The sequence below is a fragment of the Myotis lucifugus genome, unplaced genomic scaffold (assembly GCF_000147115.1).
Source record: "Myotis lucifugus unplaced genomic scaffold, Myoluc2.0 scaffold_203, whole genome shotgun sequence".
Classification (NCBI taxonomy): Eukaryota; Metazoa; Chordata; class Mammalia; order Chiroptera; family Vespertilionidae; genus Myotis; species Myotis lucifugus.
Window position 1 is genome coordinate 1785649 of NW_005871251.1, and position 71495 is coordinate 1857143.

Below are 71495 nucleotides of genomic sequence, written 5' to 3' on the forward strand. Positions count from 1 at the left end.
GAGAGGTGTGGCCTGAGTCAATGAAGCGGTTTCGGATGCCAATGCTTTCCATGAGTTCAGGCTCAGGTCGGGCTGGGTTCTTTATTGGAACTGAAAACATTTCTTGCCAGAGCAAACATCTCACCCCAAACAATACCACTGGGAACTATATTAGAGGGAATTTCACAACTTCTTAGAGCATTCAGAGGAACTCATAGGAACTATATTGTTTTCCACTCTCTCTTTAAAGCACCAACCTTATCACAACAAAGTGAACCTGTTTCTCATATTAGAGTAGCCAAGGAAATAGTTCTCCAAAAGACTGCACTAAAAGAAATCAAGATAAGTCAAGAGCTCAGGTACAGGTTGGCGAAAAACCCCTCATAATACCTTTTCCTTATATGCTCCTTCATACATCTGTGGGTCTCCCAGTTCCCTCTGGCCTCGCACCATCTGAGTGTGAGTTTCATTGGTTTCTTAGAGTAAGCCCTATTTTCTCTTTGGCAAAGGTGGTGGTTGCAACCTGAAGTTCAGTTATTTGTCTGAAAACTTGATCTCGGGTTGGACTTCCCAGTATCCCCCAAGCTTGGCAGGTATGAGGGTGGGTGTGGGAACCTCTAGGAGAGATGTGGCTCTTTCTGAGAGCCAGATACCAACTGAGGCTCTTAGAGGCCTCTGTGAGGAGGCCAACTGGACCTGGACTGAGCCTACGGCTTGATCCCATAGAACTTGCCTCTGTATCCAGAGCTAGAGGACTGTCCAGTTTGTGCTGGAACAGTGGGTCTCCTAGAGCAGGCTTCTCAGACTTAAATATGCATACACATCACCTGCTAAATGAAGATTTGGATTCAGTAGGTCTAGGTTATGGGCCAAAAGAGAGTCTGCATTTCCTCAAAAAACTAAAAATGGAACTCCCATTTGACCCAGTGATCCCACTTCTAGGAATATATCCCAAGAAACCAGAAACACCAATCAGAAAGGATATATGCACCCCTATGTTCATAGCAGCACAATTCATCATAACTAAGATTTGGAAACAGCCTAAGTGCCCATCAGCAGATGAGTGGAGTAAAAAACTGTGGTACATCTACACAATGGAATACTACGCTGCGATAAAAAAGTTCTTACCATTTGCAACAGCATGGATGGAACTGGAGAGCATTATGCTAAGTGAAATAAGCCAGTCAGAGAACGATAAATATCACATGATCTCACTCATTTATGGAATATGAACAACACAAACTGATGAACAAAAACAGATCCAGAGACAGAGAAGCATTGATCAGACAGTCAAACCTCAGAGGGAAGGTAGGGGAGGGTGGGGGTAAGGAGGAGAGATCAACCAAAAGACTTATATGCATGCATATAGGCCTAACCAATGGACACAGACAACAGGGGGGTGAGGGCATGAGTGGGGGGATGGGGGGTAATGTGGGGATAAGGACACATAAGCAATAAAGAAATTTAAAAAAATAAAATAAAATTGAAAAGTAAAATAGAGAGAGAGAGAGAGAGAGAGAGAGAGAGAGAGAGAGAGGGACTGCATTTCTCCAGGGTCTGGTGATTTTGCTGCTGCTAGTCCATGGACTGCATTTTGAGTTGCAAGGTCCTACACTAGTGGCTTTCCACCAATACCAGTAGCTACAGCATCACCTGGGAACTTACTAGAAATGCAAATCGTAGGCCCCACCTAGACCTACTGAATCAGATATAGATATGTGGCCCAGCAGTCTACATTCTAATAAATCCTCTAGGTCAGTGGTCGGCAAACTCATTAGTCAACAGAGCCAAATATCAATAGTACAACGATTGAAATTTCTTTTGAGAGCCAAATTTTTTAAACTTAAACTAGGTAGGTACATTGTTATTAACTTAATTAGGGTGCTCCTAAGGCTTAGGAAGAGCCACACTCAAGGGGCCAAAGAGCCGCATGTGGCTCGCGAGCCGCAGTTTGCCGACCACAGCTCTAGGTGATTCTGGTATATGCTAGAGTGTGAGCACCTCTGTTGACATACATCATTGTATGGATTGAACTGTGTCCCTCCCAAAAAGATATATTGACGTCCTACCCTCCAATACCTGTGAATGTGACCTTATTTGGAAATAGTCTCTGTGGATTTAATCATGTTAAGATGAAGTCATTAGGGTGGGCCTTGGTCCAACATGACAAATATCCTTATAAGATGATGACCATGCCCTAGCTGGTTTAGCTCAGGGCTCAGTGGATACAACATCGGCCTGTTGACTGAAGGGTCCAAGGTTTGATTCCAGTCAAGGGCACATGCCTGGGTTTCAGGCTCAATCCTCAGTAGGGGGCGTGCAGAAGGCAGCCGGTCAATGACTCTCTCATCATTGATGTTTTTATCTCTCTCTCTCCCTCTTCCTTCCTCTCTGAAATCAATATATATATATGCAGGGCATTTTTGCACTGGGGGTAAGGGGGGAGGGGGCGGTTCCCTCAGCCCAGCCTGCACCCTCTCGCAGTCTTGGACCCCTAGGGGGATGTCTGCCTGCTGCGGAGGTGGGAGAAGCTCCCGCCACCACTGCTGCACTCGCCAGTCATGAGCCCGGCTTCTGGCTGAGCAGCGCTCCCCCTGTGGGAGCACACTGACCACCAGGAGACAGCTCCTGCATTGAGTGTCTGCCCCCGGTGGTCAGTGCGCATCATAGCGACCAGTCATTCTGCCATTTGGTCAATTTGCATATTAGCCTGTTGTTATATAGGATATATATATAAAAAAGATGACGACCATGTGAAGACAGAGATACACAGGGAGAAGATGGCACGTGATGGTGGTGGCGGAGATTGGAGTGATGCATCTATAAGCCAAGGAATGCCTAAAATGGCCAGAAAAAAACCCAGAAGCTACAAGGGGCAGAGCAGGATTATCTTCTGCATGGCTTACAAGGAGCAAGGCGCTGCCAACACCTTCATTTTGAACTCCTGGCCTCCAGAACTGTGAGTCAATACATTTTTGTTATTTTAAGCTGTTCAGTTTGTGGTACTTTGTTATGGCAACTAGGAGGGACATGGGACTAAACTCCCGCTATTGGAATGTGAGCAGAAGTGATGTGAGCAACATCGGTACCATATTGCTTACAGAGGAAAGGGCTTGTGCTCCATTTTCTGTTTCCTACTGTGTGGGAAACGGCAGCAAGGCAGCAGCCACCTGAGACCAAAGGGGGGAGCCACCATGAGGATGGAAGAGCTGCCCCAGTCCCTGTCTGTCAGGTGACCTCAGGGAGCAGCCTGCATGTCCGCTCTGGACCTCCAGCCTCCAGCCTACCCTTCCAAGAGGGACAATGAAACTTCTGTCTTGAGCCACTGTATCTTTTGGTCTCTTTGCAGAACAGTTAAGCCCATACCTAACTCGTATCCAGGGCCCACCTTTTGGCCTGTCTTTGGCTTAGCTCAAGACCACAAAGGCATTTACCCAATTTGTCATAATCTGCACGTAGTTACAGCATGAGAAATCTCTTAAGTGATTTTTCCAGCATAAATTCATCATGATCCCCATCTGGCTGTCATTTCTTTTAACTCTTCCTCCCTCTTTCTCTGCTCACTTGCTCCTTCTTTCATTGGGCAGGTGCTCTAAATATTTGGAGAATAGCCCGGCCGGCATGGCTCAGTGATTGAGCATCGACCTATGAACCAGGAGGTCACGGTTCAATTCCCAGTCAGGGCACATGCCTGGGTTGCAGGCTCAATCCCCAGTAGGGGGCGTGCAGTAGGCAGCCGATCCATGATTCTCTCTCATCATGGATGTTTCTCCCTCTCCCCCTCCTCCTCCCCCTCCTCCTCCCCCACCCCCTCCCTCTCTCCCTCTCCATCTCCCTCTCCCTTCCTCTCTGAAGTCAATTAAAAAATACTTAAAATTTTTTTTTAATATTTGGAGAACAGAAGTCATGGAGCCATGGGTGATTTTTGCCAGGTCACGATGGGGAGAATGAACTAGCAGAGAAAGGGAATGTGAATGAGATTCTGAGATGAAGATGAAAGCCTTAATCACCTGGAACTTGGTTAATCACAGCTCTTAATGAGAATGTTTCTACCACATCTTTAGAAGGAAGAAAACTGCAACCAAATAATCTTTTTCAACTCCAATGACTACTCTCCACAGCCTGGTATGAGGGGCTGGGGATTTGTCATAATGGCTGTGAGGTTCTTTTCAATCCTGTTTTACTCCTGCTTTGTTAAATTAAAGTGTTCATAATATGGAATGTCCAGTTAAACAAAAAATTCTAAAATGCTATGGACTGTTCATTTTAAAAAACAATGTCCATTTTAAGAATATTATGCCAAAAATATTCTACAAATGTACATAGCTAACTGCACAAGCATGTTCATTTTGGCATTGTTGGCATTATTTAAACATTTGAAACAACCTAATATGTATCAAAAGGAAGAATATTAAATTTAAAAGTATGGTTTATCCTATATATAAGGCAAAGGAGATAGGGCTGTGTGGACTGACCTGCAAAAATGTACATGATATATTTTTAGAAAAATGATTATACTTCTTATAAGAATCAACAACTGATATTTGTGTATATATTTTCATATACCTAGGGAGCAAGGCACTGCCAACACCTTCATTTTGAACTTCTGGCCTCCAGAACTGTAATTCAATGCATTTTGTTATTTCAAGCTGCTTAGTTGGTGGTTCTTCATGTCTATCCTTCCAAAGTAGAAAAGTAGCTTGGAAGGATAGACATAAAGTTATTAATAATGGCTACCTGTGAGGAGTAGAATTAGGGGAGATGGAGTGTGCTTTCCTATTTTACTCCATATGATTCTATACTGTCTGAATGTTTTTATAATAGTAGGAATTCACTGGGACGCAGGGCTCATGCCTATCCTGCTCATTGTCCTTTCATGGATAGACTATAGAGTGATCAATAACAACAGTCAGTCATGGAGTACCTACCATGTGCTGGGCACTGTCCTTCGGACTTTATATGTGTTCATCTATCTAATTTTTCATACATATTCTATGAAATAAGAACTACCATCATCTCCATTTTACAGAGGAGACAGAGGTGCAGAGAGGTAAGCCAGCTGCCCAAGGCGACGACGTGATGGAGCTGAGACTGCACCCAGGCCGCCTGGCTCCAGAGGCTGCTCTTCACCATATCCCCTGCCGTGTGGATTGACTGATGGAATGAACAAATGCTGAAGTTTAAAAAGAGTTTTCTGGCTAAATCTCCAGTAAGTAAAAGAATCAATGAACCAGTAAAGCTCATTCCCAGAGGATTCTGCTTAATCAAGGTTCTACAATTTATCTTTCGTTGCAAGGTAATGGGCTGTTTACACGCAGAGCCTTCCACATGCTGAAAAGAGACTGATGCTAACAGTTGTTGATGAGTGACTGGGAAAGGGCTGAACATTTTAATTTAAAGTAAGTGAAAGAATTAATTGCCAGCAAATTAAAAGGCTTCATCTGCCATTTCTCTGCTCCCCTCTCTTCTGCCTTCCACCCGGAACAATAACAGGGGCTTTGTGGGCACAAGCGTGACGGGCTGGCTTTTCCCTTCCCAGCTGCCTGGTTTGGCAACTTGTGCTTACGTCTGGGGACGGAGGAAAGAAGTCTGTGCTCTAGAAGCATCTCTATTCCTTAAGAGATTGAGGGGACCCTCCCTTCAGGGAAACGACTACAGCGCAGACATGAGTTCCTGAAGCAGAGGAAGTAGGTTTCATCCCATGTGTATCCTCATCATTTGTGTGCCATGATGGAAAAGGCTGAAAATCACTGATTTAAGACAAGCAATACTCATTTCTAAGTCATTCAATTTGTAGGTAGATACATTTACATGATTCAAAATTAAATACACACACACACACACACACACACACACATAAATGTCTGTTTTCCTTGTCTGTCCCCGTGTGTTCACTTCCACTTCACCCTCCCACACAAGCAGCCATGTTAATATTTCCTGTGAATCCTTGCACAGACTTTAAATACACATGCCAGCAAATACAAATTTAAAATGCAATCTCTTTTTTCTACACAAACGAGGGCATGCTATGCATATCATTCTGCATCTTACTTTTTTTTTCATTTCATAATCCATCTTGGAAATCTTTCGACAGTAATGCATGTGAAGTGCCCTCATTCTCTTTTTACAGCATCACAGTATTCTGCTGAATGGATGTACCAGAATGTATTTAACCAACTCTCTATTGATGGGCATTTGAGTTGCTGCCAATGTCTTGCCATAGCATACAATACTGCGATGAATAACCAATTCTTTTGGTTATCACTAACCTTTTCTCCTAAGGGTGGCACCAATTGACACTTGCAACAGCAGTACAGGAGAATGCCCACTTTCTTTATCCTTGACCAACACTGTGCATTCATACACTTAGGTTTTTACTAATATGAGAGGAAAATGGTATCTCACTGTAGGTTGACTATACATATATTTAAGAGCTGTTTGCATTTCCTTTTTCTGTCAACTGTCTCTTTACATTTGTATGCCCAATTTTCTTCTGGGTAACTTTTTCTTACTGACCACCAGGAGCTCTTAAAACATTAAGGACATTAAGCTTTGTGTGTGAAATGAGTTACCAACAATTTGCTCCCAATTTGGAATTTGCCTTACTACTTTGCTCAAGGAGTATTGTTGCCAAGCAAATATTTTTATATTTTTGGATTTTATTTTAAATATTTTACTTTATGACTTCAAGATTTTGTATCATTGTTAGAAATGTCTTCTCTACACTGAATTTATAAAGAGAGTTTTCTTTTAGGGTTTATTTTTTACATTTAATATTTGATGCATTTGGAATGGAGCCTAAAATAATGCACTTCACATATTCAGTGTGAATCTGAAGAGTGTGGCCAGGTCAGAAGGATGTTCCCACGTGGGCTGATGGCTGGAATCAAACACACTGAGAAGATTCTCATGGCTTTGCCATGCTCTTCATGTGTCACTGCCCACCCAGCCACAGTCCTTTGGTCCAGGGTGAGTATCTGACCCACAACAGGTCAATCCGATCCCTTCTCAGGAATTTCAGAACTTGGGATCAGAATGAAAATCAGTTCTCGGTGGAGGCAGTCATAAAGGTGAATCTTGGAACATCCATGGGCCAGGCTCCCTCCCACACAAGATAGCCAGGCACCAATGAAAGAGTGAAACCAACTCAGAGAAAAAGGCAGCGACGGAATACTACTCAGCAATGAAAAAGGAATGAACCATAGATACACACAACAGCGTGAATCAGTATGAGTGAAAAAATCTAGACAATATAAGTACTTCCTATGTGATTCCATTTATACAGAACTCTTGAAAATGCAAACGAATCTACTGTGACAGAAAGCAGATCAATAATGCCACAAAGAGAAGGATCAGGAGAGGTATGGGGGCGGTGGGAGGAGGAATTACGAGCAGGCACAGGGAAAATCTGGGTGTGATAGGTGTTCACTATCCTGATTGTGGTGATGGTTCCATTTCAGAACTGAACAAAATGCACCTCCCAGCGTCCCTCCCCAGAGCATCCCCAGCACTCCCTACTGCCCTGGCAGGCATCTAACTCCAACCACACCAGGCATACTTGCCCTTGAGTAAAGCTATCCTATCTGTCCACCTGACAAACTTCTAACATATTTAAGTCTAACTCAAATGTTACCTTTTTATAGCTTTATTTGGCCGTCTTAGGCTGAATTAATTGCTCCTTCATCCGTGTTCCCATAGCTCTTATCATCTCTGTTGTGGTGATAGATGAGTCTGTCCTTCCCATAAAATGATAAACTTCTGAATAGCAGGAAGTGTGTCTTAATTCATCTTTACAAACCCAGAACCACCAATAATTCACAAAATGTAGCAGGTGCTTAATTAATGTCTTTTCATTGATTTAAATGGAGGGGAATCAAAATAGATCGATGGTTTTTGAGTCTTTTTGAACACCCTTTAATACAACTCTTTTTAAAAAGAAAATGTTACAAGGAATCTCAATATATAAGTCAGATAAAGGCGGAACGATCTGGTTGAAGAGTAAATGGGTTTGATCCGGAGGCTGTTTTATCATTCTGGTTTTCCATAGTTTTTCTTCCTATCTGCACATGTTTAAGATATTTGCTTTTATGCCACTTCCTCCATTTCCTCATCAGCTCCACAACCTTCTCCACTCACCCGCTCTAGAAGTACCCATAACCCTCCTGGGTCACAAGAGACCCAAAAAGACAACTCCCCTGTTTTCCCAGGCACCCTTGCTCCCAGCTTTCCTGTGTCATAAGGAATTCCCAATTGGGGGGGGCGGGGTTGGACAAAGACATTCCTAATCACTAAGACAGTCCTTATACAGGGGCCTCTGGATATTTGCTCAAATTACCAAGCCAGTTTCCAAAAAGTTACGTGAAAGAACAAGTTTATCTCCAAAGCATGGAGGAGTCGGGGAGCTAAGCCATTGCTGTTGGTGCTGCCTTCATTTATTCTTCCTGCGTGCAGAGTCTTAATTTAAAACTTGGAGTCTGTGTTCCTTCATTTCCAGAGATTCACTTTATAGAGCTGGTATTACTTTCTTCTGTCTTGTATTAATTCTCCCTGCAGTTTTATAAACAAAGGTGGTTCAATATAAAACCCAGCTGGCTACACTGGGGACCCGGAGGGAGTACTCACACCATGTGTGGCATACAGAATTTACGATAAAGATAAAACGGAAGCAATTTCACTGTGTTTGTGGGATAAATGAGGGCACTGGACCAGATGATCGCCAGGGCTCCTCCAACCTTGTGTGTTTATGATTTCCGGGCAGATGAGGACGCAGAGTAGGTTTTGGGTGAATTGTGTAAGAAATAAATTGTAGCCCTAGCCGGCTTGGCTCAGTGGATAGAGCGTCGGCCTGTGGACTGAAGGGTCCCGGGTTTGATTCTGGCCAAGGGCACGTGCCTGGGTTGTGGGCTCGATCCCCAGTGGGGGGCGTGCAGGAGGCGGCCGATGGATGATTCCCTCTCATCATTGATGTTTCTCTCTCTCCCCTCTCTCTTCCTCTCTGAAATCAATAAAGAAATATATTTTAAAAAAAAAGAAATAAATTGTATTTTGAACAAATGAATACAATCTAATGGCAATAAATCTCAGGGGAAAAAATATTTCAAGAATCATCTTCAATGTCTCCTTTCATGTACAGTTTCATTTTTTAATTATTTTTCTTACTTTCTAACAAATGCCACTGGCATGGGTTTTAAGTGAGATTCAGCAAATGGTGTGTCTACTTGTGAACTCTTCCAGACCCCCCAGGAACTCCCCCCAGGACAGAGACCACAGGACAGACAGCCATGATGCAAGGTCAGTAGGACTGAGTAAGAACAGGAGAGGACTTTTCCCAGCTGCTAAAAATGTACAGAAAGAGGGAGTTTCAAAATGCAATTGCCCAGACCATTAAGATTTTATGGTTAGGTTACCAGGCTTGATTCCAAGAGCCATTTAACCCAAAATATAATATAAGAGAGCCATTAAGAACTTTACTTTGATCTATTTAGCCTCATTTATAGCCTCATTTTTTGGGGGAAAAATACCCATTTCGTGTTTCCTGCTAGAATGCTGTGAATATTCTTCCTCAGCCCGGAGGTAGACATAGACCTGCAGTGTTGGGGACAATTGTGAGCAGATGGTCCCAGCTACCCAATTCATGCAAGCTTTATATCTGCCTAAGAGAAGACAACATTGTTCCCAACTAGGGAACAAGAAAAAGTTACCTTAAAGGGTGGAATTCTGAATGTCAACTCCCCCCTCTTGCTTAAATTATTCTATAAATCAAATATTCACGAAGGATTGCTTATCTCTGTATTAATTTAGAATCCTGTTTTATGACCATGATTGAGGACTCAAAGGTTATTTTGCTCTTTGTTATAATTAGTAAGTGGTTTTATGTTCCTTGATTATGATAAATTTGTTTTCAAATTTCAATATAATATCTAAATTGATCATTATCACAAATAATGTCAGTACTTGACTATCAGTGTTCTTCTCTCAGCAGAAATAAATGATCCAAATTTTTTAAACAAATGTATTGTGGGTTTCCTTTTTAACTAATGGAGGAGAAACAAAAAAACAGAATGATAAAGTATATTTTGAACCAAACTCGAGCTCAATCATTCATTCAACAAACATTTATTGAGTACCAACTACTGGGCTGAGTCCCATGGAGCACACAATAAATCACACTTCCTGCACTCATGGAAGTCATGAATTACAGGAAAGAAGACATATAAATAAATAACTCTGAGAAAGGTAAAATGAATAAGTACTGAAAGAAATGACAGAGTTCTTTGGGCAACAAAGGAGGGGGAGAGGGCACCCAGCTGAGACAAGAGACATTCCCTGGAGAAATGGGTGCATAAACGGACCCCTGTTAGAGGCAGGACCTAAAGTGATGCGAGGGAATGGAAAACCACTGATGGATGGTGTAACGGAGCAGAAACTTCATTTCTTTAATGTGACCTTTCCTCCTTTCCTTTTGATTCAAACTGGCCTTGTCCTGCCAAAGAGCACCCCGACTTACTGCCTCCCCCTCCCTTGCACGTCCACTCTGTCAATCATTAAGCCCTCAGGACAACAAGGTTCTGGTCAGCATCAAATAATCTTAAGAACAAAGCCTTGAGCCTGTTGACCACAGAGACAGGGTTTCAGCCAAAGTAGAGACAGCATCTAGGCCTCAGCTGTGTTTTGGCTCCAGAAAGACCCCAATGACCACATCCTTGAGAAACCAGACGAAGTAACGCCATGGCTGCTGCAATGATCAACTGCCCCTACTCTAGCGCTGACCAATCAATAGAAACCACGACCCTAACACTCTTGTCCCCTATATAACCCATCCCCTAGAAGCCATCGGGGAGCCAGGTCTTTAAGCACCAGCTTACCTGTGACGCCAGGCCTAGCATCATTTCCTCAAACAATAAACCCTTACTCTCTTGGCTGCAAACTCCTGCTCGAATTTGACTGGGCTTTGAAACAAACGCCTTTAGTCCGGTAACAATCTATAATAATAAAAGTGTAGTATGCTAATTAGACCGGACAGCCAAATGACCTTCGGGACGTCCTTCCAGTCAACCTTCCGGATGAAGCCAAGGCTGCCAAGAGCCGAGCCCCTTGCACGAATTTCGTGCATCTAGCCTCTAGAAGTCATTTTAGAAAGAGGAAGTAACAGGGATAAGCTGAGTGATTTAGAAAGCAGTCAGATACTAGCTCAATAACGACTGTAGTGATTCCAATGAAATAGAGATGCTTGAACCATATGAGACTGGTGTGAACAGAGAGGGGGGCCAAAGTTTTCTACCCCCCAAATATGCCTTTTGGGATATTGATTATTTTAAACTGGTTATTTTTAAGAAACAAAGACTCAGAACCTTTGACCTTCCCCCTTACCTACCTAAAGGAATTCAGATGGAAAAACCTGCCTAAAGGAATTCAGATGAAAAATTCCTTTCCCCATTGTAGTTGGTGCTTCTTTCAATGGGGAAAGGAATTCAGATGGAAAGGAGCCGTTCACTGTACTAGTAGCTATTCATTTTAGCAATTCACTTTAGCATATTCACCTTGGCATATATGAATTCCGTGTGGCTGACAGGGAAAAATCTGGCAAAGCCTGTTTGTTAGACTCCTCTCTGTGTCCCATTGTTTCTGGGTGGCCTGACAAGAATTTGTTTACCACTTGTTTGCTCTTTCTCATCTTCCTGTGAGTTGCCTTCCTCCGCTTTGAAGTCCAAACCACCAGCCCCATTTCTCCTCCACTCAAGATGGCATATAAGCCTCAACCACCTCGTTTGTCCTCCGGGTCCCATATTCTTGCAGAATCCCTATTGTGAACATATGTAGTGAGTTGGTTATTTTCTCCTGTTAATCCGTCTCATGTCAATTTAATTCTGAGATGATCCAGAAGATCTGAGAGGGGAAACTTTTCCCTCCCCCACATTGGAAACTAAGGAAAAGGGGGCTTCAGGGTCTTACTTGTCTTGGTTCCTAACGCCTCGTAAGGAACATCGTAAGCTCATAACAAATATTTCTTGGGAGATTATTGAAAGATGAGGCGTGGGAAAAGCCATTAAGTGGTATAATTAAGAGGTTGCTGGGTAATGAGGTGGAGGGTGGGGTTATTAGGTGGAGGGTGGGGTTATTAACCAGGTCAGGGGCATGGAGGAACTTGCAGTGGCAATTAGGAAAGTCAGCAGTGGAGAGTGGACTTTGGCGTGGCTGAGCTGATACAGACGACAGAGAGGAGGAGCTTGAGTCCAGGGTGGTACTAGGACAAGTGAATAATGGCTGATACCTAAAGGAAGCACCATAATTATTATTAGGAGTATAGGGTCATACAACTCTTAATGGCCATTTGTAAGCTGCCTGCCACAGGAGAACAAAAGACCAGGAAAATCTTGCTGAACACCAGGAGTCAGACCACATAAGGAATTGAAACTGTCCTAAAGACTCCTGATCGCACACCTGCATCCATCTACATTCCCAGGCCACCACCTCAGCCCCCAAACCCATTGATGACAAAAGCTTCCCGCAAGTGACTACACGTAAGGATGAAACTCCAGCTCCTGGGTGCTGCCATCATCGACCCAATATCCCCTTGGCTCCATGCTATGCAGCCCTTCCCTTTGGGTATCCCATCCCCCCCCCTTTTTTAATGAATTAATTTTTTCTTAAATCACCATCTAAGATGGCTCTTTAGCCTGCCTGTGTGCACCACCCATGCTAAGCTTTCAATTATGTGCTGAATGATTCTTTTTCAATCTCTTATAGGGCCGTCTATGTGAGTATGTATGCGTAGATGTATTTGTGCTTACACATTTGTGGGGATTTGAATCCATGAGGGTAGTGTTTGTTAAAAGGAAATAGTGTTTTTATCTACGAGGATATATATATTTGTACCAGTAATTGTGGTTGCTTGACCAACTTTCTCCCTCTCTTCTTTCTTCTCTCCTTCCCTCCTTTCTCCCATTCTTTGCCACCCATTTTCAAAAGGTTCTAATTTAGATATCCTAATAATCAAAAAGGGAGTACAGCAATTTGACAAAGCCATACCTTAACAAGGCCCAGGGACGAATGGGAGTGGGTGCTGTTTTCAAGCTGAATTGGTGATGTAAAGTGTTTCAAAGGAGCCTGAACCCACTTTCCCACTGATACGTCAGTGTGTTAGTGTAGGTAGCTAGATATTAATAAAGGAAGGGAGCAAAGAGAAAGGGGCATTAAGAAGCATAATCAACTAGGAAGCATAAGCCTGCTTCGCTAGGAGGCTGCAGCTTCAGTCACACCCCAGGGGACCTCTCAGTCCCTGGTGTGGGCAGCAAGGACCATTAACTGGTCATTACTGGGGGTAGGGATAGAACAATAATGGGGAAGTTCCTCTGCTGGGTGCATACCCACTAGAAGCCAAAATGGCACGGAGGGAGGTACTTCCACTTTGAGGCATGCACAGTAGGAACTAAGATAGTGACCATAAGGGGGAGTGTCTAGTCTGGGAAAAGGATCGGATTGGATAAGGAACATAGAACCCTGGAGGATCTAGGAAATGGATTGGTTATGGGAAAGACTGGGAAATTGATCAGTTACTTTGAAGAAGCACCTGGCCCCCCCACACACACACAAACTAGCCCCGTTTATTCACACGTTCTTTCTCCATAGCAACCATGTGACCCTAGCAGCCGCCTGTGCCCTGGCAGCCGGGTGGACCAAGCTGGAGCACGGCTGGGAAAACAGACTAAGCTAGCCGATGGGGACAGAGACATGGACTGAACCAATGGCACAAAGTGTCTGGACACAGGCCTATTTCTGGGCCTGATGAAGACGAGGCTGAACTTTTTCCATGGCACAACAAATGAAGATGAGACACGGGGAACCTGGGGGCAGCCTTCTATTTCCACCCAAATAAATCTTACCACGCCACTCCTCCCATGCGTGGGTCTCCTGGAAGCTTTCCTTGATAATCCATGAAAGAATCCAATCCCACCGGCAAGAAATTGCCTGCCCTTCCTGGGAGTGTGTTTCTAAGCAAAAGCAAACTTTGGTTTCCCTTCTACCTGTGCTCTCTTTGAACTAATTTGATCAGAAAATATGATCTCAGAAGGCTTTCCCCAACCCAATCAACAGCATCCATTATCACTTAGTGGATAGAAACCTAAAAAAGTAGTTCAAAAGTGTAACATTTAATCTTTTTCAGAGTGGCCCACTACATTAAAGTATCTCATAAAACAAGGCTACCTTCCAAATCTCTGTTGCTATAAAATTACCTTTAAATAAAATATCATAGACTTTATGTCTTGACATAAAAACTATCTTCCTGCTCATAGACTAATAAAATTTCCTGAATTTCAGTACATGCCGTATCTAATAGAGTAATGACTTTTAATCAATCAAGCTGCCTACTCTATGCAGACTTAATAGTAGCGCAGCTAATACCATGCCAGAGGAGTGCCTCGCCTGTTTTTAATGACCTCATATCAAATGGCTAAGATCCTCCCTTGAGAAATAAGTTCTAATTTAAATATCCCTGGCAATCAAGAGAGAGTATTTACATTTAATTTAGAAAGTTCCCAAGGTCTAAGTCAGCCGTTCTTGACTATAAAAATGTGTGGGGACACTATGGTTGTCACAGTGACTAGGAGATGCAATTGGCACCAGTCACATCAAATCTCTTAAAGTCATCCACCAGGCGGTTTCAGGTCTACATGCATTTGTTGCCTCTTCCTACAATGACCTGTCCCCCTGTGTCGGTTATTATTATTATTATTATCATTATTATTATTATTTACATAATATAAAATTTAGCATTTTAACTATTTTAAAGGGTACAATTCAGTGGTATTTAGTACATTCACTAATTGCGCAACCATTATCAGTACCTAGTTCCAGAACATTGTCATCACCCCAAAAGGAAACCCTGAAACCATTAAGCAGTTACTTCCCAATTCCCCCCCAAATCTTCTGGCAACCACTAATCTGCTTTCTGTCTTATGGATTTGCTTATTCTAGACATTTTAAATAGATAGAATCACACAATTTGTGGCCTTTGTGTCTAGCTCCATTCACTTAACAGAATGTTTTCAAGGTTCATCCATGTTGTAGCATATCAGCACATCATTTCATATTATGGACAAATAATATTCCATTGTATGAATATATTTTATTTTGCTTATTCATTCATCCATTGGTGAACATTTGGGTCGTTTTAACCTTTTGGCTATTGTGAATAGTGCTGCTATGAATATTTGTGTACGAAGTTTATGTTTGCACCTGCTTCAATTTGGGGGCAAACATAAACTTTGGAGTGGACTTACTAAATCATATGTTTATTTTATGTTTAGCTTATTGAGGTGCTACCAACCAACTGAGCATCTTTTTTTAATGTTCTCCCTAGGATATGTTTATTGATTTTTAGAGAGAGAGAGGAAGGGAGAGAGAAACATCAATCGGCCACCTCTCATACGCAACCTGACCGGGGATCAAACCTGCAACCTAGGTATGCGCCCTGACCAGGAATTGAACCTGCAATCTTTTGATGTATGGCCTACCAACTGAGCCACCCTGCCAGGGTCAACTGCGCATCTTGTAAGACAACCTCTTTGAAGTCTTTCTTGGCCTGTTCTTCCCCCTTCCACCCAAGATAGCCCTCCTCCTATGTATTACCACTCTTGCCAATGTACACATCTCCCCGAGCACCTGAACTTGAGTTTAATAACCTTATATTACCTGCCCCGTTAGTGGACTAACTCCTTGAGTAAAGAACCAGGCATTATTTTTCTTTGTATTGTTTGTTTACTGCAATTCGGTGAATTGTAAGCTCTCAATAAATCTTTGCTGGGAAAATGACAGTTCTCAGTGCAGAAAAGACTTAGCTCCAAAGAGGGTGACTTTTCATTAGGGGAACGAATTACTTTTGATGCTATAAAGGGGTAATTGCTGGTTTTAACTTTAATTGCTGGGGCTGTGTCAGCACACCCAGGTTGCTATTATATTTTTATGCTACAGCTTTTGGACCTTAAGATTCATTTGCAAAATCTATCTAGCAGCCAAGTGACCTCAACAATGTGGGAGGAAATTCTCAGAACTTCATCTTCGAATAAGTCTGAGCTGCTGGGCTCCTCCACGGCTACGGTGATATCGGAAAATGCTGTATTTTATACGCCATAGTTTTGCCTAGAGATAGTTAGAGAAATTTTGACAATCTTGCAAAAATCACAGTGTTTTAATTAAATTGCTTTCAAAGTTGCTTTACTTAATGGGTCATAGGACAAAGAATTTCCTAATGGAGTGAAAACAAATGGGGGGGGGGGTGGCTTCTCATGTGAGCGTCCTGTAATTGGAACCACCAATCAGAGGCGTCACGTGACGGCTCCCTGGTGGAATGATTTTTGCCTCTAAGTCAGCATACAAAATTAAATGCTGAAAAAGGGTTGACTTTCCAAGTGCAAAACTGCTGAGAGTCAGACAGAGAAGTATGAGGCATGGCTTCTGCTTGCTGAGAGTTTATAATCTAGCTGAGGAGGTAAGAAATAGACACATAAAAGATGATTATCAATTTAGGAGCATGTAAGAGCTAAAGGAGTAACAGAAACAATTGGTGGCATCAGGCGGTATGGGGTGGGGGAGTAGGGAGAGACGCTACTTGCGCAGTCCATGCTACTTGCACAGCACAAGAGGTAGCTGAGACAGGCAGAGAGGCTGTAGCTCTCCAAGTAAAGAGCATGATGCATATCAAGAAAAAGCAATGGCTAAGGACCATCGAGTAAATGAGTCTAAATGGAACACGATATTCAGTAAGGGAAGAGGGGGATACAAGAATGGCACAGGTAACTTGGGAACCAGATTTTTAAAAAGCATTGAAAAGAAAAATTAGTTTAGACCTTATCTGATAGGAACTGAGAAACTCAGCTTCTGAGTTGGAAAGTGACATGTTGACAGGTAGAGCTACGAATAAATAACCTAACAAGGTTTATAGACTGGCTTACAGGGAGAGAATAATGGAAAAGGGAAATAAGTTAGGAGACGAATGGGGTAGTCCAGCTGAGAACTGAGAACGTGAACTAGAACAGTGGCAATGGGGATATGAGAAGGAGGCAGTAGGAGGTGGAGGGATAAAATTGGGTTTTCATTAGTTTTAGAGAAGCATTATAAAGCGTTGGTTTTCCTGTTTAATATATCTATTTCTATTTCATATGTTCTAGACACTTCTCTATTGGAAATCAGGACCTCCTACTCCACAACATGCCACTTTGGTTTAAGGGTTATCTTGAGCTGAGGACAATTAAGAAATAGACATAGGAGAAACTGTCTGCCTCCCCCTTACTGCCTAAAAGCAGGGCATACATTTCCCTGTGTAAAGGTGTCTCCTTCTCCAGCACCATGAAGAGAACACTTTCAATCACTGGAGATGACTGGTATCACTGAAGACAGCAAGCAGTACCTTGAGTTTGCATAACAAACCTTACTGAGCAACCTTTAGCTACCGTACTTTTCCTAGTCACCTTCCCACAATTTACTGTCCCTAGAAGCCCAAACTACCCCCACCTTTCCATTGTCTAGTCACCACTCCATGATTTATCACTGTGTTAAAGTAGCATATAGGCCCCTGTGTCTAACCCCCTTTCATGCAAAATGATACCTTCTCCTGTTAACTTGTCTTTTATCAGTTTAATTAGCAGTCTCTGGGGAACTAAACCTAAGAGGATAAAGGAAAAGTTTTCCCTCCCCTACACTGACCATTCAACAACGCCTTCAAGCAACTGACCAATACCCAATCAGGTGACCACTTTCATTTATAGTCTTGATCCCAAATCTCAAGTGGATCCTAAGGGCTGCTGGGCAATCTGAATGCATTACTCTAGTAAATTCACTGGAGTGTGAGCTCTCCGTGGTCAAGGATTTCGGTTCTGTTCACTGGTCTATTTCAAGAGCCTAGAATGGTACCTGGCACATAGCATGTACAGTGAATGTTATGGACAAGCATTTCCCACTTTCTTCTCTTTTCAAAGACCTCAAACATTTTCATTGCAATTTATATTCTCCTCGGAATTAATCTGAGGAGAACCACGTACTCCCACAACAAAGGCAACCACCCCCCCTTGCAAGCTTTCTCATATTTGCTTCTTCCCATTTATCACAAAGGACAGCTTCCCCTGGCTCCAAACTACAGCTGACTCGCCCAATTGTACACTGCATCCCATCCCCTCCTGCCTTCTTGAGACTTTGCTCCTGCTCGGGAAGTTCTATAAGGGCAAGAAATGCAAGCCCCTGGATCTAGGGCCCAAGAAAAGGGGTCCCATGTGCCGCTGGCTCAACAAGCATGAAAAGAACCTGAAGACCAAGAAGCAGCGGCAAATGGAGCAACACTAACCACTGCGGAAGTATATGTTCAAGGTCTGAGCATGACGGCTTCAATAAAGCACACACAGGCTGATACTATGTAAAAAGAATAATATTCATCCTTCGTTTCCTGAGTCACTTTCCAACTCCCATATTCTGTCCATTACCCCCTTTGATTTTTGTCTGCATTTGCTTATTGTCTGTCTCCTCCCAACAGCATGAATGTTCCATTGGAGCAAGAACCCGGTCTTATTCACCACTCTAAGGCCACAACCTAGAATAGTTTCTGGTACCTAGTAGGTATTGCTGCAAGTTCGGTTCCTTGGGGAGGAGGCTCTGAGGTGGAAATTCCTTCATTTCTGAAGGGAGATCTGAGAGGCACATCACAGTGTCTTCTATTGTCTAGTCACTATTCCGTGACTTATCACTCTTTGTTAAAGTGGTATATAGGCCCCTGTGTCTAACCCCCTCAGTAGCACTTAAGAAAGTGGTTGAAAAGGTGAACTTATTGAGATTCAAGAACAGAACAGATGGGGTAAGGGTTCAGGACATACAACAGAGGGAGGAACTGAGAACCGGGCGAGTGAATCCTCATGCTCCGTGTCCTCCATGTGCCTGCCTGGTGCGTGTGCTCTATGGGAGATAATGTTGCAGACCATGTGACCCCTGCCCTCCAGAATGGAGCCTAGACACAAACACCCACGGAACAGAGCAGCGTGTTACGCAAAGTAGTGCTTACAGAGGGAAAGAGAGGGGGGCCCCTTCCAGCGAGGGGGTGAGGAGAAAGGTTGAAGGCCACACGGGAGAAGCTTCTGAAGCCTTGAAAGAGGGACAAGGTTTGGCAGAGCCAAGCAGGAGGAAAGGCGTCTGGCTGGCTATGAGGTCGTAGCAGGTCAAGGGCTCAGATGTAAGAAATCCTGGGCCGTGGGGTCAACAATCCTCTCTCCTCTCCTCTGGTACTTAGAGTTGGCATCTTCATTGCACATTAATCCCTCCAATGTCACACAACGTGTGTTTCAAGTTAAATCTTAAAAGAGGAAAGTGTTGCCGCTTTACCCACTGATTCTATCAGCCTCAAGGGGGCGATTAGTAAGAGTTCTAAGTGACTTGTTCTATTTCTAAAACTGTAATGAGCCAGTAAATCCAATCATCCAAGCTATTACACTGTCCATTGTATTTGGGAAACAGAGTGTAATATATAAAGAAAAAAACACACCTTTCTCAAGAGAAATCAGTGGAGCAGGTAGCTGAGTCCCTGGTTTTAAAAGCTTAGAATCCAATAGGTGTGAAGATCTTCACTAGTGTAACCTTACAGATGGGGAAACTGAGCACAGGAAGGCGAAAGGCCTTCCTCAGGGTCACACATCAGATCAGTGTCAGAGGTAAAACCTAACAATGAACACACAGCCCCCAGGCCTCTTAAATGACCCCCTAGTTCTTTGGCCAGGGCTCCTCAAAGGATGCCTGTTTCCCCCCTTATTTCCAAGCCCAAGATAACATAATCAGGTTAACAAAGAAGGGTTCTCTCTCTCTCTCTCTCTGTCTCTCTCTCTCTCTCTCTCTCTCTCTCTGTCTCTCTCTCTCTCCTGCTCTCGCTCTCTATAACATGCTCACCCTGCTTGCTTGTATGTTTTGTGTACAAATGTAGGTCTAGCAGCCACCTGGGGCCCACAGCAGACTGCGCAGACGCCAAAGGACTAAGCTTTAATAAGGCACAGAATCTCTGCACACTGGTCTTTGTTCTGGGCTTGAAGACAAGGCTGGACTTTTTCCATTTCGGGATGGAAGGAGATGAGATATCAGGAACCTGGGGGCAGCCTGTATTTCCACTCAAATAAATCTTACCACGCCACAACCTCCCATATGTGGGTCTCTCGGAATTCTATCCTTACGATCCCATAAAAGGACCTCACTTCCACCAGCAAGAGAATGACATTAGCTCAGTTAGCGAGGAGTCTGTTTACCTGTGGTTCATGAATGGCCAGCTGAGAAATAAACAACTATGGGTTTTATTGTTGGGTAAGAGATGATTTACAAGGCCCTGGCAGAAGTAACCAGACTTGGTTCTGATGGAAAAAAGAAAATAAGGTTGTGATTTCTGAGAGCAAAAAAGGGGTCACTTGAAACCACAGTTCCAGCTTGAGATTCCTGCTTGGCCTTGTGTTTTCCTGACAGCTAACCAATTTCTGTTTGCATAACCTAATCAACCTGAATAGCAACTTCCTCATATGCTTCTAAAACAGTCTCGTCTCCCGTCCTTACACTAGAAGTGGATCCACTATTTCTTAAGTAACTAGATCCTTTTGTTCAATGGCAATCTCAGACTTTATGTTGGAATGTGTGGGATATCTTGTGACCACACCAGGGACAAAGATGAGAACTGGGTGCCAACACTGGTCACAGCAGGTTCAATTCCTGGTCAGGGCACATACAAGAATCAACCAATGAATGCATAAATACGTAGAACAGCAAATCAATGCTTCTCTCTCTCTCTCTCTCTCTCTCTCTCTCTCTCTCTCTCTCTCTAAAAATTAATTTTAAAAAATTTTAAAGCATAACCCACGGACATAGACAATAGGGTGGTTGAAGGCCTGGGGCAGGGGTTGGGGGTGGGAGGGCAGGCTAGAAGGGGTCAATGGGGAAAAAAGGGGACATGTATAATACTTTCAACAATAAAGATTTTTTTAAAAAATTTTAAAGGAAATAAGTCCTATTGTTCTTCTAGTACGTTTGTGCCTCATTAATTACACTTAAACGCTGACCCATTTGGAATGTATCCTTGTGTTCACTTCACACTTACATTTCTAACTAACACACGGCCCTCTTCTATTGGGAAGGTTGTTATATCAGACAGGAGAGGCAAAGTTATATCCAATAACAAACAGCTCCTAAATCTTAGTGGCTTTAGCAAGGAAGGTTTCTTTCAAGCTCATGCCACATGTCCATCGTGGTTCAGCACAAGCTCTGCTCCGCATCAGCTTTACTCTGGGGCCCAGACTGCGAGCCCCCGTCCATCTAGAACACTGCCTTTCCCACGCAGGAGAGAGACCATGACCACGCACACCGTGCCTCCTACAGCTGCCTTCAAAAGTGACACGTGTCCCTTTCAGTCACATTCACTGGCTAAAGTGAGTCACACAACCAATCCTGATGCCAACGGGATAGAGAAGTACAATCCTCCTCTGAGGAGGAACGATAAATATTTGGGACCAACATTTCAATCCTCCATCATTGTCCTTTCTGTTAATGTGCAGCTTTGGGAAAGGCCACACATGGAGCCTGAAGTAGGCTGGGGACCTCATCTCACCAGCTGGGTCCGGAATATCATCACTGGCCTGGGGTTACGCATGTCAGAGCCAAAACAGCCCCACCCCCAACCTTTCTCCCCCAGGTCTCCTATTCTGCTCAGAGCAGAAGGCACGCATGTAGTTTGGAGAAGCAGAGTATAGAAAGGGAGGGGGAACAGGCTTCACCTACAGACTGTTATGGATTGAACTGTGTCTCCCCCACAAAAAAAATATATTATAGCCCTAACCCCCTAGTACCTCAGAATGTTATCTAATTTGGAGACAGGGTCTTTACAGAGGTAGTCAAGTTACAATGAGGTCACTAGGATGGGTCCTGACCCAGTATGACTGGTATCCTTACAAAAAGGGGAAATTTGGACACAGACTCATTCAGAGGGAAGATGCTAAGAAGACACTGGGGAAAACAGCCATCTATAAGCCAAGGAAGGAGGCCTGGGACAGATCCCTCCCTCACAGCCTTCCAAAGAAACTAACCCTGTGATTTCAGACTTCCAGCTTCCAGTATTGTGAGACGATGAATGCCTGCTGCTTAAGCCACCCGGTTGGTGGTACTTTGTTACAGCAGCCCTTAGCAAACTAATACCGGGAACTTCTCCAATTGCTTACTAGGGGCTGTCTGGATGCTATTTTGAAAGAGTTTCTAGAGCAACACTAGACTAGCAGGAAAGAGAGCCATGGTCAACTGGTAAGGTCTTCCATGAATGTGAGGGTGGGACAGTATTAAATTTAGAGTCGCTGACCAGAGCATGCAGGCTCCAGCACATTGTGACCCTGTGATGGCACCAGGGGTCCCACAAACTTATGAACAGGTGAACTGATGGGCAGGGCTGCCGGGAGTCCATACCTGAGGGCTTCGCTGAAGGATGAGGGAGGGGAATGGAGAGCAAGGATGGCACCTGCCTGGATATTGGTCCCCTGCCTGTCTGCTGATGAAGCAATCAGTCCCTCCCCAATAATAGAGCTCTAGCAACTGGCCAAAGAAAGTCAAAGTCTCAAACAAAATGACAGCTCCTGAATATTTTACAAGATGTCAACTTCCCTTTCAATTAGCCTTTTTGAAATGTGCTGTATTAAGACCACAAGGTCTGCTCTTCCCAGCTGGGCTGAGTATTATGGCATTTCTTCGGCTCTAGCAGAGTATCATAAGGTTCCAAAGCCTTGCTAACTACAAGGTATTTCTCAGAGCAGGTTTCAGAGTGCACTAGAGAAATATTGATGAAAAGGCCCAGAGGTGTGGGTGTAGTCGTTGCTTTCAGCAGGTGAGGGCTCTCTTTATTTCCTTCCTGCAGGCAGATTCAACAATAAACCTTTTTTTCTTAATTTAAACTCTGAGGCATTAGTGTGTGTGCATGTGTATGTGCGCACGTGTGCATGTGTGTGTGTGTGTAAATGTTTTAGCATGCTGGGAGCTCCATGGAACACCATTCCAATCTGGAAGCAAGAGAACACTTTTGCTACAGGTACCAGGGTTCACATAGCAGGCTCCCAGCAATGGTAGTAATGTGAGGTCTCATCTGAAGTGACTTCAGAGGCAGTGACCCTCAGAGAGAAACTTGGAGCAGAGTAAAATGAAAGGACAATGTAACTATTGTTTATGTAACCAACACCCCAAAGTAGTGGCTCAAAGCAACAATCAGTTTACTTGCCCATGATTATGCTGGTCAGTAATTTGGGCTGGGCTCAGCTGGGTGGTTCTTCCATTCATCCAAGGTCATTCACGTGGCTGCAGTTAGCTGTCAGGTGGCCAAGGGCCTTGTTATGGAGGGGACACTCAGGACACTCATCTCTGCTCCACAGGCTTTATCACAAGGTGGTGGAAGAGTCCTCAGCAGCCAGAGAGGGCAAAGCCCACGTGCACATGTCCTTTTCAGGCCTCTGTTTACATCACACTTGCTCATGTCCCAAGGTCAAGCCCAGAGTCAGTGTGGGAGGGGACTGCACAAAGGCTTAGTACAGACACAAAGGCATGATTCCTTGGGAGCCTTCAGTGTAAAGAATCTTCCAGTTTGCTTTTCTGAGAACCTTTGTAAACTGTCCTGAGACCCTCAAAGGTAAAAGTGCCGACAGCCGGAGGTTCTACCTTAGGAGGTAGGTTCAAGAGCTGGTGAGATCTTTGTTATTTTCATTACTATGCTCCCGTCTGTACACACAGGCAAGTAGGTCTGGGGAAACTGAAATCATTGACCTTGAACTAATCCCTTCATCTCTGAGACTCAGTTTCCCATTTGTAAAACACAACCCATAGGGTTATGGAAAGGATCACATGAGCTCCCTGGCCTTTTGTGAAAAGTGCAGATGCTCTTATATCAGCCAGGATAGGCTACGGGGGAAACTTTAGGCTGGTGCACGGGGGAATGCACAGACATTCAAGGAGAACATAGAGCTCCAGGTGAGTGGGCTGTTTAAATCATTTTTAAAAAATTCATGAGAAGACCTTTTGGTTCCAGATAACATTAACTTAGTCTCTCCCTTTCCTTCATCCATCCTTCCTTTCTCTCTCTCTCTCTCTCTCTCTCTCTCTCTCTCTCTCCCCCCTCCCTGCTTCCCTCCCTCTCTCTCTCCACCCGCCCCTTCCCCCAAGACAAAGAGAAAACAGATTTTGTATGTTTCACACATCTGCTTTACTTTTTGTTCTAGCCCTAAATTGTTTCTCTATCTCATCTGCTTTACTTTTTGTTCTAGCCCTAAATTGTTTCTCTATCTCATATGCAACTTGTTCTCTCCTGCATCTAATAGCCTCAATCCAGTTTCCGAGACGTCTCAGCTTACAAGGGTTTGATGGATTACACTCCAAGTTGATCCCTGCTCGCCCATCCATCAAACATTACCAAGTCATTTTTGTGTATCTGGCATGGTGCTAGGACTTGGTGACACGAAGATGAATGAGGCATAGTTTTTATCCTCTAGGAGCTCACAGACTAGTGATGAGATAGATGCATCAACAGGAAATAGGACTATTATGGTGTGCTATGAAAGAAAAATGTGCATTTATTCAACAAACATGTTAACGATCCCTTACTCCGTGCATGCCTTATGGTGTGAAATACAAAAACGAATAAGACGCCTTTCTATTGCTAAAGAGTGTCTAGTGAAGGGGTTGGTTGGACAAGTCAACAAGCACCATGTAGGAATACAGAAGTAGGCACGCGGTTCGCATGGGAGCCCAGAGTGTAGCTCCTGTCAGGTGGAAGTGGTGGCGAAAGGTTTCCCATAGAATTTACATAAAACCAGAAATGGGTGAGCGATGGATCTGAGGCAGACAGAACATGAACAAAGGCAGACCGGCTTGGCAGAGAGTGACGTTCGGGAGAAACCCACAGCAGCTCAGCATGCCCGGGATACAGGGTGAGAAGGGGGAGAGTGAAATCGGGAGAGGTAGGCAGAGGCCAGGCCACAGGCGCTGGAGAACCACCGCTCACTTTAACCGGGGAAGTGGTCTGACTGATCAGATTTGCATTTAGAAAGATCGTTCCAGCAGAAGTGGGTAGACTGACACATGGAGGGGCAGACTGGGAGCAGGACAATGAAATAGGAGACTCATTAATAATTCACTTCAAATGGGAAATTATGAGAGATTGAATTTAGGTGGTACTAGTGGGGACAGAGAGAAGGGGGTGGCTTTGGGAGGCATAAAGGAGTGTTATGGGCAGAATTGTGTCCTCCTCTGAAAAAATTCTTATGTTGAAGTCCTCACCACCAGTACCTCAGACTGTGGCTGTACTGGAGACAGTCTTTAAGGAGGTGATTAAGGTGAAGATCATTAGGGTGGGCTCTGATGCTCTATGACTGCTCTGCTTATAAGATCTGGACACAGAGACATACAGGAGGAAGACCACGTGACAACACGGGAAAGAGGGCCGTCTACCAGCCACGCAGAGAGGCCTCAGGAGAAACTGATCCTGCCGACACTGTCATCTTGGACTTCCAGCCTCCAGAACTGTGAGGAAATAACTTTCTGTTGTTTAAGGTACCCAGTCTGCCGGACTCTGTTATGGGAGCCAGAGCAAACCAATACGAGGAGGAAGAATCGGGAGACTTGGGGAGCATGGGGATGTCGGGGCGAGGGGAAGAGACAGTAGAGGGTGACGGCGTTCAGGTTTGGGACTGGGGCACTGTGGCATGTGAGGCAGCCGTTTTCCAAGCAGGTTAGCCAGTCGGTGGAGGTTTACTACCCGGGTCGGCTTCCTCCAGGGGATGCAGGGAGAGAGGGGGGAGGAACAATACGAAGGGAGCCAGCTTTATGCCTCAAGAATGTCCCCGCTGGAAGTCTGGGTGCTGGGGATGTCACAGATGAGCCGTTCAGCAACGGCTCCTGTGCAGCGCACATTCAGTGTCTTTCTGGAGTCTCAAGATAGCTGTGAGGTGAGCAGGGCAGGCCCCACCACCCTTTCACTGAATAAAACCAGCTGGGCAGTCTCTGTGCCTGAGGCGAGCTCAGTCTTGGGGGACAAACTCAGCATTCATCGTTTCTGACCCCCAACCTTCCTGAGGTCCCTCAGCACGACCCTCCTCCACGAGAGGCCCCGCGTGGGGACCCAGCCGGCCTGGGGACGCCAGCCTCCAGCTTCTCGGCATGGCCCTGACTCCTTGAGTGGTCCCAGAGCTTTCTCACTTAGAGATTAAATCTCCTTCCCTGGCGTTCCCCCCCAGAGGGTAGGAATACCAGCCCTGAAGCAGGGGGTCTGGGAAGCTTTGCTGTCACAGGTCAAGGCCTGGAAAGGCAGCTCCGCAGGGGCCTGGCCTCCCTGGCGTCTGGGAGCAGCAGCCTCCGTGCCTGCAGGGGCGTCTGCACAGCAGCGCTGCTTCCTCATACCTGAGCCTCCACCGCTGCACGCACACTCCCGGCCTGAGCTCATTATTTAAGACCAGCGCCCCGCTGGCTGTGAGTCACACAGCAGGAGGGCAGAGGCAGCGGCACTCTCCCAGCACCAGCACCGGGAAGGGACCCTCCCCCGCCATGGCGTCCCTGGGGCAGATCATCTTCTGGAGGTAGTGCACACTTCTCTGTCTCTACAGGTGAAGGGGCAGGGGTGGGGCTTTGGGGGTGCTGAGACGGCCGGGCTGCCCCGTAGGTCCCCCATCTGTGTGTACCCTTATCTGATCCAGTATTGGGCTGGCAGGAGCCTGCTGGACAAGAACCTAACTGAACTTGACTTAACATTACACCCCAGGCACTTGGGGCACCCGTTCAGGGATGGGTTGGTTTTCTGCCATGAAGGGCTGACACCTGCTGGGACAGCTCTGGACCGAGGAGTGTGTGTGCCCGACTGGCCCTTCTGGGAGCACTGAGGCTCTTGTGGGGGCATCGAGCGGGATGGCATGGATGCTTGGTGGGAAGGAAGGGAATCGATGGCTGATGATGGGGGAGGTGTAGGAAGCAGGATGAAGGATGGGCTGCATATGCTTTGCCGCTTCTCTGGATGTGATGTCCCTGTACGGCTGAGGCATTCACACCAGCCCTCCTCCACTCCCCGCTCCAGGATGGGGTCTCTGGTCTTCCTGGAGGCTCCTTGGAGAGGGGACCCTGTTGCTGCTGCTGCTGCTGAGAAAAAGACCTTTGTAGGAGGTCAGAGCCAGCCCACCCTGGGGCTGGGACTCGGTTAGGGGTGAGGAGAAAGCAGCAGGAGAGGAGGAGTGGGCGTGTACAATGCTGCTGTGCAGGCGGAGCTGCAGAGCTGAGGGTGGAGAGCCCACGTGGACCGGAGGAGGAGGATTCATGGGCCCAGCCTCGCTCCCCAGAGGGGAAGGATGAAGGAAGCCCCATCCCTTGTCTGTCGCTCCTATGCCCCAGCCACCTCTAGTTGCCTCTGTTCCCCTTTCTGGGAGGAAAGAGAAGGAAAGTGAAGGAAAGGCTTTCCTGAAACGGTGGTGAGTCCATGTTGTCCCAACTCCTGCCAGGGTGTACGAAGGCTGGTGCTCGTTGGTTCTAGAGGTCATTTGTGTTTTTTCCAGTGAAAGGAAGAAAAAGGGAGAGAGGAGAGAAAACCTCAGATTCACAGAAAAGTCTGTGAAGAGGCTGAGAGAACACTGCTTCCCAGAGGCAGCCTAGAAAATTCTCTCTTAAAACAAAAGGTCAGCTCCCTCACTGTGTCCACCTGAAGTGGCCAGTCCTGCAGCAGGTGCTGGGGGGCTGTGTGGTGGGCAGGGCTGGGAGGCAGCACTCCCCTTTCTGTGCCCTGCAAGGACGCCACTCACTGGAGAAGCAACAGGGGTGTGTGTGTGTGTGTGTGTGTGTGTGTGTGTGTGTGTAGGGGGTCATTTGGACTCTTCTATCTGCAAGAATGTCCCCAAAAGCACCCACGTCAGAGGAGCCAGTATTGTGCCAGTACTTCTATCTCCATGCCCTGGGCTAGATGCCTTACAGTAGCCTCCTTCAACCCTCACAACAGCCTGTGAGGGTTAATTATCACTCAGAGACGTTAAGTCATGTGCTCAAGGCCACACAGCCTGTAAGAGGCAGGGCAGCTTTGAAATCCACTCTACTGAACTCTGAAACCCAAGCTCTCTCCCGGGTGCCCTGCTCGCCCCCTCCCTGCCCATCCCCGCGCCTTCCCTCTACACTAAACCACAGTCTCATGGATGTGAAACACACCCCTTCAACAAGCGGCTGTTGTTCCAGGGACAGATATGTGGGCTTTCTAATAACACATTGCAACCAGCCTGGCTGGTTTTGCAGGAGGATTAGGAGACCACTGCAATGGACAGAGGCTCATCCTCTTGGCCCTAGGTCAGCTATTCAGGCTCTATAGTTGAAAGGCAGCAGATCCCTTGTGCAAAGAGGCCCCCAGGAAGAGGGTCCATGGGCAGGCTTGGTGGGAAGCAGGATCAAGAAAGCTCGTCCCAGGGAAGCAGGTGGAGCCCCCCTGAGGGAACCTGGTATCCACTGTTGGCCCTAACAAACCCTGTCTTTGCCATAATTTCCTTAATCCAGAGCAATACTTATTGTCGAGGTGATGGTGACCACTGGTGGTGGAGGAGAGCTCATGAGAGGGCCTGCGTGCTCTGCAGATCCAGCGGATCGTTCTCTTAATCACTAGAGAGCTCACTACCTCCAGATCTCATGCTCACGTGCATGCAGCTCAGGGGTAGAATGCTGGAGGGCAGTTTCTGCTGTGCCTGACCTTTGTGGTACATTTATGAGCTGAGTGGTCAACACTATACTCCCCTTTTCCTCATGGCTGTCAGAGGGCACAGCACTCTCCCAGGGAACACTTGTTCAGTAGCTGCTAGGAGTCCCAGGGTGCAAGAGTCATGATCTCTGCTCTGAAGGGGTTACATTCTGGTAAACAACATTAACTGAGCACCTACTGTGTGCTGGGCATTGCACTAGATACTAGAGCAAAGATGATTAAGACATTGATAAGATTATAGGCTAACGGGGAGAAAGGCTACTAAGCAGATAATTCCATAGTGCGGCTCATAAATCATGAGACAACCTGGGAAGGATGCAACTTCCCTAACTTGAGGCTTTCGAGAAGGTTTCCTGAGCCAGGTGAGGGCTGGGCTAAGTCTTGAAAGATGAGTTAGCGGGATCCAGATAAAGAAGGGTGGGAAGGATACTACAGGCCAAGGAGTGGGATAGGATAGGATAGGATAGGATAGGATAATAGAATTAAACTCATGAGCTACCATGGGAAGTTGGAAAGCTACAAGTCCTCCGTGTCATCATGAGAGCATGAAGTTCCAGGCAGGGAGTGCCAAGATGAGGCTGAAGAAGCCGAGCCAGGTGGTGCTAGACTTTGTTTACAAGACGTATGGGTGATAAGGGACCTCCAAAGGCTCTCAAGCAAGGGAATCCTGGTGGTTTTCACCTTTGGTGGGTCACTCGGAGGCAGTGTGGAGGATGGCTATGAGGACCGTGAGCCAGGAGGCAAGGAGAGCAGCAGGAAAACAACTGCAGTCAGAAATACAAGGAATGATAAGGACCTGACGGTGAGAACGGCAGCAGGGACCCGGAGGGGGGGGGCAATCCATTCCAGAAACATTTAAGACTTACACTTACACACTTTCAGAGCTTAAAACTTCAGAAAGTCAGTACACCCACTCACCTTATGGCCGGGATCATTAAAATAAATTGTGCAACTTTCCCAAGGGTCATGTAGTTACAAGTGGGCAGAACAGAGCTCTGTCCATGATCTTACGCATACTGCCCGGTGACCTAGCTCAAAACTGTGCTGGACCCCAGCTGACCACGATTTACCCAAACACCAAGGCTCCCTAAATCTGAGAGGCCAAAGCTCCATCCACATCTACCTGTGACATGTGAAGAAGTGGGGATCACGTGGATATGGAGTTAGTCTGACCTGTGTTCCTATCCCAGCTCTCCACGTCCCAGCGGACTGACCCCAAGTAAGTTACTTAACCTGCGTCTCCATTTCCTCCGCAGTACAATGTGGTTAATCGGACCGCCCTCCTCGAGTTGCCGTGGAAACTAAATTTAATACATGTAAAGAGTTCAGGGCAGCACCTTGTACCTAGTTGGCCTTGATGTGTTAGTTCTGCTTATTCAGTTATTCCCTTCCACTGTTTTCCCAGAATAACAAAGTGACTTGGTGGGAGGGAGAGGAATGACAAGTCCAACAGGAGTGGCTGAGTTTAAGGGACCTGCGTGTCCAAATTCAGGGATTTCAGAGGACTTTCTCGTCCTTGTTCTGTGACAGAAGGGGAAATCTTTGGCTGACTGAGGTGGCAACTCACTCAAAACTCAAAGTGCAGTCTCCTGGCCGGCAGCAGAGCATCACCTGAGCCTGTTAAAAATTCACGTTCTCAGGCCCGCCCTCCAGACCCATTGAATCGGAAACTGAGGGGCATGGCGAAGGGTTGGGGGTCAACTGCATTAGCGTTCTCTCTGGGCTCCCTGACTCCTCAGGGGAAGCACAGGATGTAAGCCATAGAGCAGCGGTTCTCAACCTGGGGGTCGCTACCCCTTTGGGGGTCGAACAACCCTTTCACAGGGGTCGCCGAAGACCATTGGAAAACACATATATAATTACATATTGTCTTTGTGATTAATCACTATGCTTTAATTATGTTCAATTTGTAACAATGAAATTGGGGGTCACCACAACATGAGGAACTGTATTAAAGGGTCTCGGCATTAGGAAGGTTGAGAACCACTGCCCTAGAGGGATACATTTCACCCGGGATCATTCCTCAGTCCACATTTCTCCTGAAGAAATGTCCTCTGGAGGGAACAGATGGGCCTTGAGGAACACAAAGGAAGAAGCAGGAAGTTCCTGCAGGTACGAAATGCAGGTTGTATCTCCTTGTAGCAGCGCTCCACAATCCCAAACCATCCGCCTGGGATGATCCAGATTGACTAGCACATCCCTTCCTACCGCTCCCCGTGCCGCAGGGCCGGGGAACACAGGCACTCTCCCTCTTTCTTTCTCTGCAGATTTTGAATAAAAATCTTCAGAGAATAAAAACCATGAAAGATTTCAGAAACACAGACACATCCATAAAATTCAAGGGCCGTAAATTGTCTCTTTTAGCTTCCTATGAGCTGCTCATGCACTCTTCTCCACCACCACCCCCCACATGGCCATTTCACAACTCTCTTCTCTTCCTTCCCCTACCGCAGTCTCAGGTGACCATCTTGCTTTATCCGGAGAAAGCAGGAGCCTGCAGACAGGTGCTCCTTCATCTGTTCACTTCCAAAGCTGCCTGCTGCCCTCATCTGGGCCCCTTTTCCCTGCCTCCCTTCCGGGCTCCAGAGGACAAACCTCGCTCCTATCAAAGGGTGACCCCTCTGTGTCCTGGTCCACCCCACCTCACCTCCTCCGGCCAGCGTCATCAATCTCTCTTTCGCTACTCTATTATCCCCGTCAACATGCAACCCATATGTCAGTGTTTTCTATCTTAAAAAGAATAACCCTCTCTCAGCCCCACAACCTCTCCAGCTCCCTCCCCATCTCTTCCTTCTCAGCACACTTGCTTGTTGAAAGAGCTGTCTGAGTTCTGATCTTCCTGGGCATGGGAGAGGGAGGTGCTGAGGCTCCCAGCACAGACTGAGGCCAGGCTGCCTGGGCGCAATCTCAGCTCTGCCACTTTCTGGCCAGATGGCCTTGAGTAGGTTAGTTATCCTCTATGTTCCTCATCTGTACAATAGGAATGCTATTAGAATGTACATCAGAACAGTATAAGAATTAGGGGTGTTAATTCATATAAAGCACTTAGCAGACACTCATTGTAAACGATGCATTCTTCTATTATGATTCTCTCCTCAACTTTAGTTGGATTTTGCCCCCACGATACCGAGATATTGCTCCTGTCAATGTCAAATCTAATGTTGACGGCGCTGTTCTTGTTTTCACAGCAGCATTCAACACAGATGTCCCACCCCCTCCTTCTTGAAACACGTTCTTCTCTTGGTTTCCATGACACGACTCACTCTCCTGGTTTCCCCTCCCCCGTCCTTGGTGAAGAGGAAGCAGGCCTCCAGGGGGGTTCCCCCAGGCCTGGGGGAGCAGAGGCAGCTCCACACAGCTGCTGGCCTGGGAGCCTCTCCCGCAGGGCAGCTTCTACCTGGGCCTGGGCAAGGGGTTCCCTGGAAATGCCAACCTCACCCTCTACCTCTAGCTGCTGAGGCGCTCTCAGGGCAACATCCTCAGCAAGACGAGGAAGACATTTTCCCATGGACGCAGCTTCGTAAATGAGAGCCAGAGGCCCACACAAGCCCGTGTCCTCCAGACTCGGCTGTCATTGTGTAGTTATGACAGCAATGTTTTCTGCTATTTCCCTTTTCCATTATAAATATATTTCTGAAACATTAGGATTGAACAGGTTTTTGAAGCCTTGCTGAAAATCCAATCATCATTTATAAATAGTGTTGCTACAGGATCCTGTTCAAAACTTCACATAACCCACTTAAATGCAGACTTTACAAAGCAACCACTGGGGACTGGAAAGGCCTGTAGATTTGGGGACTAAGTGGGTGGGCCGGCCCTTCATCTGGATGGGCAGGTAGAGGTACCCATCTCTTAGGTAACTGACGCCAGCCAGCTCAATGAGGTGGCCAGAGGAACATAATTTACCTAAGTCCTAGCTGGGAGGTCATCGGCTCCTTGATGCTATGCTCCCAGCTGCAAAGAAGAGGAGGGGGTACATTGGGATTTTCCCAGACGATATTCTGATATGAACTCAAAGCTTAAGGAGCAACTGGTATGATTTTTTTCACTGTGAAGCAATATAATAACATTTAAGAAAATTTAAAAAGAGGAAATGACTATTTTTTGGTTCTGCCCTTTTCAAACCCAACTGCAAATCATTTTATATCCTTTCATAATCTGCTTTTTCTATGGAACCTAGGTGTACTAAACTAAATATTTTAAAGCAATTTTATAGCTAAAAACATCCTTGCGCCTTACTACTGCACAGGTGTAACTCTACAGAGTGATGTGCATCTCCATGCTTCCAATGGGGTGGGAAAGTCCTGGAATCTCCGCCCCGGGCCTGGCAGGACCCCTCCATCTGCTGCCTCCCATTCTGCTCAGTCCATTATCCTGTTGCGTCTGAACATCATGGGCCCAAGCACGTGACAGTCTGTATTTAAGCATCTAAGACTGTTTCCTTTCCCAAGGTGAGTTCAGGGACACCACCTCTGCAACAGAATTTTCTCCAAGAGTCCTGTAGTCAAGGGAGGTTGGAAGACCTGAATAGTAATTGGTTGGACCATATGAAATTGCCAACATTTGATTGATTTTGACCTACAGAAATGATTATTTCAAACGGTTCAACCTAGTATATACTCCCCTGGGACATTCACTATGCAATGAGCATATTAAAGTCCTAAAGTTAAGGAAATCTATTTGATTGTGGTTGACCCAATGTTATGAAAATGTAATCCTTTTAAACATAATACTTATTTATATCCATCAGGGGCTGGAGTAATTATAAAAAACAGAGGGCATGAACAGAAAGAAAGCACAGTAATGAGGGGGCCCCGGGCAGTACGGAGGGCTGAGCCCAGGAGAGGAGAACAGGCTGGTAGTCTCCTTCCCAGGATGCCTGCTCATCTTTGCTGTCCAAAGTCATCATAGTTTTCAGAGCTTCCCCTTCTACAGAATTCTTCCATCATTAACCTTCCTCCAAACAGCCTTTTTTTTTTTTGGTAACGAGTCTCTGCCCTTTTCTCTCTTATAAACACGAAGGGAGGGTTCATGAGGTGACATCAGTGGCTCACCCCATATTCCTCAAGTGACAGATACTAAATAAACACAGTGTATTATTATGACTGCCCTCTCATTATTATAATTATTCATCAGTTCATCCTATCAGGGTATTATTATCTTCCTAGTTCATAGGTGTTCATCTAATTTGCTTACAACTTGGAGGCGAGCTAAGCTAGTCTGGAGCTGGGAGGAGACTCACCCTGAGGTGAGGCTGCAGGTGCCTTGGGGAGTGTCTCACATGCTTTGTAAGGAACCTAGACACATAGTCCAATTTGAATTTGTTCTCCCGGCACCAGAGCCAATGTCTGAGACAGAGACTGGAACCGTTGGACAGGTTAGGTTCAGGGGGAGTACAGTGAGGCAGTGGCTGGGCCACGACTAAATCCTCGGTGCTTCCACCCCACCCCACTCTCTGGAATCCTTCCCATGACAAAGCCTTGAACAGGGCTGCCTGTCACTCCCATGCTACTTAAGGGTCGTCAGTGTAACTGATTCTCTGGGGAGTGACTAGGCATTTGGACATCACGCAGCACCTCCCATCCTCTAGCAGGTGTTAGGTGTGGGTAGGAATTAGGTAATACTCCGGGGAAGTGCAAGATAGGAGGTGAAAGGTAGAGTGCTGCTTCCTGTGAGAGCACAGAGTTCATTTAATTAGCTGGCCCCTGTAACTGGGTGGAATTTAAATGACATTAAATGAGACCCTGGTGGCTTTGTGCCCTGCAGTGGGAAGCACTGCCTAGAGCAGCCGTGGGCAAACTACGGCCCGCAGGCCGGATCCGGCCCGTTTGAAATGAATAAAACTAAAAAAAAAAAAAAGACCGTACCCTTTTATGTAATGATGTTTACTTTGAATTTATATTAGTTCACACAAACACTCCATCCATGCTTTTGTTCCGGCCCTCTGGTCCAGTTTAAGAACCCATTGTGGCCCTCGAGTCAAAAAGTTTGCCCACCCCTGGCCTAGAGTGACCATGCCTACAAAAGACACTCCCGTCCCCGCAGACACATTGCTGCAGCGTGCAATGGCCTGGAAGGGTGAGAGCGAGCCTTTTAGGTTTCTTATGATGTAAGCGGAAACGAAGCCTCCGAGTCAGGCTCAGGGAAAGAGCAAACACTGATCCACCCTGAACAAGCCATGTCACCTTTCAGATCCTCACATCTCATCTGTCGTCTGTCCGTAAAAGTCAAGTCATCGTAAATATACAGGGGTCGGCAAAGAGACAGCCAAATGCCCTGGAGGCAGGGCAGAGACAGGGCTGCTCTGGGGCCTGGACCACTGCTAGTCTCACCACTGTGCTCTTGACATCTGGACAGACACTGCCCCAGGCATGAGCAGTGGAGACGGAGGGTAAGGGGCCCCATCCACTACACCTCGCTTCTCATTCTCTGTATCCCAGCTCCTATCCAATGCTTCTTTTTTTTTGCAACATACTACATTCACTGCACTCTCCCGACCCCCAATGAAACAGGGCATTATAAAACTGCAAGGAACATACTGGAAAACTCTAACAAAGAGCTTGCTCCTCTAATGCTGCTAAGGCAGAGAAGACAGGAGCTGTGACCAGTTAGGACTCTGACTCAAGTTTCTGCAGCTGGGCCTCAGCCCCCTAGAGATGTCCCTGCAGGTACAGTCCACACGGAGAGAACCGGCCCCTGGCTGCGTGCCTCCAAGTCCACGGGACTGTGTAATTTCAGTCATTTTCCCTATTGTCCCAGCAAGCCATTGACATAGCCCGGAAACTCAAATAGTCAGGAACCCAAAATATGCCCTTCAGACCGCTCACCCCTGAAGTAACACGAATGGCCTTTGTCAAACCACATTTCCTGGTTTTGAAAGAGCGCTCCTGTAACCAGAGACCGCTCCAGAGCAACAAAGCAGCCTTTCCTGCAGGACATGCCACAGTGGCACTGCCCAGGGTTCATTCTCCCCCCTTTTCTCGGGGCGCCTGTCTGTGTGCCAGGCCTTCGCTGGCTTTCTCAGTTCCGGTAGCTGCCAGGACGACTATATTTGACTGAGAGGTGAAAAGTTGTTTCTGTCCTTGCTTTTGGACTAAATATACCCATAAAGGAGGAGGAAACTAAGAAACATTGTGAATATTAAACTAACAAAGCTTCTTATCCTAACTTCTTAAACCTAAGCCAAGATTTGACGTGGCTGGTGCAGCTTCATGGGCACCAGCCTTGGTTCTTTTCTCATCTCCATTCTTTTCTCTCTTACGGCCTTTAAGATTTTTGCCTTATTCTTCCCGGTATGTTATGAGAGGCACAGCTAACCAGTTTCTGGAACAATGGAGAAGTGGGGAGGCACTGCTCTCAGGCCTAGCAGGGGGTCTCGGTCTGTAACACAATCTGCCTCTAAGTGTCTCTGAGGGAGACCTTCTTCCCCTAACTCTACCCTTCATCCCTCTGACCTTGAAATAAATCACACTTTATATCCACAATCACCTTGGTTCTGGATGGGGCCTTAGCCTCTTGGTAGCAGGAGAGGACACTAACATTTTTAGTGCCTTTGCCAGCACTGTGGAACAGAAATTGTGCACATTATAAAGAAAGGCACCAAGTAAGGAAGGTAGCTCCCTCACTGACCCTCAAATATTTCTGACCTCAAATTCAGAAATAATGCCTTAAGCATTAAAAAAAATGGCAGCGGTACCCACCAATGTCCCTACCAGCTAGCACGTAATTCAAAGTAAAAAAATACAAAGCCATTTAAAAAAAAAAAAAGTATATACAAGTCAAAATAGAAAACACTTCTTTCTAGTTTTCTGATTATAAATTTCTAGATGAGTTCATTGAACCTTAACTTTTATCTCTGTCCCCTTGTTTGTGAGTCTGTTGGTCAGGTGTGGGAATGGCAGGTTGCCACCCCTGCTTTTCTAATGCCGTGGGGCAAGCTGAGCTGGCCTAGTGCCGTGGTCGGCAAACTCATTAGTCAACAGAGCCAAATATCAACAGTACTTCTTCAAAACAGACTCACCCAGGCCGAAAACCGACTTCTGCGCATGGGCCACCAAGTGTCAATCGCACTGTACGCGTGCCCGCACGTGGTATTTTGTGGAAGAGCCACACTCAAGGGGCCAAAGAGCCGCATATGGTTCGCGAGCCGCGGTTTGCCGAGCCGCAGTTTGCCGACCACTGGCCTAGTGGATCGATCGCCCAGTGCTGCCTGGTACACTATGCTGGTCAGCAAGGCTTTCTTTGGTCTATCTCTTGAAGTTCCTGATAGCTTAGACCTCTAGACCGCACAGCTTTGTCCATGACTTGTTTCTCCAAGTTGTTAATATGCCTGAAACAAATCTTTTGGATGGCCATTAAGGCTGACTCTACCCCAGGGTGAAATTATACATTTGCTCTTCAGTTTTTATAGCATCACCTAGTAGTCTATTGGGCATGAAGCCTTAATGGTGGGGGCTGTATTCTCTCCATGTCACATCAGAGTCTATACTACCTGCTGGGTTCTATAGATATACTCTATGTCTCGCATTTCCTTTTCTTTGAAGACATAATTCCGTAATTTTTCTGGCTTCCTTTGTTACTTTGAAAAGTAAGCTATTAGTCTACTTGTCATTCTTTTCTAGGCAATCTGTCTTCTCTCTCTCACTGCTTTTAAGATTTTTGCTTTGTTCTTCTTCAGTTGCACTATGAAGTGTCTTGTAGTTTTCTTTTTATTTACCTACTTATGATTCATTGAGTTTCCTGAATCTGAAGATTGGGATTATTTCATAAATACTAAAAAATACTCAATCTTTTTCTCTTCATTTATTGCCTCTCTCTCACTCTGTATTCTGTCTTTCTGGACCTCTGATTAGATATAAATATTAAAATTTCTCATTTTTGTCTTTGTGTGTCTTACCCTCTCTTTAATATTTAATATTTCAACTCTTTTGCTTAACCAATTCTCTCTTTCAGTTGTATCCAATCTACTAGTTAATGTGTCCAGTGAGTTTTAAATTTCAATTCTTTATTTTTCATTTCTTAGATGTTCTGTTTAGCTCTTTTTCAAATCTTTATCTGGACAGTTTTTTTCATCTTTTGTTCCTTATTCAAGCTTTCCATTCCTTTATTCATTTATTTTAACACATTAAGAAGGCTTATTTTATATTCTGTATCTAATGGCTTCAATATCTGAAGCCTTTTCATTTATTCTGTTCATGGTGCCTTTTTCTTGTACCTTAGGGGTTTTTTATTATAAGCTTGTATTTGGGGAAGTTTCTTTGCTGAAATCCTTTGAGGCCTGGGTGGAGAACGCATTTCTTCAGAGATTCTTTGCTTTTGCTTCTATTAAGCATTGGAACTTTACCAACTAGGAGCCCTTTAAACGTAATTTTTGGTTTGGGGTTCTTCAGGACTGGGGCATGTAAATTCAGACCTCAAATCTCAGGGAGCGTTCTTCTCCTCACCCAGAACTAAGACCAAATGAGGTTAAATGTAAGCCAAGATTGGATTTGGCTGGTGCCTTTAGGGGAGTGGAGGGTTCTAGCTTGTGGTTCTCCAATTAGATTCTCCAGGTTGGGTGGCCCCTTGGCTGTGTCTCTGATATTCTGATGGCTCTTTTGTCACTGGAATTTGTAGACAGCCACTGTGTTCAGTTCCCTCTTCTCTGTCTAGAGTCATGTTTTTTTGCTTCACTTTTAGCCTCTGCAAATCTCCTTGTTTTTCTTGCCAGCAAAACCAAGTGTTCAAAAATGTGTGTGGTTTTATTTTATTCAGCATTTTAAACATTTTTAGTAAGATTATTACTTCTTTTCAGGATATTTCTACGCACTATTGCTAAAAATTTTAATTTTCATTCCCTGCAAAGTTCCTTTTTTCTTTTAGAAGGATATATCTATTGTGAAAGTCATTTGTAGATAGTAATGACTGAAATGGCTGAAGTTTAGCAAGGACTCAAACACAGCTGTTATCAATTAATTCCTTCTCCAGGTTCCCTTCTTGACCCCAGCCAACCAGGTCTTCTATTTCCAACTCTCCAAGGCATTTTGTAATAATTCATAGTGTCAGCAAGATTTCACACACCACAGTTTTAGAAAATATTATTTTCCTTTAAGGAGGAAGATAAATGAGAATTTCTCCCATAAATGGCTACTCAAAAGTTACAAATGTGCTCGTTGCTGTTATGCGCCCACTGTATGCGCCCATGTCTAAAAGATGAGAACGTGTGTCCCAGCAGGTGAGGGTTTGCCATGGACTCCGGGTAGGACCTTGGAAGACTGCAGACACATTCCTGTGGTTGCCGAGATCTGCTGGTCTGCTCTTTGTGGGGAGATTTTCTGGTGTCGCTGATGTGAAGAGAGTGAGTGACAGAAGCCTTGGGCCTACAAATAGGACCCTGTCTCCCATTTGGGAACACAGGCATCAGACTGCTAAGACAGGGATAGGTGCTTTGGTAGGGAAGAGCTCTGAAGGCAACATGTGCTTGTTCCCAGCTTTATTGATGAATACACAGAACTGACCCAGGGCTAGGCTTCCTGAGAGGAGACAGCCCAAGCACGTCTTTGAACGTGGTCAGTGACAGCACGGGCCTCCTATAGGCACCAAAAGGGTGACAAGTCCAGCAGTCACTGTGCTTTCGGGTGCTGCTGAGTCATCTAGATTGCAGATCACTGGAACTCTGCAGGCCATCCATCTGCCTGCCGCACAGATCACGGTGACTGATGGGGAGAGAGGAATCATGGAGATGTGCTCTCCGCAGAGACAGCCTGTCCTGTCCTTCCCCATCAGAGCTTCTCAGTTCCAGCTCCCGCTTCCCAGCGCCCATCCCAAACCCCAGTGCCTGGCTCTCCTCTCTCATGGAGCCCAGCCTTCTGAGATTCACCTTCCAACCCCACCCCTTTCATCCACGAAGGAAAGAGAAGGAGCATGCTCCCGGCTGGGTTCAGGAGTGAGATCAGAGGCAAGTCGGAGCCAAGCCAGGCTTGGAATGGGGCCCGCTTTGGGGGGCCAGAGAGGAGGTGGAAGGCTGTTCCAGGCAGAGGGCGACAGGGGACAACACAGATCAGTTTGACCAGAACACAGGGTTCCAGAAGGGGAGAAGCGTTGGACAGACAGCTTGAGATATCTGGGGAGAGTCTTCACTTCTAGGCTTAGTTTGAACTTGAATCTGTAAGCAGTAAGAAGTCATTTACATTTGGGGTAGGGCGAAGGGGTAAAAATAAGAATCAACATTTACAATTCAAAATAATATCTAATATTTATACATTAATAGTTTGTTTCTTTAGACCCTTACAACAGTCCTGTGGGGAAGCAGTGTTTAATCTGGACACAGGTATGGAGCGAATTGCAGTGCTGCTCAGGTGTGCAAGCCCCCTGCTCCCATCGAACTCAGGCTCTCTGGGGAGTTGATGGGGGAGGGGAGGAAAATAGCGGTGCCTTCTCTTTGTTTCATCCATCCCAGAAATGACCAGGCTGTCACTGAGCAGTGCCCCTATGGGCCTGAGTAGGCGGGTGGGGAGAGCTGAGGGGACAAAGTGAGACAGGTAGGAGGGGGCTGTGTGTGACCGCAGCCAATTTGAAAAGGAAGTGCTAATTAGCAGCCAAACCGCACTGCAGGTGCTGTGAGCACCCCTGGAAATCTCTTCTAAACTCCAGTTTGGAGACTTACAATTAGGCTGTTTCAGTCCAGACCACACAGGCTGCTTAGGGGATACCCGGCTCTTCTAACAGCACGGACACGTCTGGAAGGTTCAGAAAGGGTTTGAAGCGTGTGTGTTATTAAACACAACGGGATGTTACACTGCAAGAATCTTCTGGAAATGTTTTCTTCTCTGCAGTGAGAATGAGGAGGAAGGGGAAATGCAGGTATGATTAGGGAAAGGACTAGTAATCACCTTGCATGGACTTCTGTCTCGCTTTGCTTGTGCCTCTGGGAAACAGTGAACGAGGCTGATGAAATGCCGGTGTGTGCTGCATGGACATCAGGGGAGCAGTTACAGACGGCGCAGGCTTAAGAAAATAATGGAATGGCTTTGCTGCAAACTCAAATACTGTTCAGGGAAAGGTGTCTGTTTATTAATATTCTGTGTTTTTCCAGCTGAGACGCTCCTTCTAGTTTTCCTTCCAGAGTCTCAGACAAAAGTTCCCTCCTGACAGAGATGGACTTCTTCAATCAATGAATAATGGGGCGAGTGGTCCTTCCACAGGGGCAGCGGCACAGAATATGTGCCTGGAGACTGATCTGAATCCTGGGCTTTGCCAAGCTTTGGGTTTACATAAAATACGGCATCATAATGAAAGCCATGGACGAGGGAGTCTCAGACCCAAGCCAATCCTGCTCTAATTTCTCTGGGGGTGAGCCCTTGGATAAGTGACTTAATATTAGGCCTCAGTTTCCCCATCCATAAGGCAAAGATAACAGTACCTATCTCATAGGGTTGTTGTAGGGATTGAATGAGATAAATGAGGTCATGTACTCAGTTAATATATCAGCTATCACTGTTATGTTATTAACCAAGGTTTTAGGCACCATATCAGAACACCTAACTACAACGAGGGCAAGGCCAGAGGAAACCTCAGGGAAGATCAGTACAGAATCATACAACTATCTGCATCAGAAAGGGACTTTCAAAATGGTCCCACCCTTACCTGGTGCCAGAAACTCTCCCCTGCCCACATCTCTCCCTAAGTGGTTTCTCAGCCCTTGTTTGCACACACACGTCTAATGACGTAACTCTTCGGTCTCAGGCCAGTACCAGAGAGCTCTGTTGGGAAGTTTCTCTGTACATAAAGCTCAATCTAACCTCCTAGAACTTTCGCCTACTGGCTTCATTCCTTGCAGAGTGATGGAGAATAGGCCCAGATGGCATCTCCTTGTCAATCTCTTCCTGACCCTCCAGTTACTACTCTTCATGCTCATGTTCTCCTGCCCCTGGATCAAAGCTGGCCTTGATTTCACCAACACAAAGAGAAAAAGGAGAGGCATGTAGAGATGAGGAAACATTCTCTACAGAAAATAAAAGATTCTTCAGGGGAAAAAATACTGAATAGACAATAATCTAAGCGTCTCAGAAACCTAGAACCCATACTAATCAATATTAAAAAAAAATGGTTACAGAACACATGCTCTGTTCCACATAGTGTTTAAAAATAACGCCGCCTTTTCTCCTTTTATGGGGAAAAATAGAGAAACGTTTTGGACAGGCTGAAATCAATGTCTTCACTCTCAGCATTCCTTTATAGACCTAGTCACTTTTTCAGTTTACGAATAAAGTAATATGTCTGATTTTTTTTCAAACATTTACTTGATTTACTCAAATATTCTGCTTGGTATATTTAATTTTAAAGTAGAACTTATTCAGATTAATCACACGTTTGCTCACGTCATCTAGTTTTCCGAGGGTTAATCCTTTATGGGATACAGTGGAAGAAGGCGGATGATCTAGAGGAATGTGGTACCTCTCAGTTCTGTCAGTATTTGAGACGGAGGCAGGAACTAGAGACCGTAGAAACCATTCATGCTTGAATGGAACAAAGAGGCCTTACGTCTTCCAGAATGAGTGCGCTCCGTACTGAAGCAGACCCAGAAGCCCTTGTTTCTAACAAGGAGCTATGGGAGCTATGGAGGAATGCGGATGAGGGAAGCCTTCTGAACTGTTGGCCTCCTGCCTGCCACATGGGACTTTTTCTAGAAGTATGGTTCTTAGGAGCACAGGCTCGTCCATTAGCCTCCTGGGTTTGAGACCTGGCTCTCCCACTTCCTAGCTGTGAGAGTTTGGTCAGTTATTCAGGCTAAGCCTCAGTTTCCCCACATGTAAAAAGGCAATGATAGTGATACTTACGCACAGCATTGCTGAATGAAGGATGGATGAGACACTGTATGTATATTAGCACTGGCACCCACAACGTGCCCGATCAGCATTGGCGTCTTTGTTTTATCCTCATGGACCTCAGGGGGAGTGAGACTTTGTCCTTAAACGATAGGTATGTCTATCCCAGTTTATTTCTTGGAAATCCGGTAACAGCCTGTCTGCTGCAGTGTGTGTTTCTATAGCACCGATTAGCTCATACATGGTTGGGACACCGGGGAATGAGGACAGTTATATCACGGAAGTTGCGTTGGTTCACATGCATCTTCCCCAAGGCAAGGGGGCTGAAACAGCAGAGCAGAATGACAGCTTCACTGGGAAGGGCTCCGTGCGGCTGTCAGTTCTTTGTTTCTTTCCATTTTACACGAGCACCTGCTTCTGGAGCGCTCTCCCCCGAGAAGCACATCCTGGCCTTGCACATCCCAGGGTGTCCTTCCCTCTGTACCCCAACTTCACTGGCTCATAGCACCCTAAGTCAGAGTTTCTGCTCAGTTGTTTCTGTGCATTTTTTAACCCTTACCTGAGGATATGTTTTTATTAATTTGAGGGAGAGAGAAAGAAATATTGATGTGAGAGAGAAACATTGATCAGTTGCCTCCCGTACACACCCGGCCAGGGATCAAACCCACAACTTTGTGGTGTACAGGACGGCGCTCAACCAACTGAGCCACCCGGCCAGGGCTCTGTGCATGTGTAACATCCCTGACCGGCTTCTGGCCCTTCTGCACTGCCTGCTTTGGCCGAGCAAGTTATCCCAAGGTACCGGTTACTGTTTCCGTTAGGGACCCATTACAGAGTCACACGGGTTTTCAGTGATCTGCCCTTACCTTAACCTTATGGTTTCCCGTCAGCCCTGTTACCGTTATAGTGCGATTTTATAGAATGTGAGGTTTTTCAGGAGCACAATATACCATTTCTTAACTGAAATACCTCATTTCTTTCAAGTGCTGCAGAAAGACACAAAAAGGAGGCGAGAAGGGCCACTCGGATGGCAGAGTCCGGGGTGCAAGGCTGGTCCCTCCCTGGTGGCTCCGAGTTCTGTGTCCCTGGAAAGCACCTCTTCCCAGCCCAGAGCCCTACCGTGTGGTGCTTGGTCCTGACGCGTCCAGGGCAGCAGCATAACCCTGTTCTCCGTGTGTCCGCTTTGGAGAGAGAGGAGGGAGCAGCACGAATCGCTAAATATATCCCTGGATAAAGCCTCTTTACTTTCTTTGAAACTAGTTCATGGAAATGCACTTTGAATTCCTGTGAGAACATGCTCCTCTCTTTACTGAAGCCCCGATCGCATTCTGTCTTGTGCTATTACAGTGGCGTGCATATGCGTGTGTGTGCGTGTGCGTGTGCGTGTGTGTGCGTGTGTGTGTGTTTTACCTGAATTGCACTGTGATTCCTGAGGGCAGGCCCTTGTTGACTTCCTCCCTGTGTCTCCTCCCCTTTGCCCGCACAGTGTCTTTCACGTGGTAAGCACTAATAAATACTCGCTGCGTGAACAAACCCTCCAGAAGCACTGACTCGCGTCTGGGCCCTTCTGTGCAGAGTAACCACTGTGCCCTGTGAATGCCAATGCAGTGGTTAGAAGACCTAGTTTTGCATTAAAAATTTCCTGTAGCATAGCTATTGGAAATTATGCTGGGGAAGTGAAAACCAAAAAGCAGTGTAAGAACACCTGATGTGAAATATTTTATTCATCGTTTTAAAAAATTAATAAGCAGCAGGAATTATTTAATTTGGCTGCTCTGATAGTTGCTGCTTCGCTTTCCAAGGTTCTGCAAGTGGAGCGGTTCCCCGAGGGAACAGCAGTTCAGAACAAAGCTCAAGGTGATCCTGCTTAGACAGGGAACCTGCTGACAGATGGGTTCTGCCTCCACAGCAGGGGAAGCGTGGGTCTCGGGGAGGGAGATGAGCTCCCAGCCTCCACTGTCCCATTCCTACTGGTGAGCGTACAGGTATCTGCTCCGTGTCCTTGCTGTCCAGCCCCCCACGGAGAGGGTGGGGGACAGCATATCTGTGGTGGGGGTGGGTCTATGGTGATTAACATGGCTGGAGTGCAGGAGGCCAGGGGGGACCCAGGGGAAGTGTGGGGAGAGACAGTCTGGAGAGAGAGGACGAGAACCCCTTTGAAAGACCCTGTGGGCTACATCACAGAGTGGAGTCTTATCAGGAGGGAATCAGGAGGGCACTGGGAGTTTTCAGACTATCACCAGGACTACCGTGATCATTGGTGTTGTCATCATTCTTGCCAACAGCTCAGTAGCTGACCCATAGAGTAGGCCCCACAACAATACCCATCAGCACCACCAAGGCAACATGCACTAAGTTAGAAACACATGCTTGTTAGGTAACCGTGGCAGAAAAGCAAGAATGAGAATAGCTAATACTTATAGAAACCATAGAGAATAGCTAATACTTATAGACGCTGCCTATGTGCTGGGCACTTTTCTAAGTGATTTTGTAAAATGGGTTAACTCAATCTTCACAAGACCGGAAGTTGAGGTCCCACAATTAGTAAGTGGTGGTGCTGGGACTGGCACTGTGCAGGCTGGGTCCAGAAGCCTCAGTGATCACCCCATTTCCCACTTTCAACTAGGCTGTCGCCCCTAAGCTGCTGCCATAGAGAAATTCTGAAGTCACTGCTGACCCTGGCAATGTGGACAGACTGCTCGCGGGGATACCTGACGGGAGAGTTGCACTAATGCTGGGGAGGCATGGGGGTGAGCAGGCGCAGGGAAGGGACAACAGAGAGAGGAAGGAGAGAACAGGACTGGATGATTCAAACACATGTGAAAATGCACACTGAACCCTGAGCACCAAGGCTGGGACCTGCTACTTTGATGTATCAAAATACTATGATATTTTTATTATTATCAGCTGGATTATTCTCCAGGTTTAAGTCACTAGCTTTTCCTAATAAATTTAATCAGGCAGGTGCAATTAAGTGCTTTTAAAAATTTTAGATTGATTTGAGAGAGAGCTAGAGAGAGGCATCAATTTGTTGTTCCTCTTATTTATGCATTTATTCCTTGATTCCTGTATGTGCCCAGACAGGGGATCAATGTGAGAGAAACACATTGATTGGTTGCCTCCCACACATGCCCTGCAACCTCCCATATGGGAATGACACTCTAACCAACTGAGCTACCCAGCCAGGGCAACTCAGCTTTTTTAATAATAAAAAGTAATATATGAGTAGCCCTTTATGGATCATGCAACATTCATTGTCAACTACATCGTTCGATCTTAAAGCAACCCTCTTGTATTAGTTTGCTGGTGCTGCTGGCACAATGTACCGCGAACTGGACGGCTTAAACAACAGAAATTTACTGTCGCACACTTCTGGAGGCGAGCAGTCCAGGTGTCGCCTGGGTTGGCTCCTGAGGGAGCATCTGTTCCCAGCCTGTCCCCTGGCTTCTGGTGACCTGCCAGCCATCTTTGATGTCCCTTGACTTACAAATCTCTGCTTTCCTCTTCACGTGGTGTGTTCCCTGTGTGTGCATGTCTGTGTCCAACTCTCCCCTTTTCATAAGAACAACCATGAGTCATATTGGATCAGGGGCCCACTCTACTCCAGCATGACCTCATCTTAACTAATTACATTGGCTACAAACCTATTTCCAAATAAAGTCACTTTCTGAGCACTGGGGTTAGGACTTCAAAGTAAGAATTTGGGATGGGGGGGACACACTTCAACCCATAACACCTTTGTAGCAGGTAAAGCAGGAATTATTCTTATTCCCATTTTAAAGATAAAGAAACTGAGTCTGAGAGAGTTGCAGTCATTTCCCCAAGGCAGGTCAATCCCAGGGCCACAAATGCAAGTCTGCTGCCTGACTCAGTGGTTGAGAGAGCCAGACAGGGCCTCTTGCTGTGAGATTGTCTAGCTATTCTCACACACGTGGGCCAGTAAGAACTGAGGCTGCAGCGAGCTGTGTAAACAGAGGAGAAGCAGTCATATGCGGTCTCCTCTTGGAATCAATTGCAGATGCCCTAGTATTAAAAGCTCCATTCTGCTTCTTCAAGTGCTGCCCCTCTGGCTGGACCTCCTGAGGGTCTGACCTCCAGGGGAACTGTTTACCCAAACTGTTCCTTGTAGGCCCAGCCCTGAGCCAATGGGAGCTGGGTACAATGAGCCTATTCAGGGCAGGAAGTGAAATGCCCGTGCTTCCCCTTCTCTCTATAGCATCATTCTTCGCCTCCCTGTGCCTTTCTTTTGTCCTGCCTGTTGAGTAACATCGTGTGGTTGTGGGCAGTGTGAGCTGCCAGCAGCGAGAGGGTGTGGCTGGGGACACCGGCCTGAGGACCTATGCACCAGAGTGGGCAGCGATGGGCAAGTTTCCCAGGAACTGCTCTGCAACACACCAGCTCTGACGCACACCTCCTGCTCTGCCTGTCACTCTCCCCGGCTAAAGCTGGTGGCCCCTGGGTTCCCCTGAACAGAGAGGAGCGACACACCCCATTTGCGAGCCCCCACCCTTGGGAGACAGTGTGGGAAGAAGGCAAGTGCAGATTCCAGAGAGAGAGAGAGTCCAATCCGAGCTCTGCCACTTTCCATCCGTGTGAATTTAGGGAAGATACTTAACCTCCCTGTCACTGCCTCATGGGTGAAATGGAGCCGATAACTTTGTTTACCTCACAAGGTTAGCGTGTGGATAAATGATATAACCCCCAGATGGTGCCTGGAACACGTCTGCCACATAATTCTAGCACTCGGTAAATGTAAGCAATACTTCCTTGTTTGTTTCCCAAATGCCATTTGTTAATCTGGTCACTGGAAATTGGCAGGCGACACAGTAAGAAGTTAACAGTGGTTATGTCTGGCTGATGGAATATTTGCTTATTTGTATTTTCTAACCTTTCGGTAATTAATATGTATTCATTGTTAATAAGAGAAAATAAGGTCCCGCTGAGGATCTATGGGACGCAGTGGACTAGGGAATAGTGAGTACAGGGTGAACGTGACCACGGTCAAAGTCTGAAGTCTATGGGAGGAGACGAAACAGGTAGGTGAATGCTCCAGAGGGGCGGGCAGCAATGCTCAGGGTGGGCTGGGTGTGTGACCAGTGCTCCCCAAGTGGCACCTGCACTATAGAGATATCGTCAGTCTTGTCCCAACAGTCTTTGTGCACGGTCTTCCCTGGTCTGGACACAGGAAAGAAAGACGATACATCAGTCAAATAAAAGGGCCACTCCTTTAACCTACCTCGTGCCCCAGGGGGACGGGGCAGAATTGCGGAGATTCCTACCTAAGGTGCCCATTTCTAGGAATATGTTGAAGAGAAAGTTGAGGGGCTTTCGGCAGCACCTCTTAGGACAGAGATGAGCCCAGGTTGCAAATCAGCATGTCGCACGGAATGAAGTAATTTCCTGTTTCTCTCTCTCTCCACAGCATTATTAGCATCATCATTGTGTTGGCTGGAGCCATTGCCCTTATCATCGGGTTTGGCATTTCAGGTATGTGATTTCCTGCGTCACCACAAGGCGTTCGCCCCTCACCACTGAGCCCCCAACCACTCAGTGTGGCAGAAAGGAAAGAGCGCGGCTCGTGCACCCAGAAAGCCTCGGAGTAGAGCACTGGGCCTCCTCCTTACTGACTGCATTCTCCTTACATTAGTCACTCATCTCTGTGGGCCTCAGTTTCTGCGTTTACGGAGTGGAGCAAGCAATGTCTGCGTCACCAGGCGGTTGAGAGAACCAAATGGAACGCTTATCAGAGCGCTCTATCTATCAGACAGCGCTCAAGGTGTTCTGGGGTCAGAGATGAAGTGCTGCAGGGCTGAGGCGTTCTAGCAATGGCTGGCCTGGGCGGAGGGTTCCTCTGCAATGAAGCCTCAGCTGAGCTGTTAAAGAATAGCAAGTCTTTGCACACAGGGGGCTCCGGGAAAGAGAAGACAGGCTGTGGCTGTCGTCCCATGTGGTTCCATGTAGGAAACATGGATGGTGCGCTTCGGAAGGCAGCTATCTGATGGCAGCTGCGAGGAACGGTCTTTTTCCTCCTCTTCTGTGTCTCAAAAGCATCTATTATTTAAGCCACATTAATTAAGACATTGGGTGAGCTGGTCGGCAGTTGTCTGCGCTGAGGCAAGTGCTTGGCTCCATTTCCCTTCAGCTGTCTGACTCAGGCCAACACGTGTATTTGAACTCAGTCTGAGGCCAGAGCTGTCACTTCAGGACTTTATAGTTTCAGCCGCCTTTTCTCTGTCACTCTCCTCCACTGAGGATGTGCTGCCATCCCGGGTGACGCGTAAGGAGGGAGAGGCAGTGGAAAGGCCCCTGACCCTACTTGGTCCCTGTGCTGTCGCTCACTCACTCACTGGGTGACTGTGAGCAGCTCTGTGTGGTGGGAGAGCTTAGGAATCAGACAGACGCTCTAATCTCTGGCCTGACACCAATGGTCTATGTCCATTTGGATATAACTTAACTTTCCAGTTTCCTCGCTGGTAAGGCAGTCAGAGTAGTTATGGGGACTAAATGACAAAGATTTGTACAGTGCCTGACGCGTGTGTGTAATAGGTGGCTGCCATTATTATTTATGGTGACACCAACAGTGCTATTCAGAGTTTGCTGTTATTGATGCATTCGTATACCACCTCCTGACGCCTGCACAATTTCCCGGTCACACCAAGGCAGGCCCCCTCTGAAGTTAGGGAGGCCAGGGCAGGAAGCCACAGGACACAAATTCTCCATCTTTGGACACTGGGTAAAAGTTACAGGCTACTCAGTAAGCCAGTCAGGCATGTGCTTATGGCACCAAAACAGGAGCATTGAACAAATTGTTTGGAACAAAATTGATATTTTAAAAAATTGTACTCATCTGAGAAAATGAACAGCTATTGGCTTTTCTTACACTTATTTTATAGTTTGTCATTGTTCTATGTTTGTAAGAGGTGAGTGGGCTCACTGTTTCAGTCTGGCCCTGGATAGCAGCAGAACCGGGGAGAAAGAGCACAGGCTTAGCACCAGATAAGATGGAGCTTGACACTAGCTCTACTACTCGCTACTTAAAGGGCTTTAGGAAAGCCATTTAATCCCACCGAGCCCCCTTATCCTCATTCATAAAATGATCGCTCTTATCTCCCGTGGTTTTATCAGGCTCACAATGAGTGACTATAAGTAAAGTACTTAGTAAACTGTTTCTTTCCTCCTGGTACTCTAATCTGCAATCTTTCCAAATGATTCTAGCTAATAACAGTTATCAATACCACTGATTGAAGGTTTAACATGTGGCAAACTGGGTACTATACGAAGCTCTTTACCTGCGTGGTATCATTTAGACCACTGAGGGAACTACTGTTATTACACATCCCATTTTATAGATGAAAAGCTATGGGATAAAGAAGTTAGAAAACTTGCGCAAGTAAGTGGCAGAGCTGGGATTTGAACCCAGACAGCCTGATACCTGCGCCTTGTTCTCAAACACTATGCTCTGCTGCCACTTCCCTACCGTGTGCCTGTATCTAGTCCGGCCCAGCATCCTTTCTAGTTTCTTCTCACAGAAGCAATTGCTACCACCAACCCTGCTCTCTTCTCTGGCAAGAGTGGGACTCACAGGTTCCACCCCAGGCTCCTCTGGCACAGGCGTAAACCTATGTGTTTCCACCTTTAAGCCATGTGCTGTGGGGCCCATCTGGACAGCTGCGTTCCAGCAGATGCTGAGTGACAGTCTGCTGAAGGCTTCCAGTATGCTCTCTATGCTACTGGACGCTGCAGAACCTGTCTTACTGAGTCCTTTCAAAGAGCAGTTGATTTTTCGGGGTTGAGGGCTCGATCCCCAGAAGGGGGCATACAGGAGGCAGCCAATCAATGGTTCTCTCATCATTGATGTTTCTATCTCTCTCTTCCTCTCTCTGAAAATCAATAAAAACATTTTTTAAAAATAGCTGCTTTAAACTCATCTCCTACAGCCCTGTGGCTCACCAAATCACACAAGAGCCGCTGGTGGCTATGAGGCCTGGAGAGTCATATCAGACCAGTCTGTGTTCCCTAGAACACAGCTCCTTGAGACAGTATTTGTTTGCAAGTTTGTATATAGATTTCTTTTTTGTGAGAAGCAATATTTATTTCCTGTTGCTTGCATATTAAATTTTATTTTATCCCTTTTTATCATCATTTATTCACCTAACAAGTAAGTATTTATTGACTGCTTTCTGGGTACAAAGCAATGGCTTGGTCCTCATGGTTTTTCAAGATCTCACAGGCCTTTATTCCTCCTCTTGATTTGCTATGGGGAGGGTGGGATTTAATCAATGCATTCCATCTGCCACATCTGTAATGCAACCTTAAATGGTCTTGAGCCCACAGTGGTCCCTCAGGCTCCCACGGCTGCTACTTTTACTCATTAAGTTCTCTAAGAGAGCATCCAACAAATCCTCCACTTGTGGGCTCAAGGCCAACGCATTACAATTAATTCGGTAACGCAATTACCGAACTAAGATATGTCATTACCATTTCATTCTCTCCATAAACTGTGCTAATTATGTATTTTTCCTGAAAAGTAATTTTTCAAATCAACTTTAATGGCACTTTATAAACTACAGTCAATTTACCCTTCCTCTCATATAGTTACATTTGCCCCATGGTTTTATTGAGAATCTCTGTGTATTTTCATTGCTTTTTTAAAATATATATTTTTTATTGGTTTCAGAGAGGAAGGGAGAGGGAGAGAGAGATAGAAACATCAATGATGAGAGAGAATCATTGATTGGCTGCCTTCTGCACACCTCACATTGGGAATCAAGCCCACAACCCGGGCATGTGCCCTGACCAGGAATCGAACCATGACCTCCTGGTTCATAGGTCAATGCTCAACCACAGAGTCACGCCGGCCAGGCTCATTGCCTTCTTTTTCACTGGCTACCATTTTCTCCAAATTTAGATGTGGTGATCCTGCCACATGTTCCTCACTCCCATAATCATTTTGGGTAGAACTATTAAATAGTCCCTTGATTTCTACTGACTTCCATTCATTTATTCATTCACTGAACAAATACATATTTTTCGCTCAGGCTGCCGTAACAAAATACCATAGACCTGGTGTTTAAATGGCAGACGTTTATTTTCTCACAGGTCTGGAGGCGGGGAAGTCCCCTCAGGCCCCAGGTGGCCCACCTCTCAGGCTTCCATCAGAGGAAGGGTGATCTGCTTTGCTCCGTTTACTCATCAAATCTTAACCTCACCCAGAAACATCCTCACAGACACACCCAGAGTATCTGACAAAATGCCTGAGCGCTCTGTGGCCCAGTACAGGTGACACACAAAATTAATCATCACAGCAGTATAGGAACTACAGATATGATTCAAACAGTTTCTGCCCTTGAAAAGCCTACAGATTAGTGCCAGATAGAGACCGGAGACAAGGTAGAGGGGAGACAGCTGCTGTAATAAAGGCACAGGAAAGTGTTCAGGGACAGTAAGGAGAGAGTCTACTCATCTTGTCTTGGTAGATCAAAGGAGGGTTTCGTGAGAGGCTGCCCTCTGAACAGCCTTGAATATAAGCAGAACTTGGATAGCTGGTGACAAGAGAGGAGGGAACTATAAATTGGAGGTGCAAGATGAACAGAGGTGTGAAAATAATAGTATGATTGGCATAACCAGGATTAGCCAAGGCGGGGAAAGGGGTGTTTCGCATTCATATCACACAGTAAAACTTCGCACCATCCTCTCTCATGACTTCTCTCCCAAACCTACCACCTGCATGGCCATGCATGGCAGCTGCTCCCGTCTCTATTCCCTGTACGAGCCTCCAAACATCCCCCCAGTCCAGCCTGTGCACCTGTGTTTCCTCTGCCTTTTTTACTTATAACTTTTCTTCCATCAGTAGTTCTCTTTCTAATATAAACCCATCTAGCTTAGCTTCTTCAGGTCTGTCCCTCATCCATTACCTTCATCTACTTTATAAAGGCCTAGGGCCCAACTAGACAATTCTTACCCCTTGTGGGCAAGAGAGAATATCCTTATGTTCATAATGTTACCTCTGACATTTGAAAAATACCAAGTATGCTTGTGTATTTTTCCATTGAAAGCAGAAAATCAATAAATCACTTGATATGAACAGACAATATAGACTATGAAAGAAAGCAGTGGGAAATGAGGGTGGAAAGGTAACAATTAATGAGCATTTCCTATGTGCCATGCAGTATTTAGGTCTGAAGGCCATGCTGGGTAGTCTGAACTTGACTCCACAGTCCTTGGAAAAGTCATGGAAGACTAGTGATTAGAAAACTAACATGTTCATATTGTTCTTTAAGCTCTACCTATAAGACTAACGCATGTGAAATATATTGGATGGAGGCAAAGATAAGAGGAAGGAATAGCAATAAGGAAGCTGGGAAGCACTCAGCACCCATTTTTCTGGCTTTAAGGAGGAGAGGTTAGTGAAGACCATTTTAATCTGAGGTATTAAAGGACACTCAGAGATTGGGATGGAACTTGACCTGAAAATCCTCAGGATCTACGACAGCTCTGGGAATGGGGGCACCTTCTTCATCTTTCTTTCATGGTCTTCCCACCCCCCTACTTTTTGTGTCTGGCCCACGGTCCTCTTGGGCTCAAAGACTCATCCTCATCTCAGCTTCACATTCATACCCCAGAAGGAGCCTCTCAAGAAGATTCAGTTCATTGTATCAGTCCTACAGGCGTCCCCATCAGCAGCCCCAGTGCAGAAAGAAGGGCTGGTCCATCCTTCATAGACTGAGTGGGCTATCGGCTGGGCAAGTGCGGAAAAGGCAGTGGACACAGCTGGCTGCATGATTCATATTCTGTTGGTGATGTGTTTGGAGAGGAGGGGATATCTTAGGCCAAAAAAATAATTTAATTAAGTATCATTCTTCATTATGCCATAGCTGGCACTATAACCTTGACCACGTCACTTATCTTATCTTCTCTCCGCTTAGCTTCTTCATCATTCAAATGGAGATAAAAGTAACAGCACTTTAGAATCTGACATTCTTCAGAACTCCTAGTCACATTTGGTTAACATGAGGTTTCACTTCTACACCATTTCTGGTTAACTATGAATAACAATACCTTATATGTGCAATTACAATTTTTAAGTCAAGTTCATAATCATTTGATTTGATCCTTACAGGAATCCTTTAAGATAGCATTACCTCCATTTTTCTGAGATCCAGAGAGGTTACATGACTTATTCAAGCTCACACAGATACAAAATGACAATGCCAGGACTTGAGTTCTCATCTTTAAACCCCAAATCCAATATGGTCTCCTCTCATCGTCTCCCCAGGATTGGGTTACTTGGTCCCCAAAAGCTATTGTTTATTTTAGATCGCTGTAGCTATAAAAAACAGACTATTGTCTTCCTGCTCTTTCTCTCCTTCTTACGTCTTCTTTCCTATGCCTCTCCTGTCCTTCTGTCTTCCTAATTTGTCACAGAAGTCTGTTTGGCTTTTAGTAATGAAGGGTTTGGTGATAGAAGTTCCAAAGCTTTCCTTGGCATTGACCCTTGCTTCCTAAATTGCAGGCACACACTCCATCTCAGTCACGACTCTCACCTCGGCTGGGAACATCGGGGAGGACGGAATCCTGAGCTGCACTTTTGAACCTGACATCAAACTTTCTGATATCGTGATACAGTGGCTAAAGGAAGGTGTTATGGGCTTCGTCCATGAGTTCAAAGAAGGCAAAGATGACTTGTCAGACCAGAATGAGATGTTCAGAGGCCGGACAGCCGTGTTTGCTGATCAAGTGAGAGTTGGCAATGCTTCTCTGAGGCTGAAAAATGTGCAACTCACAGATGCTGGCACCTATAAATGTTACATCATCACTTCCAAAGGCAAGGGGAATGCTAACCTGGAGTATAAAACTGGAGGTAAGGTATTTTTAGGCAGAGGGAAAGAAAGGGCCAAAAGCTATTTGAGGCTAAAGAGCGGTTAGCTGATGAAATATCATGCTTTTACACTCACGAGTGATTAATATCAGACAAGACCCTCAAAGTCTGTTAGCAGCCATCCTTGCTGTCCAAGACCCACACCAACTCCAAAAGGAGCCCATTATACTAGGTCTTAAAATCTTTTGTTCTGAACTCTAGCTTCTTCTGAATTTTCACATATATTATTTAAATAATATATTGTAGTGACAGGTGAATACTGTTTCTTCCTTCTCTCTTTCCCTCCCCTATTTTCTCCAGGTAGCAAAAAGATATAAAGTTCAGAAGACTTCACAGGCCCCTGGGGAAACACCCAATTTCCCTAATGGATAAACTTTTTTTATAATCACTGGAACCCCTCTTACTTGGAGAATTTACCTGTTATAACAATTAAACCTAGAACTTATGTCTGTGGAGTTTGTGACATTGGCCAGAATTGTGATGTACAACAGTATCATGAGCAGATCATTATTTGCATCTACAGGACAATGGGCCATACACAGAGAGCCCTCTGGGGAAGTGAAGTTCTGAGTCACCTCAATGATAGAAATCACGGTGTATTTAAGACCTAGTACTTCAAAGGCTATATTGTCTTCTCTTTCTGACCTTGACATCAGCCCTTTCTGACCTTCAACCCTGCAGCCTTCAGCATCCCAGAGATGGATGTGGACTATAATGCCAGCTCAGAGAGCTTTCGATGTGAGGCTCCCCGATGGTTCCCCCAGCCTACAGTGGTCTGGACATCCCAAGTTGACCGAAGAACCAACTTCTCAGAAGTCTCCAATACCAGCTTTGAGCTGAATTCTGAGAATGTGACCATGAAGGTTGTATCTGTACTCTACAATGTCACAATCAACAACACATACTCCTGTATGATTGAGAACAACATTGCCAAAGCCACGGGGGATATCAAAGTGACAGGTGGGTCCCTTCATGCTTTTGTTATGGGTTTATTGGGGTGAGAATTAAATTAAAATATAATTTCTATAACTGATATATTATGTACGAGGGCACAGAAAGCTCTAGAGTTCTCTTCACAGACACCTAGATCACAATTCCAGTTGAGATTACACTACATAAGAAGAAGACTAATACAAAACAATATTTATGGCCCAATAGGTCAAAGATGGCAACTAAGCTTCGTCTCATACACCTTCTGACTGCTTGGAGAGCGGTGTGTAGGGTCCTGAGGCCCTAACTCAGCAGGACTGCTTTGGTGAAGCAGTGGGATATGATGATTACTTGACATCTCTGATATATTCAACTAGTGATCTATATGCCAAGTCCCCCAACACTGGTTTGGTTCTAGTCTGCCTTTGAGAAGGCTTTCAATCTGAAGACGGAAGGTCTTAGAATCTGCCTTAGTCTTATTCAGCCCTTCTCTCCTTAGTCAGCTCAAGCTCCCACTAACATGGCCCAGGATTACCCGACAGCTCTAGTTTGAACTGGCCTCCCAGGCTGCGAAGACCAGGATCCAGGGAGCCCAGCACTCGGGTCTCCCTGTAATGCTTTAGTCATAAAAACCTAGGGTTGAGCTGGCATCAAAGAAATGCACAGACTGAATTATAACTTTTAAAACCATCCCTCTTGGGGCTAAAATGAATTCAATTTGAGTGAGTTGTAGGAATTCTTTTGCATCCTGGATAGGAAACATGTATCAGACATATGATTTACAAATATTTTATCTCATTCCATAGGTTTTCATATGTATACTTTATTTATTTACTTTACAATGTTTTTATTGATTTTTGAGAGAGAGAGGAAGGGAGAGGGAGAGAAACATCGATAGGATGCCTCCTGTACACACCCGACTGGGAATCGAACCTGCAACCTGGGTATGTGCCCTGACTGGGAACTGAACGGTCACCTTTCAGTGCATGGGACAATGCTCAACCAACTGAGCCACACCGGCCAGGACAGAAGAATGGTTTTGACAGAATAGGAAGCCATGAAGTCAGGAGCCTATGTCAAAGTCCAAGGGAGAAATTATGAGGGTCTTATTGGGGGCAGTGGCAACGGGAAAGAAAGGGGAAGAATCAAAAGTTAATGAAGAAAATAATCTACAGGCCTTAGGGACACAAATGTGAAGGAGAAGAGAAAGAGCAAGTCAAAAGGGTGTGATGTTTCTACCCTGTTTGCTTAGGAGGTTAATAACCCTGCCAACAAACAATTAAAATACAGAAGCAACAGTTTAGGGAAAAAAACGGGGATTTTAGAGATGCTGAGTTGAAAGTGCCCATTGTTCACTAGGCAGAAAGGTCCCATGGTTAGCACCTGACCCAGCATACGAGGGGTTTTGGGAGAACACTCCATCCCTATTCCACATACTTCCTTCCATGAGAAAATACCCCACCAACCTAACCCTTCCAGCCTCTCTGTTCGCCCCTCTTTCATGCCTCATCAGAGAAGCAGGAGTTACTAATGTATCTGATGGGTGAGTCTATTAGAAGAAGCCGGACTTCAGAAGCTCAGCTCCTTCTTTTTTCTTGTCTCTCTAGCTACCCTCAGGAAGTATAATTTCTACCCTGCTCTTCCCAGCCATCAATGTTTCAGGGGCGTAATCCGCTTGGCTGGAGGAAGCCTGCCCCAGCCTGGTGCTGCCTGTCCGAGGAGATCCCTGGGCGACAGCTCACTTCCGAGCAGACAAAGCTTCATCCTGTAGCAGATTTATTAGTAATGCGAGTGATATTTTGGTCTTCCAATTGCCTCACTCGCTTTGTCCTACTCTTTAACGGATTCAGAACTCAGCTGTAAAAAGGGGTGTTCTTTATTGGGCTCCTTTGAACCCCAACAGTAGGTGCTCAAACATTTACTCAATAATTATGTTTTTAACTGACCCAGTAGCAACTGTAAATCCAGATGTGAAACTCATGACAAAGTTCAGAATAAGGAGATGGATTTGGAAAAGATCAACTTAAGGGAAGTCATACTCATTAATTAGGCTTGAGCAGGGTTACTTTTGTTGTTTTCACAGCTAATACTTATTGAGTGCTTACTTATGTGCCAGGTACGTTCCAAGCACTTTAATTTATTAACTCATTAATCCTCCTAAGAAGATTATTATTATTTTAGTCCTATTTTATAGATGAAGAAATGGAAACACATATAGATGAACTAAAGTCACACAGCTAGTAAGTGTCAGAGCCAAAACGAACTAAATGAGATTGGACTGTCCAGGGAAAAAACAGAATAGAGCAATTTAATTTCTTCACTTCTCTTCCCTACTTCAAAATGAGAACAATACTTTCTCATCACTTTGCAATGATGTCAAGAAAGCGAGTAACACAGAACCTGTAAAGGTCATGGCCGAGAGGGGGGAAAACGTGTCTGAAACCAAGGACTGGCCGCGGCCATTGTTCAGCCCATTCTTTCCTTGGTAACCGATTATTATCTCTTTATTGGTATCATTTTTCATTTGGCTGCGTGCTTACTGGAGTGGACCATGGAATAGAGCTTCCTTTGAAGAAAGGGAAAGTGGATAATGGGGTACAAAGTTGCCCCCCAATTGGGTACAAGTTGTATTAGGAACAACTTGCTGTTTTCCAGGTACTTTTCCTTGCTAACCAGCCATGTGGAGATGATATGCAGCTTCCCCTCTATGACCCTGAACTTGTCTCTCCCTTTACAGACTCTGAGATTAGAAGGCGGAGTCACCTAGAGCTGCTGGACTCAAAGGCCTCCCTGTGTGTCTCTTCTTTCTTTGCCATCGGCTGGGTACTCCTACCTCTCTCCTCCTACCTGGTCCTAAAATAACGTGCCTTGGCCACACAGAAACGTGCAAAGTCATTAGTACAGCAGGTGAGATGAACCCTGAATGGTGTGGGGGGTCCACTGTGTGTGTGCTTGTGTTCCTAACACGATCAAGCAGCTCCAGCATCAGCTCTGAGGATGATCCCCTCCTTGAAGGAGAGACTCAAGCCATCTCCTTTCCCTCAGCAACCTAGGGTGTCATGTGGCCTTGATAGAACATCATCAAAATACAGAAAACAAGGCCATTCCTGAATAAGAATACACTCATCCAGTGGCAGGGAGAGGTTCTGTTCTCAGTAAATGTTTGCTGAATGCTTGTAATGGTTATCTTATTACTGTTATTTTCAGAATCCCAGGAATCTGCAGAACGATTTCACCACAAGATATGACCTAGTTTTCTATTTCTTGGGGGAAATGAATTCATGCCTAAAAGCCTGGAACGAACACACAAGATCAAGAAGCAAAAAGAAGCCAAAAGCAACCCACTGAAGACTCCAATATGAACAAGATAAATCTATCTTCAAAGACACGTATTAAAGGTTGGGGAAATAATTCATCTGAACTAGAGAAGTGTGTTAAGACTGCGAAGTAAAATGCATGTGGGGACAAGTGTACCCCCCATATCTCAGGGACCTCCCCTTACCCATCCCCAGTTGGGGAGTGAGAGGGTGGGCTATTGCAGCTCCCCGTCTCTGGATCTTGTTATCCTGCTGTAATGTCGCCCCCAGAAAGTTTCAATTGCAATATGTCCGCGCTTAAACTTCTGTGGAAACAGCAAGAAGCTGCTAGTCAGCTGCCACTTCACGACAGAGGTGGCTGCATCTTAGTGGTGGGTCCAATGATCCGCTTGTCACTATGATGCTTCCAAACGTGCCTCGGCATCTCCTCCCACCTGACAAACGCTGAACAAGTGTGGGACGTGACTGTAATTTTAACGTAAAAATCGTAGTTGGGGGACATTTTCTAAGTGATCTGAGTACCTTCTTTTCAAAAACAAACAAATGCCATTTTATTTCTCAGGTGACGTTTAGCCTTGAGTGAGCTCGGAAAGGCCTCCATCTTGGCCACATGGGCGTTAAGTCACCACAAGGTCGCAGGCTTGTGCTTTCCAGCCTGTGTGGCCTGAGAGGACCTCAGGTCTCAACAGCATCTAGAGCAGTGAGACTCACTCAACTGGACTCATTCTGCAAACCTCCAGGGACATTTAGAAATGTTTGGAGACTTTAGCTGTCACGATTTTGGGGGAGGGGGTGCTACTGGCATCTAGGGAATAGAACTCAGCGCCCTACAATGCACACGACATCCACCCACGACAAAGAATTATCCAGCCCAGTATGTCAATCATGCTGAGGTTAAGAAACCCTGATGCTGAATAGGAAAGGATCTTAAAAATGGACATTAGCCTCTGTCGCGTAGGCTGCGGTCTCAGACCAGAGAGCCAGAAGTCAGTTTGGGGCAACCAGGAATTTCTGACGGATTATCTGTAGCTGTTGAGCTTCTGAGTTCCTTTCCCTTAGTTTTTCTCTACAAATAAAGTTCTGTGAGGGAGCTGCTTGAGTTTCATCTCAAGTTCTCCCGCTCTGAATTTAGATCTCAGAACCCTGCCTAGTCACATTCAAATTAAGACAATAAAAACATGTACCTTCCCTGAAGCCCACAGAGAAATCTGAAAGCAGGGACAATAAACCTTTGAAAGGAGGCCCTGAGGAACGAGGCTTTGATAGGAAAGAATATTTTGTTTCCAGCCCCCTACCCACACCTTTCACGTGTTGACTATGGCCTCCCGGGCACTTTGGACCCACCACGATTGTACTGCATTTTGTTATAGAAAACTTGATTGTATAGTTCTGATCACTCATGAGAATGATTAAATATGCATTTCCTATACTGGTGTCTGCCTGGTTTGTCAAAGAGAGTGTAAGGGAAGATGAATAAAAAGTCATAGATCGGGTTCTAAAGCTTCGTGCCTCGCAAATGACCGGCGTTCAATAAGTGTCTGTTGAGTGAATGGATAAGTGAATGGAAGGACATGAGAGGAGCCTGTGAGCGTGGGCCAGGTGGCCGGGTCTAGTTTCTTAAAGAAACTCCACGCGGCTCACCAACCTGGCATGTCTCCATCTAGGAAAATAGATGACAGTGGGCTTGACGCACATAAGTGTGGAAGAGTGCATGTTGGTGGACAAACCCAATGCTCTGGTGCCAAAAAAAAAAATCTGACTTTGACTACTCAGGAATTTCAATTTCTCAATCTCAGAAGAAAAACCTCAAAATCATCATTCCCAGGCCTTTCGCTTTTCAGATGAAGACCCAGAGGGGAGGTGTAGGTAACCGGCTATCTTCAGGTTCTACAGCTTGCCCAAAATCACACTGGTAGTTGGTGGAGGAGTAAAATCTATAGGAAATCTCATTTTCAAATTCCCACAGGCCTTTTGCACAAAGAAAACATTATGAAACCAAATCAAGAAAGCAAACTGTGAAAGCATGACATGCTCAACCCAACCCAGGTTAATCCCTTGGCCTTGTCCATGAGCACACAGCGATGCATTAGGCAACAGATGCGTCAGATCAGCCGAAGTGCAAGGACCAGGATATCACTTACACCGCAAACATCTGGGGAAGCTCAAATCGAGATGCCGAAGGCTAAAACATTGCAGAAGTATTAACACACTTGAAGGAACAAACCATTCTAACTTCAAGGTGAAGTATCAGCTACCAGCTATACTTTTCAGGTTGTATGAGATTTGTTTCACCAGCGCAGTGACTTTGCTGTGCGCACTGTTAACTGGGGAGGGGTAGGCAGGGGATGTGATTGCATACTGAGGCGTCTGCCCGGTGGCACAGGGGTGTGCTCTCATTCCATTGATGAAACACAAAATTCCCAACCTCCCTCCAGCTGGTGAGGTCTCCACACATCCACTGGCAGCTCTAATTCAGACTGTCTTCCTATGTGCCTGCGCTCCTTGCTCCTTTTAACCTTGTCTTACGTCCTGTTTCACATCAATCATCTCCAGGAGTTTCAGCACGGCAGCCAGGAGAGAAAATTAACAGTCTCAAAAACAGAACCTCAGCTGTGCTCTCTTTTCCATCTACCCTCAAGCAAAAATTCTTCTTCCCCCCACGAAGCTGTCTCTGAGCGGTCCTTCATCTGCACATGCAATTTAGCACAAAATCACACACTGTCTTGTTGACTGTTCCTCATTGCTGTATACTTGGACTCCTTTGAAGATGATGACAAAATAGGTATGGGAGCTCAGGCAGTCCTTGGAAGTTTGCTCTTAAAAGAGGGCCAGGCAGATATTCCCAGGAAGCCTTGTTTACTGATGGTGTCTGCGGGGCCAAGGCAGTTAAGGCACAGCCTAGAAGAGGGGTCTGTCGTTATCACTACAGGAGGCCCTGTGTGGAAAAGCCTGGCTCCCCCAGATAATGATATACCTGTGTCTTCTCAAAGTCAAAACTTGACCTTCAGCATTATCTTATCTCTTCAGTCCAAATCGAATTGCCTGGCCTAAGAAGTATTTTTAGCATTTTCAATTATAAGGTCCCTAACCCAAAACTCTAAATAATACTTTAAATAAGAACTTTATGGGTACCTTGGTCCCATATCCCTTCTTTAGAACAAGACTAAAGTGGTGCTCAGTGCATCTAGCCTGTGAGCAATAGCAGACTGAGACTGCTTTCTTTCTCTTTGCCTCTCATATTTGCAGTTTTCAAATTTTATTTGTAGCCATTCATGTTATTTTAGGGAGAACTATTTAGGTTTTCACAGATAAAATTCCAGGACTGTATGTACTCAATATGACTTTGATGAGATGGCTCAAGTAGCCACACGTGACTCAAGTGGCAGGTCCAGGTCCCATCATACCTCGGTAGGGGAGGATGGAAGTGTGACAGGGTGACAACACAAAGACAGCAGTTTCTATCGAGAGGCAGTAGAAGCCAAGTCCCAGCCTGCTAAATGACTACTGTCATCAATTCCTCTCAATTTTCCTTTTACCCCTCTTCTCCTATGTGTCCCAATCCACCCTCCTCTAGGCCCTGAGTACTCTCAGTGTTTCTAGCATTCTTTCCAACAAACTCTGCCCTCCTCCCAGTAAGAACTGCCCCCTAGCATCTAGCTACACATGAGAAGGTAATTCATTAACTACCTTTTTCAATAGCTTAATGTATGGCCCTCCCACGGAGGCAAACCTCTATTTCACTGAAATGAAGCTAAAGTGAAAATATCATATAAAAACATCCAACCAGTGAGAGATACTTGGGGTATCAGAGTATAGGCCAGTGACTCTCGGCGAGGGAGACCAAAATAAAGGACAAAATTAGAAAAGAACAGTGAATGATCAGAAGGGGCTTATCAGTTCAATCAAGAGAGCCTTGTAAGAACTGACACTGATGTAAATTCGGGAATTACTATTCTCTCTTAACATAATGAACGGAGAGTAACACAAACACAACCAGGATAGAGATACGCGTGTCAAAAAATGCGTGGCTCCATTTCATTCTCTCCCCACCTCATCCACTTAGGAGCCAGAGTGGTGTACTGACCTACGTTCAGGGTCAGGTCTGAGCATACTGAAGAGGGTTCCTGCTGTGGGCAAAAGTTTTATTGCAGGCCCTGTCACAACAGTACCTGCCTCAGGTTGGTAACGATGACTATTAAAGAGAGAGTTCATAAAAAGCAGTTATTACACTGCCTGGCTGTAACAGTCTGCTAGGACGGCCATAACGAAATACCATAGACTGGGTGGCTTAAACAACAGAAATTTCTTCCCCCGTGTTCTGGGACTGGCAATCCAAGACCCAAGTGTCAGCAGGTTTGGTTTCTCCTGAGGCCTCTCTTCTTGGCTTGCAGATGGCCACCTGCTTGTTGTGTCCTCACGTGGCCTTTTCCTTGTGCACCTGCATCCCTGGCATCCTTCTCCTTATAAGGACACCAGTCATGTTAAATTAGGGTCCACCCATACTACTTCACTAAACCTTAATTACCTCTTTAAAAGCCCTAGCTCCAAATACAGTCACATTCTGAGGTATACTTTGGGGGTCGAACGACCCTTTCACAGGGGTCGCCTAAGACCATCGGAAAACACATATATAATTACATATTGTTTTTGTGATTAATCACTATGCTTTCATTATGTTCAATTTGTAACAATGAAATTGGAGGTCACCACAACATGAGGAACTATATGAAAGGGTCGCGGCATTAGGAAGGTTGAGAACCACTGATCTAGATACTATGATACACAGAGAATTCAATAGACTTACCATCCTGATTAGGAGGGAGCCATGAAGACAGCAGGGGCCAACGTAGTCCAGACAAAGGGTCTTTTCTAAGTCAACATTTTCAGGATGAATCTTGCAAGATGACATGGTCATTAAGTATAAGAATGGGAGAATCCTAAAAGGAAAAAAGAGAAAACGCGTAATGTTACATTAGAATGCAATACTGTAAAGAGTGCAAAGCATGCCTTTTATGATCCATTCTTTAATACAACAGTATGAGCACTCCACACTGCTGCTAATTTTAATCACAAGAATTATTGCCATCTGCACCACAAAATCCAGTCTATAAATGTGCCATTTTCTTTATATTATTACCCATTTAGCAGTGTATATTTTATATAGAAGATAAATTTATATAAAAAGATCATGTAATCACAAAGCACTCATCCAAAATAATTTTTTAAACAAACACATTAATATAATGTATCAGTTGCTTCCTAAAATATTTATTTCAAAAAGGTTAATAATGAACTTTATTACTTGACAAACATAGAAAAAAGAGGATTCACAGAAAGAGATGAATCGAGTGTACAATAAAGTGTAAACAGTCTAAGAATATCTTTATGCCAAACCAATTAAGACTGGGGGCAGCTTCCTGACTACATCAACTGCAGAAAGTCTGGGGTCATGGCAGGGGTTTGGTCTGGCAACTAGGAGTCAAGTGAAGAGACAAAGCAGGTGTTAGACGACCTTGGATAAGACACTGAAGAATCACCCTAGCTGGCTTGGCTCAGTGGATAGAGCATCAGCCTGTGGACTAAAGGGTCCCAGGTTCAATTCCGGCCACGGGCACATATCTGGGTTGCAGGCTCCATCCCCAGTAGGGGGCATGCAGGAGGCAGCAGATTGGTGATTCTCTCTCAATATTGATGTTTCTTTCTCTCCTTTCCCCTTCCTCTCTGAAATCAATAAAGAAATATATTTTTTTTAAAAAGTGAAGAATCTTTTCCAAAAGGGTAATAATAATGGAACTTATGTCTCATTTAGTCCCACTCTGACCCAGAAGAGCTACACAAGCAGAGCTCCAAAGTTCAGATCATTCTACCCATTTCATCCTGCACCTTCTCAAAATTGAAGAGTTGCCCGTTTTTCATAGAATATCCGATATAAGGGACAATTTACGCTTCTTAGATCTCACAATTAGAATTATCTCATGGTTCAGAGAATTCATAGATTAAAAATCAAAGTACCATAATGCAATGCAAGTTCTCCCTTCTCTGTCTCAGTTCAAAATAAACAAAACAGAAGCATGCAAGGTCCAAGCTTTTTAGTTACACAAGCCTTTTATTGCAGCTACTGCCACTAGGTGGCACTAAAGACTCAGTGTTTTAGGAATCAGACTCAAAATCAAAAGGCAAAAATTATCTTGAAATAAAGAATAAATTTCCCCTGCCATTATGACCAGTTTCTTAGAAATTAACATGAATCTCACTTTATTCACTTATTTATTAACCCTACTATGTTTCAGACACTGTGCCCAGTGTTAGGGATGCAGAAATAAAACACGGTTCCTTGTCCTTAAGAGTTCCCAGTGCGGAGGGGTGGGGGTACTGTGAGGCCCAAGGGCAGAATCAGATAAGCAAGTATAAAATTGAAATATAGGGAGGAGGAGGAGATTTCTGAGAAGCAATCCAAAAATACACATCAGCAGGCCCCTCCTTGCTCACTCCCTCTCTCCGATGTCAAAGCCATTCATTTGTGCAGCTGGGCCCGGGCCTCTTCCTAACCCGGAGCAAAGGAGGTTAAGGAGGCAGAAGGTCCAAGGAGTGGGTTCTGGGACCCCAACCTCACCCAGCAGATTTCCTGGACCCGGGTTCCATCACCCTCCCACAGTTCCTAGACCAGGCGGGCTCTTTCCTGCCTCCCTGCCTTCGCGCATGCAGTTCCCTCCACCTGGAATGCCCTTCCTCAGCCTTCAGGTCCCAGCCGGCTTTAACTCCCCTGGAGAACCTTCCCTGAGTCCCTTGGGGCTCCCCCTGCATCCTGCACCCACCGCGGTCACAGCCGTTTTCTGGATGATGCTCTCCGGGGTGATGAGGTCTTGGAGATGCTAGCTTTGCCTTTGTACCCCAGCCCCTGGCACAGACAGGTTTTCAGTAAAGCCAGGAGGAAGGGAAGGAGGAAGGGAGGGAGCAAAGAAACACCTCTCTTAGGATTGGAGAGGATCTGGACCGTGAGCACCTGGCACAGGCCTGGGCAAGGAGCAAAGCCCACTCCCTTCCTGCCGCCTCCACTTGAGCCTGGGCTGCAGCACCTGCTGCCTCCTCCCATTGGGAACCGGCTCAGGGGTCCTCTCTATACCCGCGGGCCTGAGTCGGTTGCCCATTTGGAGGCAAAGGACCCTCTTCTTTCTGAGTGGAGCGCCTGGCAGGATGTCCCCGCAGCAGGTGGAGGCAACAGCAGAGGGCTCCAATCCTAGACCTGGCCGCCACATCCCAGCTTGTGCCCTGAAGGGATCTCTGGTAATACAGCGACAGTTACAAATGCACAGAGGGTCTGGAGCCTCCTGGGCTCATGAAAATGGGGACCACACATTAGCTGCAGAGACCGTCCTGACTCCCAATCCAGCTCTGCTCCACCCCAGCCGAGGGAAGCACCGAGGCCTGGTTGTGACCTGCGGATGGGAATGATGTGCTGGGCTGGCTCCCAGTGGGCACGGGCTGGGTAGCAGGGTGACTCTTCCTGCAGTAACAGGAACAGGCCAGCAGAGGGCGACAGCCTCTGCCGCCTCCCAAGGCAGGCAGCTGGGCTGGGCGGAAACCACACCTGGTTCCCCTTCAGCAGGGGCAAGGGGGAGGCTGAAGGATGGCTTTGGGGCCAGGTGGGCACCCAGCTCCCCTGGGAGGCCTGTTCTGCCCACCACCGTGCAGACGGGTCCCCTCTGGTGGCCGCACTGCGCAGGCTGAGCCCTCCAGGAGCTGGACGTCAGCACAGACTGGGTGCTCTCGGCATTTCCTCCTGGGAGAGGGGAGGCCGGGTGTGGGGGCGCAGTGCCCACCTGGTGTCTGCACCCCTCTGCCTAAGGGGGTCCACCCCCGGCCCCTCCCAGACTGGTTTGAGGACCTTGGGCTGCAGGCAGGAGCTGGGGAACTGGTGACCGGCTGGGGCCCGGGGTCAGCGGGTCCCTGGGGCTGAGGGTGCCTGTGCTGAATGGGGGCCCAGGGGGTGAGCGATGCTGCCACGGAGGTGGGGGGGGCATCGGGGACTTGAACCAGGAGGCGCCGGGGCAGAGCCACATCTCAGCGAATGCAGGCAGTCTGCTGGTTTGCAGACCCCGAATCAATTTAATTTCGAGGTAAAACAAAATCCGCCAGGAGAGGCAGGCAGCGAAAGGCAGGCGGGAAAATCATGGTACTTCGTAGTCTAAGCCACAGACGGCGAGGGGAGGCGGGATGTTCCCCACGCAGGGCCCTCGCCCCAATGCAGCGGGACTCCGCCAAGGTTACCAGCTGGTAGGGACCTTGGGACAAAGGGAACAGCCGCCCAGAGGCACTGGTGCCGAGACCCGACCCCTGTCTGCTGGGGGTGGATGGGGGGTGAGGGGAAGGGTGAAGCCCATCAGAGCAAATGGCCGCTTACCCAGAGGTCACACGTCAAGGAGACAGAGGCTCTGTGCGGCGGAGGGTTCATTTCCAGCTCCGTCCTTTTACTGCTGTGCGCCCTCCAAGGGAAGAAGTCACTCGCCCTCTCTGTGCCTCAGTAGCTTCAGCTGTACGATGGGCACGTGAACAGTGGGGCGTGGCCACGTGATTGGCCAGAAGTGGGCACGTGAACAGGGGGCGTGGCCACGTGGACAGCCTGAAGTGCGCTTGTGAAGGGGGCGCTGGCCACGTGATCGGCCGGGAGTGCGCACGTGAACACAGTGTGGCCTTACGTTAGGAAGGAGGAGGGGGCACCTGAATAGGGAGGAGAGGCCACGTGCAGACAAGGGGAGATTGAAGGGATGGGGCCAGGAGCAAAGGAGCCCCAGGAGCCCCCAGAAGCTGACCAGGCAGGAAGGGCCCTGCCCTGGAGCCCTCCGGGGGAGCACAGCCCTGGACGCCCAGATGGGGAGAGCACTTGTTCCTGTTGGTTTAGGCCAGTCTGTAGTCATCGGAGCAGCAGCCTTCGGAAATAGACCCCTCCTTTTGGGGCTTTATTTAATTAATTTATTTTTAAAATATATTTTATTGATTTTTTACGGAGAGGAAGGGAGAGGGATAGAGAGTTAGAAGCATCGATGAGAGAGAAACATCGATCAGCTGCCTCCTGCACAATCCTACTGGGGATGTGCCCGCAACCAAGTTACATGCCCTTGCCCAGAATTGAGCCTGGGACCCTTTAGTCCACAGGCCGATGCTCTATCCACCAAGCCAAACCGGCTAGGGCTCCTTTTGAGGCTTTGACCGGGTTCTGGGAATAGCTGAGCCCTGTGCTCCGTGTCAGGGGAGACCCCCCTACCCCAGGCTTCTCACTGCAGGGCTCACAGGGAGATCATCCCTGTGTCTGTGCCTGGGCCTGTCCCCTGCTCCGTGGGGCTCCTCCGCAGTGACAGTGCAGTGGGCACACCAGGCAGGCTGCTTGGCGGGAAGGGCAGGCCACGTGGCTCAGGGACTCCCCACCGCCTTGCCCAGCCCCCGCTGCAGGATGATGCAGGGCTGGGCAAGGAGCAAAGCCCACTCCCTTCCTGCCCCCTCCACTTGAGCTGGGCTCCAGCACCTTCTGCCTCATCTGATTTGGGGCCGGCTCAGGGGTCGTCTCCATACCGGCAGGTCTGTGTCTGTTGCCCATTTGGAATCACACCAGGATGCAGACGTGCACTTGACTTCATAAGGAGCTAGTGTGTTTGGGAGAAAGGCCTCCATTCTCGAAATTCCCAGACTAGGCAAACTTGCAAGGGCTTGAGGGCTGACCTTGAGCAGGGTTTTCAAACAGTTTTCACACTGAATACTTTCTGCACACAAAGCCTTATCTGAGGGCCATTATATAAAACAGATGGAACTATGCTGCTTTGGCAAAGTGGTGGGTGTTGAAGGGCCTGGGAGATGGGACCAGAGTCCCCTTCCCCCTGTAGCTCTGGGTTCTGGGGAGATGGGGGTTGGGGTTGGTCCTGGTGGTGGGATGGGGCAGCCAGGAGAGAGGGAGAGCCCTGGGGACAGTCCAGTGACTGACAATTACTAACTGGTACAGAAGGGCTTCCGTATTTTCAGAACTGCGTGTTCATGCCCGTGTGGCTGGGCCAACAAACTCATCTTTCACAGCAAGAAGTCAGTCTGTACACACAAAAAAGAAAATATGTCCTTGGAAAAAATCATAATGACTTCAAGCGTTAATGTTCTCAGTTTCTTTTTTTAATCTTGAAGGGATATTTTAGAGGAACTATCTCTTGTCTAGAGGAAATATTTAAATATTTTTTATATTGATTTTAGAGAGGGGAGGGAGAGATACATTAATGATGAGAGAGAATCATTGATCAGCTGCCTCCTGCATGCCCCCTACTGGGAATCAAGCCTGCAACCGGGGCATGTGCCCTTAACTGGAATGGAACCCAAGACCTTTCAGTCCACAGGCCGACACTCTATCCACTGAGCCAAACCAGCTAGGGTTAGAGGAAATATTTATATGAATTCAGCAATTCCATCAACTTCTCTTTTTCTTTTGTGAAATTCAAGTAAAATTAAATTTAAAATTATATCTGAAATATGATTGTTCTGGTTTTTAAAAAATTATCTCTACCCATCTTTTCATTACCCATGCTTCTCTTCTTGTATTTGCATATTAAGTTGTCCAAAATGATGTTCACCGAATGTGATTGGTTATTATGGCTGGTGGGATTGGGGTTGTTTTTTCTTCCATCTTTGGGATTTCAGCATGTTTTACTGAATTCTTTATAATGAACAGATACCAGTTTTTACTTTAGTGTGATTTTTTTCTTTAAAAAAATACAGGAAGAAAACACAGCAATGACCTATTCATTCAACAAATATTTATTGAACAACTTGAAAAAAAATTGAAATATAGAATGTGGCTCAGTGGTTGAGCATCGACCTAAGAACCAAGAAGTCACAGTTCGATTCTGGGTCAGGCACATGCCTGGATTGCAGGCTCCATCCCCAGTCGGGGGGCGTGCAGGAGGCAGCTGATCAATGATTATCTCTCATCATTGATGTTTCTATCCCTCTCTCCCTCTCCCTTCCTATCTGAAATCAATAAAACTATATTTTTTACAAAGAGAAATGTAGAATGTTAAGGACTTAGTAGAGGTTATCACAGAGCACCATCAGCACCACACAGAGGGGCACCTTATACAGACTTGGTCGATGGAGGACTCCTAGAGAAAATGATGTCTCGGAACTGAGCTCTGAAGCATGGGTGGAGGTTAAGGAGGCAAAGGAGAGCAGGCAGGAAGCCCAAAGCAAAGCCAGTGGCTGGGACAATGAGCAAAGAGGCTGAAGCTCGGGGTGCATGCTGGGGTCAGGGTGGGCGGTGTAGGAAATGAGGCCGGCTGGGCTGGCAGAGGCAGGGTCAAGGGAAGCCCCTCCTGGGAGACAATTTCCATGCGAGCAGGCGTCTTTGCTTGTTCTGCACAATGACAGATCCTGGCACATAGGCACGAGGCCCTGCCCTCGGGGAACTTACTACATTCTAGTGGGGAGCAAGCCATGAAGACATTTGGGAGAAACATATTCCAGGTGCTTAAAGGATATTTGATGAATAAATGAAGGTACTGAGTAGCCACTGAAGATCCTAATCAAATTGAAATTTCAGAAATATGTATCTCAGAGGATTAGAGAGTATTGACTGGAAATGGGATCCTAATTAGTAATCCAAACAAAGTATAAGAACCTGAGCTAAAAAAAAAACAAAAACAACAAACCTGAGCTAAAGCAGAAATAGTGTGGAAGAAAGTGGAGTAAATTCAGAGAATGGACGTGGGCAATAATAAAAGAGCCCCCCTTATAGAAGGGGCTGGTGCTTTGTATGCATCACCTCCAAATCCCACAACAGTCAAGGGGGGGTGAGGGGGTTTGGTGTGTTTTTAAAAATTATTATTGAGAGAGAGAGAGTGCTAAGGACCCTGGGAAATAGCAACATTTAAGAGCCAGGTGGAAGGAAGTGTGGGAAAAAGAAAAGGAGAGGTTAGATAGCGCTATGGCAATCCAGGGAGGACAAGGTTTCAAGGAGAAGAAACTTGTCCGTGTCACAGCTACAGAAAATTCTATGAAATAATAACTGAAAAGTATCCAAAGGAGTTAGCGAGGAGGAAGTTATCCAGGACTTTGGCAAAAGCAAATGCAGAGGAATGGTGAGAGCAGAGGCCAGATTGTACTGTGTTTGGGAGCAAAATGTGAGGGGAGTTAGAGAAGCAAGTGGAGACTGTTCTCATTAAGAGGTCAAAGGTAAAGGTGACATCGCTCTCTCTACATTCACTCAGTCTCCGGTGGTACTGATCAAGCAAACGTCCAGTCTCGATCTGCCCGACTTCCTGACGGCTCGTCTCCCTTCCCGGCCTTCTTGCCGTGGGGACGTTCCCTGTCCGGGTTGCCAGAGTGGGCTGAAGTCCTGCAGACACCTTGATGGACCTGGCCATTTTCATCAATCCCGTTCCTCCGATTCCATGGCTTTCGTACTTCCCTGTCACTGTTTGCTGCCTGGGGTCCCCAGAAAGATGAAGCAGTACGTGAGAGTAGACGGAAACCCCGAACTTTGTTCTGAGAAAGCAGAATCCTTCATCCTTCATCCTCTCCCATGATCTCACTCCAAGTCACGTCGGGTCTACACAATCCACAAAACCTCCGGCTGAGGGCAGTCCTGTCTGTTCGCCTTTATGTGAAGTCACCGTTCCCTGCCCCTTCAATAACAGGTCTTTACTAGAGGCCTCCTGTGAAGGCACGGGGCTGGTTGCCAAGGGCATTTCATATTAATAAAGAAATAAGGAATGTGTGTGTGTTTACATTATACATGATAAATAAAAACACTTGCTACTACAATGTAGCACAAACTTGAAAGTGAAAAGTATAGGTAAAGAGCTATTGGAGCT

General features: G+C 46.2%; 1 protein-coding gene across 1 annotated transcript; it reads left to right on the forward strand.

The window, feature by feature from the left end:
- The first annotated feature begins 26452 nt into the window (after positions 1-26452).
- Positions 26453-60050, forward strand: VTCN1 (V-set domain containing T cell activation inhibitor 1). Its single transcript, XM_006097486.3, has 6 exons — positions 26453-26582; positions 47951-48015; positions 54041-54388; positions 55088-55366; positions 58074-58243; positions 58544-60050. Exons 1-5 carry the CDS (start codon positions 26551-26553, stop codon positions 58196-58198), a joined length of 849 nt encoding a protein of 282 aa, XP_006097548.1. The 5' UTR covers positions 26453-26550; the 3' UTR covers positions 58199-58243; positions 58544-60050.
- Positions 60051-71495: the final 11445 nt, after the last annotated feature.

Excerpts from the sequence above, each read along its gene's own strand:
- VTCN1 (XM_006097486.3), top strand. The coding sequence starts at position 26,551 with ATGGCGTCCCTGGGGCAGATCATCTTCTGGAG. Across the intron at positions 26,583-47,950 it reads GGGCAGATCATCTTCTGGAG|CATTATTAGCATCATCATTG; the intron begins GTAGTGCACACT and ends CTCTCTCCACAG. Across the intron at positions 48,016-54,040 it reads CATCGGGTTTGGCATTTCAG|GCACACACTCCATCTCAGTC; the intron begins GTATGTGATTTC and ends CCTAAATTGCAG.